Source organism: Pelobates fuscus, chromosome 12 (genome assembly GCF_036172605.1).
Source record: "Pelobates fuscus isolate aPelFus1 chromosome 12, aPelFus1.pri, whole genome shotgun sequence".
In the NCBI taxonomy this organism is placed as follows: domain Eukaryota; kingdom Metazoa; phylum Chordata; class Amphibia; order Anura; family Pelobatidae; genus Pelobates; species Pelobates fuscus.
In genome coordinates this window covers 123622093-123694181 of record NC_086328.1, presented here as the reverse complement: position 1 = coordinate 123694181, position 72089 = coordinate 123622093, and the positions used below count along the sequence as shown (strand labels likewise).

The 72089-nt window shown below is 42.8% G+C and overlaps 2 protein-coding genes across 2 annotated transcripts; one reads left to right on the top strand and one right to left on the bottom strand.

The window, feature by feature from the left end:
• Window positions 1–6149: 6149 nt before the first annotated feature.
• LOC134578554 (astacin-like metalloendopeptidase) lies at window positions 6150–22744 on the bottom strand. Its single transcript, XM_063437528.1, has 13 exons — window positions 22651–22744; window positions 17359–17436; window positions 16024–16095; window positions 15573–15704; window positions 15373–15490; window positions 14783–14961; window positions 12645–12726; window positions 11228–11355; window positions 10856–10971; window positions 8884–9109; window positions 7975–8093; window positions 7146–7255; window positions 6150–6189 (listed from the first exon to the last, which is right to left on the bottom strand). Exons 1-13 carry the CDS (start codon window positions 22742–22744, stop codon window positions 6150–6152), a joined length of 1494 nt encoding a protein of 497 aa, XP_063293598.1.
• Window positions 22745–40359: 17615 nt separating this feature from the next.
• On the top strand, window positions 40360–68398 carry LOC134578371 (hatching enzyme 1.2-like). Its single transcript, XM_063437360.1, has 13 exons — window positions 40360–40498; window positions 59433–59460; window positions 60624–60687; window positions 61346–61482; window positions 61958–62075; window positions 62222–62400; window positions 63165–63249; window positions 63776–63903; window positions 66019–66134; window positions 66509–66719; window positions 67006–67124; window positions 67855–68068; window positions 68297–68398. The coding sequence occupies exons 1-13, from the start codon at window positions 40430–40432 to the stop codon at window positions 68308–68310; spliced, it is 1482 nt and encodes a 493-aa protein (XP_063293430.1). The 5' UTR covers window positions 40360–40429; the 3' UTR covers window positions 68311–68398.
• Window positions 68399–72089: the final 3691 nt, after the last annotated feature.

The window sequence follows — 72089 nt, the reverse complement described above, 5'->3', positions numbered from 1 at the left end:
ATGGAAATGTTAACAAAAACAAAGATAAAATTGTATTTTGTATTATATTCATTTTAATAAATAATTATGTTTATGACATCGGCTTGTTTCAGTGTGTATACTTCATTCTATTGTCATTACAGAGTGTTGTCTCTGTTATTTTGTTAGTTTGTTTTTTTCCTTCCCCAATGTGATTTTATAAAAAGTCTTAGTTTAAGATGCATTGCAAATCTTTGACACTCTATGTTTTAGATAAGAGTAGGGGAAGTATAATGCTACGTTATGGTGGGTATTGATATTACAATTACTAACATTCCTATTGATGCTGTTACCTGGATGGAAGTGTATGTAGCTTATCTTAGTCAATATTTTAGAGCATTGTAATAGTGAGGTTATAATGTTGTTACAAAGGAAACAGAACAGCAAATATTACAATTCGTATTGATGACTATCATTATAACATCTGAATGCCGCTTTACACTAAGCCCCCTAATGCTAAAGAACCCCTAAATTTAACTGCATGCTAGTGGAACAACCCCAAAAAAATATATAAAGAATGGTTAACAAACTATTTAACGCCAAAGTCTTCTGTCTGGCGTTAGTCAGCTCTGCTACAAAATGTCCACTGCAATCCGATGCTTCTAACCTGAAGCCTCACGCAAGGACGCCGCTGATAGGATGAGAGCATCAGCTGACGCCTTCAGAATAGCTCACGTCCGAATGCTAGCCCTGCCATAGAAGTTTGGCAAGCTGGTGTCTGGAACCTCATAAAGCATCTCTTGGCACCATAACTTAATTCTGATAATCTGATGGCGCTATATAAATAATAAAATAATAATAATAATAATAATAATAATAAAGTTATATTTTTGCTTTAAACTCTATTTCCGCTGACATAGAGCTCTGCAATATAAATACCAACTATGGCAGTTTGACTAAAATGTACCGTCATTCCTGTATATTTACGAAGCCTTTTGAACTCACATTTACGTATATAGCAATCCCAAACCTTAGAAGTCACTCTAGGTATATACATCACTCCTCCACTAGATGGCAGTGCTCCAGCCCTCTGGTCGACTGCATTGAGGTGCTTTTACATATAAAAAGTTCGTAATTTGTTTCCAATATATTTTGCAATTGTTACTTTAGTTTATATATTTTTTTCCTTATCTTTTTTATGACATTGTGCATTTGAGCTGTAGTTCCAAGGATGTTTTCTTCGTTATGAAAGGATGTGCAAAATGTAAAATAAATAAATAAAGGGAACACAAAAATAACACATCCTAGACCTGAATGAATTAAATATTCTTCTGAAATACTTTGTTCTTTACATAGTTGAATGTGCTGACAACAAAATCACACAAAATGTAAAAAATGGAAATCACATTTTTCAACCCATGGAGGTCTGGATTTGGGTTCACACTCACAATTAAAGTGGAAAAACACACTACAGGCTGATCCAACTTTGATGTAATGTCCTTAAAACAAGTCAAAATAAGGCTCAGTAGTGTGTGTGGCCTCCATGTGCCTGTATGACCTCCCTACAACTCCTGTGCATGCTCCTGATGAGGTGGCGGATGGTCTCCTGAGGGATTTCCTCCCAGACCTGGACTAAAGTATCTGCCAACTCCTAGACAGTCTGTGGTGCAACGTGACGGTGGATGGAGCGAGACATGATGTCCCGGATGTGCTCAATTGGATTCATGTCTGGGGAACGGGCGGGCCAGTCCATAGCATCAATGCCTTTGTCTTGCAGGAACTGCTGACACACTCCAGGCACATGAGGTCTAGCATTGTCTTGCATTAGCAGGAACCCAGGGCAAACTACACCAGCATATGGTCTCACAAGGGGTCTCAAAACTCGTTTTCCTGGCACTATAGTGCCCTAAGGGTACCCCCACCCTCAGGGTCCCACTCCTGCTGGGCTGAATGGAGAGGAAGGGGGTTAAAAACTCACCTTTCTCCAGCGCCGGGCTCCCTCGGCGCTGGGGACAGTGGTGTATCCTGGTTTTGTGCTGCCCACACTAACTCACACTAACAGACACACACACAGTCAGGCACAGACACACAAACTAACAGACACACACTAACAGACACACACTAACAGACTAACAGACACACTAACAGACTAACAGACACACACTAACAGACTAACAGACACACACTAACAGACACATACACTAACACACGCACACTAACACACGCACTAACACACACACAGACTAACAGACACACACTAAGAGACACACACTAACAGACACACTCACACACTAACACACACACACACACTAACAGACACACACACTAACACACACACTAACAGACATACACTAACAGACATACACACACACTCACCGACATTAACACATTTGTTTTTTATTTAACCCCCCCAGCCTCCTTAACTTTGGGAATGCTGGGGGGGTTCTCTTTCTCCCTGGGGGTCCAGTGGCTGCTGGGCGGGCGGCGCTGGTGGGTGGCTGGCGAGGGAGCACTTCCCCCTGAGCACTCTGCTAAGCTCCCTCGCGCGCCGCCCGCAGAGTGAGGCTGGGAGCTGGAATATGACGTCATATTCTGGCTCCCAGCCTCACTCTGCGGCACGCGAGGGAGCTGAGCAGACAGCTCAGAGCAGACAGCTCAGAGGCCAGCCACCCACCAGCGCCGCCCGCCAGCCCAGCATGTCAGTTAGCCGCCAAGCTAACAAGACATTTGCCCTGGGCATTTGGGGGCGGCGTTTTTTGCCGCCCCCTGGAAAATGCAGCCCAAGGCAAATGTCTTGTTTGCCTCGCAGCTAATACGTCCCTGGCTGGGGACTCTCCTCCCTCTTCTGATGTCATTGGCGGAATGCACATGCGCGGCAAGAGCCGCGTGTGCATTCAGCCGGTCCATAGGAAAGCATTCTAAATGCTTTCCTATGGACGCTGGCGTCTTCCCACTAGGAAAATCACAGTGAGAAGCGCGGAAGCACCTCTAGCGGCTGTCAATGAGACAGCCACTAGAGGCTGGATTAACCCATTTGTAAACATAGCAGTTTCTCTGAAACTGCTATGTTTACAGCTGCAGGGTTAATCCTAGATGGGCCTGGCACCCAGACCAATTCATTAAGCTGAAGTGGCTTGGGTGCCTATAGTGGTCCTTTAAGCTACTTAGTGAAGAATGAAGCTACTTAACACCCACCCCCACCCCATGAAAGTATGTTTTAACATTTCTTTCTATCGTGTCTTATTTGTATTTTTATTTTTTTCACAAATACAAGAATGAGAAGCAGAGAGGACTACAAAAGCAATGAGGTTCCAGCAGTCACTAATAACTGCGTATTTCGCCACCAGTTCTCCCCTAACAAGGTGAAAAATGGGGGGACTTGCGATACTGATAAAAATAAAATATACAGCTCAACACTAATTCACACTAACATTGCATTTAATGACTGGAAGTTCCAGCATTAAATATTATATGGAGTCATTACAACATACAACTCTATATCATTTGTGCCAATAATTGCTCTGATTGTTTTCCTTTGGTTGGCTTGTCAATAATAGCATTTCCCTTTTCCGAGAAGATTGGGTCATAAGAAATGTATAAAATCCATCTTCTTCAGTCACGAACTGCAATTTAAAAAATATAAAATATAAATAAAAAAAAGGTGGAAAACATCACTTGTTGATTGCAAAGTTTGCAATTAAGCTGGAATTAAATTACAACCTGCCTTAAACCATCTGGGTGACTGTAAAAAGAGCGCGCACTGTATCTCAGAGAAATAAAGACGCTGGTCCTTGAGAGATAAGAGGACCCAACTTGGGGATCGTTCCCATGCTTGATATTAAATATCAATCATTAAACATTGTGGTTAAAAGTTACAGACAGGTTTCCATAGTCCAGGCTTGTGTTTAATATCTACATACTAATCACATCTCTCTTCAATGATGCTGATTTGAGAAATGCTAATTGACGTTGCATCTCCACCACAACACAATAAAAGCGTCACGAGGTGTATACGCACTTCACCTGCCATCGTTTAAGCAAGTTGACCTTAAAGGAATTGCACTTAGGAATAAATCTTTGGATTCCTAACACTAAAGTGTCCCTCTTTCAGTAAGTTACTTGATTGCAACGATGTCCCTCAGGACTGGGTCACGCTCCTCCTTGCCGATGCCAACCGATGGAGGGACCTAATGCGCATGCGCGCAGAGCGCCACAAGGACATTTGGCCTTCCCCATACGAAAGCCATGAGTCAATGCCTTCCTATGGGGTGTTGCTTGGTGCTGGATGTTCGCATGCGAAGTGCGAGGATGTCCAGCATCGTTCACGGTGTCAATCTCTGGGGAACAGCAGGAAGCACTTCTAGTGACTCTCTGGGAGTCAGTCTGCCACTACAGGCAGACTTAAAATTACAATGTAAGCATTGCAGTTTCTTTAAAAAAATGGCAATGTTTTCCATTTCAGGGCTAATGGGGACAGGGACACTGCACCCAAACCACGTCAATGAGATAAAGTGGTCATGGTGCCTATAGTGTTCCTTTAAGGGTTTCTTTGTAACCAGTCAAGTGCAAGGCCAGACTGGGAATACAAAGCAGCCCTGAAAAAAAAATGTATGCCAGCCCTATAAGTCATTGTGCCACATAATGTGTGTATGTGTGAAATATATAATTTATTATTGTATGCTTCTTTTTTAATTGACAAAACTGGTCCTATTAAGCACACAAGCTCACTATACACAGGCTCACTGACAGACAAACTCACTGGTACACAGGCTCACTGACAGACAAGCTCACTGATACACACAAATAGGCTCACTGACAGACAAACTAACTGACACACACACAAGCTCACTATAGACAAACTCACAGACACACACTTGCTCACTACAGACAAGCTCACAACAAACATACTCACTGACGCACACAAGCTCACTACAGACAAGCTCACTACAAACACGCTCAGTGACACACACACACACTTGCTCACTACAGACAAGCTCAGTGACACACACATGCTCACTACAAACAGGCTCAGTGACACACACATGCTTACTGAAATACAAACTCACAGCAAACAAGCTCAGTGGTGCACACATGCTCACTACAAACAAGCTCAGTGATGCACACACATGCTCACTACAAACAAGCTCAGTGACACACACATACATGCTCACTGACACACATGCTCACAACAAACAAACTCAGTGACACACACATGCTCACTACAAACAAGCTCAGTGACACACACAAGCTCACTGACATGCACATATTCAGTACAGACAAGCTCACTGACACACATACACAAGCTCACTTGCTCACTACAGAACAGCTCAATGACACATATACTCACTGACACACATGCTCCCTAAAATACAAGCTCACTGACATATATGCTTACTAAATACAAGCTCACTGCCACACACAAGCTCACTGACACAAACACACACACACTAAATTCAAGCTCACTGACACACAAGCTCACTACTGAAAATCTCACTGACACACACATGCACACTACAGACAAGCTCACTGAAACACACAAACACCCATGCTCACTGACACACATGCTCACTAAATACACTGGCACACACACAAGCTTTCTCACTAGCAAGCACATACATACACAAGATGGGCTGCTGAGTATTTTAAGCCTAACTGGCACTGGAGGTTGTTGCTGTGGAAGAACTTGGAGGTCAAGTAGCCATTTTCTGGCCTCTTCCTCCTGCAGCAATGTCTGCTGCTTAACTGATGGGGCGGAGCAAGCAAGTGGGGCAGCGCTTGCAGGTGTGGGTGGAGTTTGTGTACATGGGGTGGATTCTTGGGTATTTCTTGAAAAACGCATACATCATGCCTGTAGACTGACTTTAGCTCTTAAAGGAAAACTATAGTGTCAGGAAAAAAAAAACTTGTTTTCCTGACACTATAGCTTCCCCCTCTGTCAGGGCCCCCCCTCCTGTGGTGCAGAAGTAATTAAAAAACTCTGTCACATACCTGAGTCTTGCGCCGGGGGTCCACCGCCACTAGAGGAGGAGTTAACCCTAGCAGATAATTATTGCAGTTTATTACAAACTGCAAATATTACATACACAGGGTTAAGGGTGATGGGACACTGCACCCAGATCACTTCAATGAGCCGAAGTGGTCTGGGTGCCTATAGTGTCCTTTAAAATATGGGGAAAAAAATAATTTTCAGATCAAATGGGTTTGGGTTCTGAGTTTGCTGTCATGTCCACCCTAGTATGGAAAGTGAACATTATTTAGCATTTGAAATCTAATGGCTACTGTAAGTTTTAACATCTTCCACATAAATCCATAACTACCAGTCGTAAAATGAATGCGGTTCTGTAACATGGAAACAGTGAGGCATTGACTGGATTGTTGCTAACTATTAGTAATGAAAGTAGAAACGAGCCATTAGCTAATATGAGAATATGTTAAATCCCTGCAAAGTGCTAAGTAGATCACATTTTGAAATGTCAAGTAATTTAATAATAATAAATGTAATTAATTTTTTTTTAAATTAAACAATGTACCATTAATATTTAATTACCCAGTACAGTTCTTCCATATTGTTTACATATAACTATTATATGTAGATAGTGATAGATACATTTTGCAGTGAAACAGTCACTCCTTACCTGGCCCCTTGCTCCCCCGCTAAACAGGTGGGTGTTACGCTTCTGTAGGACCCACCTCTGGACCACTCTCACTCCTCCTCTGGTGTTTCTTGATTTGCCCTGCAAGAAAAATCCTCCTCCCTGAACTTTGTTGCCAGAATCTGAATGGAGTGACATCACATTACTCCGTTCTTATACTCCCTAGCCAGCGCTATCAGTGCCAGCTATGGAGTACCATAGCAACCACAGCACAGGTTGTGGTTGCTATGGGTGGAGAGCAGAGGGACCTCATGTGAAAACAAAAACATTTTTATATTTTTTATCTCCCAACCTGTACATCTACACGCACAATGCATAGATGTAATCTCAAGCTCTTTTAAAAAATAGCTATAGTAAAAAGTAGCATGACCGTTACATTTTAACGGGATATTTCTAAACCCTAAGGATAACCACCTACCAAATATATACTGAGCTTCAAATCCTTCCGCGTTCTTATTTCTGTCTGTGTGGAGAACAATGAGCATTGACGTCTCTTTGGATTTTCTAATAATATTTTCAGAGGTGCCACAGTACCTTCCAATGAGTTTGGAATTATCATTTTCATCTCCATCAAATATCCATAATTTGTCATGTATACAGAAGTCGCTTTCCTCGAGTATAGCCTTGTCCATCTTTAAAAAGATCTAGAATTAAAAAAAACACCTTGAATGTCCATCTGGTTTCCAGGAGCAAAAGAATATCCAAAGGCTGACGCGCCGAGTTGTTCGATTTAGTAGTTAAATCACTCTGTTTATAAAGCTCTAGCCTCCCTTAGCTGTGACACACAACCACCATGGATTTTTTGTTACTGCATAGTGAGTTTACTTTAGAAGTTTTCTTTCTCCTTCTCGGTTAATTGTAGTAGCCTCCTACATGCAATTAAATTCTAAATTAAACACACTCTGCAATAAGGGAAGCTAAAAAAAGTTAGATTATTTTTAAAGAAGTGTCTAGGAAAGCTGCGTGAGTCACAGCCAGGATAGGTGTGGCTAGGGTTGCATAAACATTTAACTCATACATGGCAGCTCCTAGTATGAGCTTCCAGCTCCCATAGCTGAAGAGAATAGGTAAGTAGGTAAGTAGCAGCATCTAGTGGATTCTGGGTAAGGGTTGAACTGTTCTAAAACAGTTTGACAACTCACACTGGGGGTTACCAGAGCACACCTGGTACCATAGACACTACAGCACACCATAGTGGTTATGGTGCTTTGAGTGTTTCTTTATAAAAGAGGCAAAAGTGTCACTGTGTTTGTCTTTTAAACTCATGCTTTCCTCTATTATACCACTAGTTAATTAACAATACATTTAGAAAGTGACCTTTCCTTCACTGTGAATCAAGCTGTGCTCTACGCCATGTCCTTACCGTGTGGCTCTTGGGTGCAGTGATATGCCACTCACAATCCAAATCTGGAAAATATTTCTCAGGATATCCCGGAGATGAGAAGCTTCCGGACTGCGTGTGGAATGCGTTGCCACATTGCACTTATGGAAAAGAATGATATACAGATCAAAAAAAATTGCCTGTGTAGCAACCACTGATCTTTTCACAACAGATTGTAATGCTAATGACTGCAGCAACAGCAGCTCCTTGTCTCTGGTATATTAAATTAGTGTAACATCTGAAACACATTGCGTGCCGCTGTATTTGTTTAGAAGCATAAAATTATTTTTTTTACTCCAATGCTCATGGCGATAAAGTTATTAATTGATTACGTCAAGCACCATGCCTTCTTCAGTGCTTTGAAGAGGTCATGGTGCTTCGTGTCTGTATGGATGTATGTGCAGTGTTTCAGTAAGAAACAAGAGTTCGGGGCTGCTAATGTCAACTATCCATAAAAGACATCTGTCCTCAGGATGTGTTGGATGCGGCTCTGTTAATTGCCTGCCGGCAGCCTCCTGTGTGTGATTCAAGTGCAATGAGATAAGAAATTCTAAAGTAAGACACATTGTGCAGTAAGATCTGATTGAAAATTATTCCTCTCCCATGGAGGCTATGCGAATCACAGCCAGGGGAGGTGTTTCTAGGGTCGCCTAAACAGAAACAAAATTTATTTAATCCCTAAATGGCAAAACCTGCTTCAACAAGTTGTTTTGGTGCTTAGAATATCGCTTTAATTGCCAGACAAATTGCTTCCATATTAGATGGCCCTAAAAGGAACTTTGCGGAAGGTATGAAGTTATCACGTAAGTAAGCATGGCTTGTCTAATTTCATAGCAAGACTGATTGTTACAGATTTTTTGAACTATGAAAATCACACCTAAAAACATCAACCTTTTCTGTACGAGGCTTTGAACCCTTTTCCGGTCAACTTTCCATCACTAATAAACTCCACCAGCATCACATTAGAAGAACTCATCAATGGAGGTGGATTTTCTTCTCCACAAAATCTCTCGAGAAGAACTGGAGAAGATCTACTGGCCCCGTCGTAGATATTAATGTAGTCGGACTCACAACTTGGTGAAGGTGGAACATCAAAGCTTTCGAATTTCAGATATACCTGGGAAGAGAAATAAGGCACTACAGGGCGATTAAACAAATCCCTTTGTATCAATATTTCCCAGTGATATTTATTGTTGAGGTTGATCCTACTTATATACCAGATTTAACATTTGTATTTGTATTTTCAGCATCACTTTTTCTAAAGTATATATTTGCCACCCTCTCCATATAATAATTTATTTTCTTACTGCTTAGACTTATGGGTCTATTTTATTGCAACCGATAAAAAGGATAAAATATATTTATAAACTCAAGAGTTAAAGTATTACTGTACCCAGTTCTGGGTAAAAAGAAAAACTCCTATAAAAATCACTAAACAGATTTTTCAGGTATCCAGGAGCTAATATTTATAGTATAAAAAAAAGATAGAATAATAAAAAGTAGCAGTGTAGTATAATAAAATTAGAAACATTAAATGATTTGCAATAAGAAAAAAGGGTAAAAGTATGTAAAGTAGAAAATAGCCTAAAACCCCAAAGATATAGTAAAATTGCAAAACACCTAAAATTACACAACACCTAAAATTGCAAAACACCTAAAACACCTAAATGAAATACTGAAATAAAACACTGTACTGAAATGGGTATAGAAAAGTAAAATAGGAAAAATCAACCAAAATCAGGAAAAAAAATTAAGTTAAGTAAAGTCAGGTATTCATTAGAGAGTCCATGTTACTGAATTATCAAAAACAAAATGTAAAAAATTCCAAGGAGTTCATATAAAGTCTATAGGGCAAATCAAGTCTGGGTATTGTTGCAGCAAGTTACTGGATTTTGGCTTGTCTGCTAGGTTGATCTAGTACTTAGAATGACAACTACAATTCAACAGGTAAGTACAAGAAACCTGTAATCTAGTCAAATATCGAAGTGTCCCACTTTTAGACACGGTTTAAAATACAACACTTTGGGGGTGATTTATCAGTATTCTGTTCTTAAAAGTGGTGCAAAATTATAGAAGGGGAGGAGTCACCAATGACATGCGCATGATTCCACTGGCGGTTGTCTCACCCTTTCTAAAACGGGACACTTTGACACATCTCTGTTCTTTAAATAACCACAACTGTTTCAGGTTTACACTTCTGTATTTCTGTATGCTTTCTCTGTGCTAACAGTCTGGTGCAAAAGATAGAACTCCCTTTTAGTCCTTGTTAAAAGCCAAGTGTAGCACACGTGTAAGACCTTAGCACATCAGTTATCTAAATAATGTATGTGTTTAGAGTTGCTTTTGAGACAGCACATCTACTCGTAAAGTTTTCGCTGCAAGATGTTCCACTTTGAGTGTGTAAACTCTTATGACAAGCAATAAGATTTATCACAGTTTCATCGTTTTCTATGTGAAAACTAATTTTTCCTGATAACTATTTATGTGATAAAGTCTCGGGAACAAAATTGGGCAATTTCAAAGTTTATCAAGGTTTATCAAATTTAGTTTACAATAAAATAATTCCTAGTCTCCAATTTAAAATCTCATCCTTTTTTTCATCCAAATCTTGCATATATCCATAAAAAGAAGAATGTTTTATGTTACAATATTTATTGCGTATTATGTGTACTGTGTGTCTAATTTTCATAACTAAAAAATTTAAAAAACAAACCAAAAAAACAACTAAGTATCTACTTCTATAATTTTTTTGTTAGCTTCTCTTTAAATTCATTATTTCCTTGGAGTTGAAGAAAGTACCTTCAACTTGCCCTAAAACGACTACTGGTACTTAACTAAATAAGTATGGGAAAATTAATTTTACCTTTTGAGATGGTATTCTGATTAACCAGACACATTTAGTATTGTCACGATAGGCAGAGGGATAACCTGGTGACGTCAGTGTTCCACTGGAACCAGAAAGCAAAGTGGAACAAATATCTAAAATGGATTGAAAGGAAATTGAATTATACAGTAAGAGTTGATGTACACGATAAATTCACTCACATTTCTGAAATGTATAAAACTGGCACAAAAACAAACAAACAAGTATTCAGTGTGATCTTTAGCGTTTACGTTTGATACGGTTTGTAAAGAAGTTAAAATCTGATCAGAAGCTAAATTTAATTTCTTGAAGAGATTTAAAAAGTTAAACAAAAATATTTTGTCACTTTCAACTATCAGTAGCAATCCATACCACAATGATACAGTAGATTTATTTTCCTCACATCCAGATTACTCAATCCATCTCTTTGTCCAATTGAAGCCGTTGTATTTATTTTGGGAATTAAGGTTGGTTGGCCTGGAGTGTTTGTAAAAGCATACCTAGGAAAAAGAGAAAATAACCCAGCAGATCCCTAAATGTAGATGTCCGATGTAGATTCTGGAGTTGTTGGTCAACATACACAGACAAGTGTTTTTGGTTGGATATATCTATTGTACTAGTAGATCAAACGTTACTTTGGTGGATACATAGAAAGATCAGCTAGCTAAAATGCATTCCGCTACAATAATGGGTGCGATAGTGAAAATTTCCACTACCTGAGTCCATCAAGTTCAGCCTCACATCTTTTTGCAATTGATCCAAAACAAGGCAAAAATTGCAGTTTAAAGTGCTTCCAATTTTGCAACAAACTGGAGGAAAAAATCCTTCTTGACCCTAGAATGGCAGGTGGATCTCTCATTGGATCCAAATTACCCCACAAATGAAAAATTATATCCCTTAATATTATTTTTGTGCAAGTATTCATTCAATTACTGTTTAAAAATCTGTACAGACTCTGATAAAACCACCTCTTCAGACAGAGAATTCCACATCCTTCGTGTTCCTACTGCATAAAAAAACTATATTTTGCCTTAGACTAAATCTCATTTCTTCCACTCTAAATGCATGACATTATGTCCTATGTGTAGCCCTGTTTATGAATAAATTTCCAGACAAAGGTTTGTATCGGCCCCAAATATATTTGTATAATGCTATAATATCCCCTCTGAGGTTCAGTTTTTCCAAACTAAAGAAATTTACATTTGTTAACCTTTCTACATAACTAAGATGTTCCATTCCCTTTATTACTTTTGTAGCCCGCCTCTGCACTTTTTCTAGTGCCATAATATCCTTCTTTATACCAGGTGCCCAAATTTGCACAGCATATTCAAGGTGTGGTCTTACCAGCGATTTATAAAGAGTCAAAATTATATTTTCATCCTGAGAATGAATTCCCCTATTTATACATGACAAAACCTTACTGACTTTAGCAATTGCCGACTGACATTGCACCTTGTTGCCTATAACAATTCCCATATATAAAATTCCCAATTCCTAAATTTGCAGCTCGTGCAAGTTCCGTAGAACTTGGCTATAAGAGCATACAAAGGCAAGGTGTGCAGATGATGCATAAGCAGTTGGGTGGGTGCCAATGTCTGCCCATTTGATGTCAGTGATTGGGGAGTGGACTCTGGGTGCATGAGATTTAGTTTAAGAAGAAAAAAATGCATTTGGAGTCTGGAGGGACAGCTTCGTAGCACCATCATGTAGGGCGTTGGTGGTTGGAATGTCCCTTCAATCAGCAGTACCAAGTTACAGGAGTGCATTAAATAGTGTTAGAAAAACTCACATGGAATAGTGCATTACAGACTCAAAATCATATTCCACACCCAGACTGTGAGTCTCGGAAACTTCAAAGTGATGGAGATTTTCTAAAAGGAAATATGACATGAAAGAAATTCTGAAAGGATATTCTCCATGTCACATATTTATAAAAGTAATAACTCCATATACAAGTTTCTTAGAAAGAATTCATCAAGACTGAAACCTCAGGTGACTTGGAAACAATCTCCAATTTGCATATTGTGACCTTAATGGGACCATACATGGGACACCTGGAGGGGAGGGGGAGAGGGAGGTTATGGGACACCTGGAGGGGAGAAAGGCAGGGTATGGGACACCTGGAGTGGAGGGGGAGAGGGAGGGTATGGGACACCTGGAGTGGAGAGAGGGAGGGTATGGGACACCTGGAGTGGAGGGGGAGAGAATGAGGGTATGGGACACATGGAAGGGATGGGGGAGAGAGGGAGGGTATGGGACACCTGGAGTGGAGGGGGAGAGAATGAGGGTATGGGACACATGGAGGGGAGGGGGAGAGGGAGGGTATGGGACACCTGGAGTGGAGAGAGGGAGGGTATGGTACACCTGGAGTGGAGGGGGAGAGAATGAGGGTATGGGACACATGGAGGGGATGGGGGAGAGAGGGAGGGTATGGGACACCTGGAGGGGAGGGGGAGAGAGGGAGGGTATGGGACACCAGGAGTGGAGGGGGAGAGAATGAGGGTATGGGACACATGGAGGGAATGGGGGAGAGAGGGAGGGTATGGGGCACCTGGAGGGGAGGGGGGAGAGAGGGATGGTATGTGACACATGGAGTGGAGGGGGAGAGGTGGGGCATGGGACACATGGAGGGGAGGAGGATAGAGGGAGGGTATGGGACACATGTAGGGGAGAGAGGAGAGAGGGAGAGTATGGGACACATGTAGGGGAGGGAGGAGAGAGGGAGGGTATAGGACACATGTAGGGGAGGGAGGGGAGAGGGAGGGTATGGGACACATGGAGGGGAGGGGTGAGAGAGGGAGGGTATGGGACACATGGAGGGGAGGGGTGAGAGAGGGAGTGTATGGGACACATGGAGGGGAGGAGGATAGAGGAGTCGTGTTAGTCAACATGACACTTATGGGACACCTGGAGGGGAGGGGAGAGAGAGGGAGAGAGTATGGGACACATGGAGGGGAGGAGGGAGAGAGGGCAGAATGGGACACATGGAGGGGAAGAGAGGAAGAAATGGGAAACATGGAGGGGCTGGGAGGGAGGAGGGTATGGGAAACATGAAGGGACTGGCAGGGAGAAGAGTATGTGACAAATGGAGGGGCTGGGGGGGAGAGGGAATTGGACAAATGGAGGGGATGGAGGAGGAGGAGAGTATGGGACACATGGAGGGGAGGGGGGAGAGAGGGAGGGTATGGGACACCTGGAGGAGAGGGGGGAGAGAGGGATGGTATGTGACACATGGAGTGGAGGGGGAGAGGTGGGGTTATGGGACACATGGAGGGGAGGAGGATAGAGGGAGTGTATGGGACACATGTAGGGGAGGGAGGAGAAAGGGAGGGTATGGGACACATGGAGGGGAGGGGTGAGCGAGGGAGGGTATGGGACACATGGAGGGGAGGAGGATAGAGGAATCGTGTTAGCCAACACGACACTTATGGGACACCTGGAGGGGCGGGGGGAGAGAGGGAGAGAGTATGGGACACATGGAGGGGAGGAGGGAGAGAGGGCAAAATGGGACACATGGAGGAGAGGGGGGAGAGGGAAGAATGGGACACAGGGAGGGGAAGAGAGGGATAAATGGGAAACATGGAGGGGCTGGGAGGGAGGAGGGTATGGGAAACATGAAGGGACTGGAGGGGAGGAGAGTATGTGACAAATGGAGGGGCTGAGGGGGAGAGGGAATTGGACAAATGGAGGGGATGGGGGAGGAGGAGGGTATGGGACACATGGAGGGGGTGAGGGGCAGAGGGAATGAGACACATGGTGAGCCTGGGCATGGTATTGAGACACATGCAGGAGCTTTGCAGAGGGAATGAGACACCGGGGGGGGGGGGGGTTAATAAGACACCTGGGGAGGGGAGGGCAGGGCAATTTTCGCACCGGGGCCCGGTGGATTCTAATTATGCTTCTGATCGGGTACATTGCATTTTGCACCTGGGTCAATGTATTGAGGGAGTACTGTGACATATTGATCCCGGTCTTTCCTGGACTGTTCATGTTGAAAGCCAAGAGCATGATTCAGTTCATGCTGAACAATCCCTTTGTTCATACAGTCTGGAATCATCAGCGATATCACCTGCCCACCCTGCACCATTCCAATAGATGACCAGCACCTGCAAGCATATACATGGACATAGAGGGTTGTAAGATGTTTACAAATATAAAAAACTGTTACATCATAAGAAAGAAAATGTGCAGGTTAAAGGGAATCTTTCCATCGCAGATTCTTTAACTAGATAAACAGATAAACAGAATCTGCTGCCATTTGTGTTTTTATACTTAAAACAAAAACTACATATAATGGAATGGACCCCGAGTCTTTCAACAATATCAATTTTCTACTAATCTAAAATCAGATCACTGGGTGTATTATGGAAGTAAGATTTACTATTTACTACTATGCATAAAAATATGCATTTTGGAACCTAGATCCCTTTAAAAATGTCCTGGATAGAAACAGGAGGTTCAACTACAAAAGGGTATACTCTGGCACAAGTTGTATGCAGAGGAAACTTTAGACTTACCCATTCAAAGGCTGAATGTCAATAAAGTTAACTTCTTCTGCACGAGGAACAAAATACGCACAGGTCATACTTTCAAACTCTTCCATGGCACTCAAAATGAGAGAGACTTGACTGTCGGCTGAAGAAATTGATTATGAGACTTGTAAAAGTGAAAGAGGCACAGACAGTACAGGAGATTGATCTGAAAGTCAGGTACTCACTGTAATTGGGATGAATGATGTATGGAACTGGCACCTTCCCACCATTGCTTGGCCAGATACATGTAAAACAACTCGTGGCACTACGTGAGCTTCCCAGTACAATATCCCCCTGGTATCCCACACTCAAGTGTTCTAAAACAAGCACATTTTGTTTACAAAGCTAGGAAAATTAACGAGTTTGCAGAGGCAGTATGATGAGTCGGGAATGGGCAGTGTAGAAGGTTAGAGTTGAATAAAAAGAACTAAAAAAAAACAAGGCAAATATTGAGTAAAACGAAGGATAAGGAGATATGAGATGGATGGGTACCAAGATGGGCAAGGCAGTTTTTAGGAAGAGATGTGCAGGGGTAGCTTTAGATGAAAGATGAGTTAGGGAGGATAAGGAAAGTCAATGTAAGATGTAGATAGAGTTTATTAAACTAAGTAATACACTGTTACAATATTCAGTTACCTTCATTTATTCTTAAAATTCTGCTAAAGACATCCTCTTCACTCTCGTTGGTAGTGATGTTTTCAGAATATTCTAGGATGAAAACCACAGCTTGTATACCACAACATAAACTTCACTAAATAACACCATACTACAAATAATAGATTTCAGTTAAGTTATAGAACATGGGAAACATTTGTGTTGGCCATGATACCTATTACTTGCGTAACACAACATTTGGCAGGGGTTAGCTAGTGTTCAGCAGACCAACGTAAAAAGTACTCCTTACTTTTCCCTTAAAGTATTACTCCAATTATCATAACCATTACATCCTGCTATAGTGATTATGAAGTCAGGACGGCACTGGCCTGGTTCTTGGGCTCTGATGTCCCCTGATGGTCCGAGTGGCCGAAGCTGGAAGTGGCGACCATCACCATTCATTGTCTGAGAGTGTCAGTTGATAACTCTCCCACAATGAGTGCCACGAATGAGTCCGGAATTGCCACGAATGAGTCCGGAATTCTGCTGTTACCCCAATAATGCTGCCGGTAGTGGGGTTACAGCAGAGAGGTTAAACAGACGGGTCAAATCACTGAATGGTCATGGTGCTTGGAGTAACCATTTAATTGCAAAGTGTTTAGTCCTCAACACTTACAGTATTTTAAATACTAGGGGGATCAATGATTCCTTATCATACATGAGACATTATAGCACTTTTTATTTTTCTGTTAAATGTCCATTTCTCTAATATTCCAGTGTTTCCTTGTCATCCACACTATTATTAATCATAAAAAGTTAGTATTCATATCAATATCTATAGTATCTATAGTATTTGCAAAAAAAAAAGAGTAACAGAATAAGTATTCTAATAATCCTAATCCCAAAAAGTGTATTCGCTATAATGATAAAAGGCAATTGCAAATTTGAGCAAAAAAAGGCGAATTAAAAAAAAAAAATCACCATTTTCATTTTGGCTAATTTTTCCCTAAACTCTGCAGTTGTTCCATCAGCTCTAGGCAATTCTCAATTGAGTGAATATCTCCATACCTGGTGAATGCACTACACAAATTGAGGTGGGTATGTGAACTTGATTATAAAATACAATAAATGAGCCAAGTTGACTTCAGAGTCATATCGCCCAAATTCTTGCCGGTTGCCTTGTCAGCGTTTTATATACTTTCAATACAAAATGAATTTACCGTCAGTTTGGAAGGTGCCGGATAATCCCTGAATTACAAGGAAAAAAAAAGAAAAGCATATCTTCATTATTGACGCATATCTTCATTAATTGTCATTTAATGAGTGCGCGAACACAGAACAGATGTGTAGAAATAATATTATGCTTTAGATACGTACCTCGAAAGAAAAAATCCAGGATTGTAGAATTATAAAGCTTGCCACTGTACAGACTGTTCTGACCTCCATGGCAGCTGTCTGGGAAATACAAGAGATTGTTTTTTCAGTTCTTTACTGTGTACCTAAGAAGGTATGTCTGTTTTACAGAAGGTTGGGCCATTGCTTGAATACAGATGGGAATTAATAATAATTACAAAGCATGGTTACACCGGAAAACCATATTCTAGACTCTCTGAAAGCGGCCAGTGAATACATTTTAAAATTTATCTATTTATTTCCAGAAATTCAAAATTTAGGTTATAAGGGCCAAGGCAATAAGAAGAAAAGATCACAGGCACTCCAAATGTTAAGCCGTATGCAGCTTTAATGTAACAAAATGCAACGCAACGTTTCGACCAACAAAGGTCTTTTTCAAGCTTGAAAAAGACCTTTGTTGGTCGAAACGTTGCGTTGCATTTTGTTACATTAAAGCTGCATACGGCTTAACATTTGGAGTGCCTGTGATCTTTTCTTCTTTGTATATTGTCCTGGGATTGCTGGTCCTGATCTGGAGCACCCTTGGCCGTTTGGATTGAGTGCGGTTCCCACCATCTACTCAAGGCAATAAGAAGACACACTTGATTCAAACCATCGACTGTTTTTGTTAAAAATGTTAAAATAAGCAGAGCTTCTGCTGCCCCCATACTGCATGTGACACAAGTAACAGCTGATGAGAACATGAGTCTTCGTGAGCAATACACAATAAATGCCCATGGCGTGATTGCACACATGCGAGAACATCTATGGAATATAGAGCACAGGGAAATTAATTCTGTCTACCAAGTTGTACACAAAGCAATTCTTGGATTCAATTCTACCAACAAGGAAAATAATTCTACAAACAAATCTGTATTAAAAGGGCAGTGCGAAGGGAAAGGGATGGAACTGAGAAAAAGGGACATGGGGAGCGAGTGGTAAGAACAATGGGGAAAAGGCAATGGAGAGAGCCGCGCGGGAGGAAGGAGGAGGCCCATCAGGCTGAGCCCCCACTGCACCCCAGGGAAAGGTAGGAAACAGGAGGGTGACTTAAACATTTTGTATATGTGTGTGTCTGTCTGTGTGTATGTGTGTGTCTCTGTATGTATGTGTGTGTGTGTGTGTCTGGATGTATGTATCTATGTGTGTGTGTCTGTATGTATGTGTCTATGTATGTATGTGTGTGTCTCTGTATGTATGTGTCTGTCTGTATGTGTGTGTGTCTCTATGTATGTGTCTATCATACAGACACATACATACAGAGACACACACACATACAGACACATACATACACACACACATTCAGAGACACACACACATACAGGCAAATAACATCTAGGCAGTAGGAAAAATGACCAAGAAGAAGAGACAAATAACATGACAGAAGATAAGCATTAGTGTAATCGGGAGGAAGGGGCATGGAGCAATTACATGCAGAAAAAAGGTAAATTGTGGAAAGTGGTGGATTATTGGGGTAAGTGTCAATGCTTGGGGCGGGGGAGGGGTGTCAGTAATGGAAGATTAAAGGTTAAAATCCAATCAGAGCAGAAGAAAAGGGGAAGTCTCATTAAACAGAGGCAACTGATTTGGGAGTGAGGTGATAAAGGAGGTTATATATGGAAACACAGGGCACTTGATATGCCAGTAACAAGGGGAAAGAGTAACTGATTTGGCAGTGAATATAGGAAGGTGGATGTAAAGGTACTTAATGAATACACAGGGAAGAGGTAGAGAGAGTTATGTTGGGAAAAGAGATTGAAAAACTGGGAGAGAGGCTTTGAAAGTCTTTTGGGAGGATCAAATAAAAGATTGGGGTATAGAAATGTAGAAGGACTCTTATATGAAACTGAAATGAGGAGGGATTTGGAGAATAGAAGGGGTCTGAGAAGGTGGGCAGAGTGAGGGATAGAACAGAATGGTTAAATGGACTTAGGGAGAACGAAACTGGAAAAGGAGAGTGAGTAGGGTATTCAGAAAGGACACACGAGGGGGAGAAACAATGAGTGGAGGAGGTGACTACCTACCAGAGATGTGTTATTATTGAGCCAGTTTTTTCCCAACCAAGAACTCAAGGTACTGACAGCCAAGGATTTAATAATATCTCAGTTCTGTTCAAATAGGGATATTGACAAAAGACGACCTCACCTCTCACCCCCCGACACAACAGTACTGAAGCTCTCCATTTCCAGCAAGCTCCAGGCCTCATCTCTCAAACCCAAAAACAATACTGAAGCTCTCCATTTTTTTTCTTCTCAGCACAGCCCACCCTCCTAGGTTCCTACTAAATATATAGCATGCCCCTCCAGCTTCCTTAGAGTCTCACTCAATTACCTCTCTATTCCCTTTATATTTAACCAATAGCTACAACTCTCTGCTTACTTCTTTTAGCCATCACTTCCAAATTGCAGCCGCTACCTCTTATCGCAAAGCCCAATTATATCCTTTAGATTGTAAGCTCACGGGCTATCTAGCTTTGTATAAAAGTGCTTCAATGGCTAGATCTCAGCTTACGGGCAGGGCCCTCTCTACCTTTTCTATTAGTACGTGTATATTGTACGTTCTCCCCTAATTGTACAGCGCTGCGGAATCTGTTGGCGCTTTATAAATACCAGCAATAAATAATCATTGTTCCCTGAAGCATTGTTTGGTAACCATGCCACTAAAAAATACTTGGTGCAAAATAGCATAGTTCAAAAACTTCTTGAACTTGAGTATATCTAACAGATAGGTTTAATTCCATTGTCCATTCTTACTGCTGAGTGAATAAATCCTACCTACAACCATTTATTTCTGCAAATTGTACATAATTCATCTGTATAGTGATTTGGATCATCCAATTTAAATTTAATGGTTTTACTGAGAACCCTAAATTGGTACCATGTCTGGGGCACTGTTAGGTTAATCTGGTTTTGGTTGCACTTTAAGTTGAAATATATGAAACATTCTAGAAACATAGAAACATAGAATGTGACAGCAGATAAGAACCATTCGGCCCATCTAGTCTGCCAAATTTTCTAAATACTTTCATTAGTCCCTGGCCCTATCTTATAGTTAGGATAGCCTTATGCCTATCCCACGCATGCTTAAACTCCTTCACTGTGTTAACCTCTACCACTTCAGCTGGAAGGCTATTCCATGCATCCACTACCCTCTCAGTAAAGTAAGACTTCCTGATATTATTTTTAAACCTTTGCCCCTCTAATTTAAGACTATGTCCTCTTGTTGTGGCAGTTTTTTTTCTTTTAAATATAGTCTCCTCCTTTACTGTGTTGATTCCCTTTATGTATTTAAATGTTTCTATCATATCCCCCCTGTCTCGTCTTTCCTCCAAGCTATACATGTTAAGATCCTTTAACCTTTCCTGGTAAGTTTTATCCTGCAATCCATGAACCAGTTTAGTAGCCCTTCTCTGAACTCTCTCTAAGGTATCAATATCCTTCAGGAGATACGGTCTCCAGTACTGCGTACAATACTCCAAGTGAGGTCTCACCAGTGTTTCTACTGCTAATACCTCTCCCTATACAACCAAGCATTCTGCTAGCATTTCCTGCTGCTCTATTACATTGTCTGCCTACCTTTAAGTCATCAGAAATAATCACCCCTAAATCCCTTTCCTCAGATGTTGAGGTTAGGACTCTATCAAATATTCTGTACTCTGCCCTTGGGTTTTCACGTCCAAGATGCATTATCTTGCACTTATCCATATTAAATGTCAGTTGCCACAGCTCTGACCATTTTTCTAGTTTACCTAGACTCATCTAGAGCTACGGGTTGTTTTATTAGTTGAACCAGTCAATTCACGCTGAACTTATGGAGCCTGAAAGCCTCAGCAAACAATGGGAGATCACATGGAAAAACAGATTGCATATTAATTGTATTGTCATTTACTGCGAAAGGCGATGTCACCATGATCTGCTCAGCCGGCCATAGTGGTTGTTACGCACTGATGGGTTTATGAAATTACATAGACACAAAAAGTATAGAATGTGCATTGCCACAGCTTTTGGAACACAACGTCTCGTGGCCTCTAAAGATGCCTCATACAAGAGAAAATGAAAATTGCTAGTATATAAATATATATTTGTCTGAGTAAAGCAATGTGGTCTGTGTGTGTAAATACGGAAGGTTGTATCAGCCCCTGCAAGTATGTATCTGTGAATCTGCATTCTCGTTTCTGTGTATGTATTGTGAACTTTAATCTGTGTGTGTGTGTTTGGGGTGGGGGGGTGGGGGGGTCATTTTGTAAAGTTCCCTGAGATTTCAGATGGCAGTCTATCAATGATTATGTAGCTATCTATATTTGTGTCAGGCAGTCTGTATTTCTGTACGTGTGTGCCTGGGGATCATCAGGTGACTGCCTTAATAGGCCGGTAAGAGTCCCCCAGGCCCTGCCTCCTCGCTGCCTAGCACTTTGAGACCTCACACGGTGACAGGTATTGGATCCCCACCACCTTAGCACCATGACCAGTGCAGTCTGAAATATCATAGGTTGACTTGGACCAAATGTACCATTTGGAGTAGGACATACCGGACAGCAGTATTGAACACAGTTCTTCCTCAGAAACCCTTTGAAATCCTAAGGGAATTTTGGCCACGGACCAGACAATGGTTCAATTCACAATCATCGAGAAAGAAGACCATAATGGTCAATATTGATAATCATTCCATTATTAAATAGTATATACTAACTACAAACTGAGATTCTAAGCAAAGGCCTATCATTTGTACATACCTCCCACTTTGATCAGTTCAACTGGGTGAAGGATGTACACCTTTTGGGAGCAAACTTGCACTTTCTAAATACCACACCAGTCAACTTGAGGGGGGGGGGGGGCACAGGGGGGGGAAGCATCAAGTACTAAGACATACAAACTTCGGGGGGGAAGCAGCAAGTACTAAGACATACAAACTTCGTTCCAGTAAAAAGTTGAAATAAAAAGTATTTTCAGATATTTATATTGTGCCGAGGTATTAAGGAAATTGACCTTGAATTAAACCAGAACATTTAGTTTTCAAACCATCTGACAAGGGTGGGAATGTGGCCATATTTAATAGACAAGGCTACAAAACCACCCTTTTGGTAATCAGCCTCAGTAGTTACCTCACCCAAGTCATGTGACGTAAGTATAAGAAATATCAGGTGGACAAACTGATATCTGCGATCTCCTGTGGATGCCACAGACCACCCCAAAGCCTGTCATGGTGCCTCCGCTGGTCAGGCTTTTGTGTTCCTCCAGTGAGGTGCCCTTTAATGAGGAGGGACATACACTGACTTACCTCCCAGGTAAGCTGAGAAGCCGCCAGTTATGTAGGAGATGCTAAGCAGCCTCTTGGACGAGCTCCGCAGAACATTCCAGCCAACATTGTCCATTTTTGAAAGGAGATCAATAGGATCTCTGCATGATTCCACAATGGAGATAAATTTTACTGCCCATGAGAACCAGATTGCAAACTTGGGGTTGCAGACACTACAGCGCTCATGATATATCAGCAAGTGAGATTTCTGGTGCTTGTTCCTTATGTGTACAGCATCTAAAGCTTTCCCAAACCAGAGTCTCTTCTTTCTGGTCGTTGATGCAAGTAAAACGGGGGATGTAGGGAAGTAGCACTTAACAATTAAAACCCTTGTGAGTCCAATGGAGCCAATATAAGGGAGAAAACAAAATGGGACAGGAATACACTCAAGAGAGAAATATACTCACAATGGATGAGCAAATAGGGATTGCTCAGGCCTTTACAGCATAGGTGGTTTGTCCCCCACCCAGGAATGTGAGATACAGGTCCAATAAAAGATGTCCAATGAAGGTCCAGGGGTGCAAATGAAGATTAATTTTCTTAAACAAATAAAAAGTAAGTAACACAAAAACGTATTTCACATTTACAGAAGGCTTTTTTAAAAAAAAAGTGTTACAGAGTAGGGGACCTTCACTCTTAAATTGAAGAATTGTTTAAAAAAAACGGTCTGATGATGTCACTGATCATGTGACCTGAACATTAATTAACTTTAAAACATTAAATAACACCAAATAAGCAATTAAAAAGAGAGTTTAAAAACAACATAGTATGTGTAAATGTATTGGGAATAATAAGTAACCACAAGAAGAATAGTAAATACAGAGGAGTTCACTGTCAAATCATTCAGTGTCAAAACATTTTTTAATTCATAACAAAGACCCGACATTTTTTAAGTTTTATGCTATAGAAAAAATATCTCCCCCATGGAGAGGGGGGACATTTCTAAAATTTTAGGGAGAACTGAAATGAGCTGTTTTTTTTAATTTGATACCATGGCCCCTAAGGGGCTTAATGTTGATTTTGTTTTGTTTATTTTTTTTATAAATAAATTGAGAGAAAAAAAAAAGATTAGGATTGGCAGGTTTGGGGCATTTATGTACACTTTAAAAAAAAAGAAACCTTCCCTATTCTATCTAGACTCGGCGGTGGCAATCTTGGTACACCCGGCAGCCATCTTGGAACCCCATTGAAAGTGAACTCCTCTGTATTTACTATTCTTTTTGTGGATACTTATTTCTAATACATTTACACATACTATGTTGTTTTTAAACTCTTTTTTATCTTTAATTGCTTATTTGGTGTTATTTTATGTTTTAAAGTTAATGTTCAGATCACATGATCAGTGACATCATCTGACCGTTTTTTAACTCTATAACACTTTGAAAAAGCCTTTTTTATAGGTGAAACGCGTTAGTGTGTTACTTACTTTTTATTTGTTTAATACAATTAATCTGCATTTGCACCCCTGGACCTTCATTGGACATCTTTTATTGGAGCTGCATCTCACATTCCCCGGTGGGGGACAAACCACCTTTGCCGTAAAGGACTGAGCAATCCCTATTTTGCTCATCCATTGTGTGTATATTTCTCTCTTTATTTTATTTGTTTTATTAATACAGAGAACACTATTCCTGTTCTTTTATATTCCTTATATATCACTGGAGCACCATCTGGAATATACCACGTGGATTATTGGCACAGGGATACGATACCAGAGGAAATCAGGACCATCCTAACATCCACAGACGGGGATTGTACCGTCCATACACTGTGATCTGGAGCTGATCTTGAGCTCCAGAAAAGTGTGAGTGCAATATATTTTTTCCTTATGTTCTGCCTCTGCTGTTATAGACATACTGCACTATATTAGTATTCCTGTCCCATTTTGTTTTCTCTCTTATATTGGCTCCATTGGACTCCACACAAGGATTTTAATTGTTAAGCGCTGCTTTCCTACATCCCCCGTTTTACTACAGTGCTCATGGCGGCCATGGAAGAGAGGAGGTTCTGGAAAAATATAAAAATGCATGGCCTGCCAGAAGCCATTGAAGCTGCAGAGATACCGCATCTATTTTGCAGGTTACTTACTCACCTCTTCTCTGCAAAACAAGCTAAAGCAATACTTCTAGACAGATGGTACCCAATACCTAAGCCTGATCCTGGAACAAACAGAGACAGACTGGCACTCATAGGCGTGCGCCTGGGCACACCCTAATCGCCGCGGCACGCCCATGTATTGAGACCGGATCCCCCCTGTCGGCTCATGCAGAGCCGGCGCTATCCGAGCGCCGGCTCTGCTCTCAGCCTCCCCTCACCGGCTCACAGGCAGTGAGGGAGGCAGGAGAGGACCGGCGGAGCTATTGCCAGCAGCTCCGCCGGGTTCCTCTCGCGAGATCTGAGCGTTGCCGCGGCAACGCTCAGATCTCGCGTGAGTGAACTCTAGCCCTGCGGGGCTAGAGTTCACTCTCCACTGGACCACCAGGGATGGATGGCAGCAGCAGCAGGATCCCCCCTCCCAGGCATAAGGTAAGAAGGGAGGGGGGATAACTGATCTGCCCCCACCTCCACTGGACCACCAGGGAAGGCAGCAAGGAAAGATCCCCCTTCCCTACATAAAGTAAGAAGGGAGGGGGGATATTAAGTAATGAACCCCCACCTCCACCCCCCACAATCACCCACACACATACACAGCACCCACACACATACACAGCACCCACAGACATACACAGCACCCACACACATACACAGCACCCACAGACATACACAGCACCAACACACATACAGCACCCACACACATACACAGCACCTATACACATACACAGCACCAACACACATACAGCACCCACACACATATACAGCACCCACACACATACACAGCACCAACACACATTCAGCACCCACAGACATACACAGCACCTACACACATTCAGCACCCACAGACATACACAACACCTACACACATACAGCACCCACACACATACAGCACCCACACACATACAGCACACACACACATACAGCACCCACAGACATACACAGCACATACACACATACAGCACCCACACACATACACAGCACCCACACACATACACAGCACCCACACACATAACAAAGACCCGACATTTTTTAAGTTTTATGCTATAGAAAAAATATCTCCCCCATGGAGAGGGGGGACATTTCTAAAATTTTAGGGAGAACTGAAATGAGCTGGGTTTTTTAATTTGATACCATGGCCCCTAAGGGGCTTAATGTTGATTTTGTTTTGTTTATTTTTTTTATAAATAAATTGAGAGAAAAAAAAAGATTAGGATTGGCAGGTTTGGGGCATTTATGTACACTTTAAAAAAAAAGAAACCTTCCCTATTCTATCTAGACTCGGCGGTGGCAATCTTGGTACACCCGGCAGCCATCTTGGAACCCCATTGAAAGTGAACTCCTCTGTATTTACTATTCTTTTTGTGGATACTTATTTCTAATACATTTACACATACTATGTTGTTTTTAAACTCTTTTTTATCTTTAATTGCTTATTTGGTGTTATTTTATGTTTTAAAGTTAATGTTCAGATCACATGATCAGTGACATCATCTGACCGTTTTTTAACTCTATAACACTTTGAAAAAGCCTTTTTTATAGGTGAAACGCGTTAGTGTGTTACTTACTTGTTATTTGTTTAATACAATTAATCTGCATTTGCACCCCTGGACCTTCATTGGACATCTTTTATTGGAGCTGCATCTCACATTCCCCGGTGGGGGACAAACCACCTTTGCCGTAAAGGACTGAGCAATCCCTATTTTGCTCATCCATTGTGAGTATATTTCTCTCTTTATTTTATTTGTTTTATTAATACAGAGAACACTATTCCTGTTCTTTTATATTCCTTATATATCACTGGAGCACCATCTGGAATATACCACGTGGATTATTGGCACAGGGATACGATACCAGAGGAAATCAGGACCATCCTAACATCCACAGACGGGGATTGTACCGTCCATACACTGTGATCTGGAGCTGATCTTGAGCTCCAGAAAAGTGTGAGTGCAATATATTTTTTCCTTATATTCTGCCTCTGCTGTTATAGACATACTGCACTATATTAGTATTCCTGTCCCATTTTGTTTTCTCTCTTATATTGGCTCCATTGGACTCCACACAAGGATTTTAATTGTTAAGCGCTGCTTTCCTACATCCCCCGTTTTACTACAGTGCTCATGGCGGCCATGGAAGAGAGGAGGTTCTGAAAAGATATAAAAATGCATGGCCTGCCAGAAGCCATTGAAGCTGCAGAGATACCGCATCTATTTTGCAGGTTACTTACTCACCTCTTCTCTGCAAAACAAGCTAAAGCAATACTTCTAGACAGATGGTACCCAATACCTAAACCTGATCCTGGAACAAACAGAGACAGACTGGCACTCATAGGCGTGCGCCTGGGCACACCCTAATCCCCGCGGCACGCCCATGTATTGAGACCGGATCCCCCCTGTCGGCTCATGCAGAGCCGGCGCTATCCGAGCGCCGGCTCTGCTCTCAGCCTCCCCTCACCGGCTCACAGGCAGTGAGGGAGGCAGGAGAGGACCGGCGGAGCTATTGCCAGCAGCTCCGCCGGGTTCCTCTCGCGAGATCTGAGCGTTGCCGCGGCAACGCTCAGATCTCGCGTGAGTGAACTCTAGCCCTGCGGGGCTAGAGTTCACTCTCCACTGGACCACCAGGGATGGATGGCAGCAGCAGCAGGATCCCCCCTCCCAGGCATAAGGTAAGAAGGGAGGGGGGATAACTGATCTGCCCCCACCTCCACTGGACCACCAGGGAAGGCAGCAAGGAAAGATCCCCCTCCCTACATAAAGTAAGAAGGGAGGGGGGATATTAAGTAATGAACCCCCACCTCCACCCCCCACAATCACCCACACACATACACAGCACCCACACACATACACAGCACCCACAGACATACACAGCACCCACACACATACACAGCACCCACAGACATACACAGCACCAACACACATACAGCACCCACACACATACACAGCACCTATACACATACACAGCACCAACACACATACAGCACCCACACACATATACAGCACCCACACACATTCAGCACCCACAGACATACACAGCACCTACACACATTCAGCACCCACAGACATACACAACACCTACACACATACAGCACCCACACACATACAGCACCCACACACATACAGCACACACACACATACAGCACCCACAGACATACACAGCACATAAGTTTAGGTTATTCCTGCTCGAATCCATAGAGTTTATCTTGACGCATAATTTTTTTGTGTTCAATGATGATTTCTTTCTACAGATCAAAGGTACGGCTATGGGCACCAGGTTTGCCCCCAGTTACGCAAACATCTTCATGGACTGTTGGGAGCGTTTATTCGTTTGGTCAGACAGTCCTTTTGGGGCAAACCTGGTGCTCTGGCGTCGGTACATTGATGACATTCTTGTTATCTGGAAAGGGTCTGACGAACACCTTGATGACTTCTTTTCATATCTTAATAATAACCAGTTTTCGCTGGTGTTCACACCAGTCTTTAATCCAACCAGTATAGATTTTTTAGACCTGACGATTTACATTGAAGATTCTAAAATTAAAACAAAAACTTTATTCAAGCCCACAGATGTAAATAGTTTCATTCAATCAGACAGTGGGCACCATCCCAAGTGGCTCTCAGGGGTTCCCAAAAGCCAATTTACGAGGTTGAGGAGGAACTGCACTGATGTGAAGTCATATACAGAACAAGCAGATCTCCTCATTAATAAATTTGTAGAGAAGGGCTATAAAAAAGACCAATTACAGATGGAGGCAATGAAAATTAGGAACACCAGCAGGGGGGATCTTTTGACGAACAGAGTTAAGGCATCAACCGGTATGAGAAACCCCTTTGAGTTCTCTTTTAACACACAGTTCAACTCAAAGGCTTTTCATATCAATAAGATTTTTAAAAAACATTGGTCAATTCTCCAGCTTGATGAATTCCTGGGACGTAATTTGCCAGATATCCCCAAGGTCATATATAGGAAAGGGAGAAATCTCTCAACACACCTTACACCAAGTTTCTTTAAACCTAGAAATACTACTGGAATAAGAAAATGCAGAACAGGCTTTTATACATGTGGGCAATGCAAAGCCTGTAAACATAGACCAGGTCACACACATACCTTTAGTAGTACAACTACGGGAGAAGAATTTAAAATTAAGGGAAATGTAACCTGTCTATCAAATAATGTAGTCTACTTACTCACGTGTGGATGCGGGGCACAGTACGTGGGAAGAACAGGGCGGAAAGCTAAAATACGCTTCCTGGAACATCTAAACAACATAAGGAAAGGGGTACAGAACCACTCAGTTCCCACACACTGTAGTAAGTGCCCAGATTTTAGAATTTCCAACCTGTCTTGGATTGTTATTGAACAGGTGAATTTGGATGCAAGGGGAGGGGATGTCACTACTAAACTCAGACAAAGGGAAGGATTCTGGATCCATAGGCTAAGGACCCTACATCCACTGGGACTGAATGTGGATTTTGACTTAGTTTGTTTTTTATAGATATTGTTTATTTTATTCGTATTTTTATTTTTATTTTTATTTATTTTTATTTTTATTTTTATTTTTATTTTTATATTTATTTTTTTATTTTAATTTTTAATTTTGATTTATTTTTTTCTTATAGATTTTCTGTTTTTGTATTTTTATATTATTTTTATTTTTCATTTTCATTTTATTTTATTTTATTTTTATTTTCAATTTTTATTTTTATTTTTATTTTTACCATATTTTTTGTAATATTCCACCGATCATATTCAGATTATTATTATTTTTTGGCCGGATGGCCCCAGAGTCCTCACCTTTGTTTCACATACCCCTTCATAACTACATTGATTGTCACAGATGTAAGATGTGCTTGGATGTTTATGGAAATTTGTGTAACTTTGGCTATGCTACTGTCACATAAGAAAATACTTAAACTAGCTGGGAAGGTCTTGTTTAGACCTACAAGTAGAATGGTGTTTCATTTGATTTGCATCATATTTTATTTTGGGTGTCCTATAACAAAGTGGACATTCAATATGTCTTAATATGTTTTATATTGCTTTTTTATTCATTTTTTACATTGTATTTTCTCTATTTTGTTCTCTTCCTATATGTGTTGCGTCCAATGCCGTTGATGACCGGACGGAGTGGAACGCACGTGCGTTCCAGTGTCGCACATCCGCCCAACCCAGAGCAACGTGGGCATTTCCGGGTCTGTGGAACGCGCGTGCGTTCCACGAAGGAGAGCCGGAACTCCATATATGGAGTGTATGAACGGACGGACGATCAGCTGTTTGAAATTGGAAATTTGTATTGAAATGCCGGCGGGAAAGATTTAAAAAGATTTAAAAGGAATTGGAAGCCCCAGAAGGATTGAAGCACTCCACTACTCCTGAGGAAGTTCGGCGAACCGGACGAAACGCGTAGAGACTAATAGTGTTTGCTATTACTATTTGTTATTTTATTTGATTTTTTATTACTGTGTACTGCCTACCTGAAAAATTCAACAAGGACATTTCGTTCCACTCTTGATGTGAGAAGAAAACTTGTTCTGATGGGCCTTTTTACAAGTGTTACACTGTAAGTGCTACCATTAAAGCTGTGATTTTTACTTTTATAACAAAGTTACACTATGTCGATGTTTATTATTCTTTACATGTCCAAACCACTACTCTGACCCTGAGGGACCTAAGAATATTCATCAATTTGATGTGCCTGAAAACCTCATATATCTCGTGAGTGTGACATAAATATAAGGGGCATCCGTGTGTTTTACGTTAATCCCCTATGAGCGTTTTCTTTTATTTTGTATATATTTAGGTATATTCTACCCTGTTTCTATATTTGTGAGGATTAAGAGGAATCCTCTTGTTTTACCTGATTAAGAAAAGGGAAGTAATTATCCTTTTTTATTTATTGATTTTCTCACTGCACCTGGGTGGTCTGAATTTTCATTTGTATACACAGCACATACACACATACAGCACCCACACACATACACAGCACCCACACACATACACAGCACCAACACACATACAGCACCCACACAAACACACAGCACCCTCACACACATTACACAAACAGCACCCTCACACTCACACAGCACACTAACAGTACCCTCACAAACACAAACAGGACCCTAACAAACACACACACACACACAGCACACTACCAGTACCCTCACACACAAACAGCACCCTCACACACAGTACATTTACAGCACCCTCACAAGTGCACACACACACACAAACAGCACCCTGACACACAGTACATTCACAGCACCCTCACAAGCACACACACACAAACACCCTCACCCACATAGTACACTACCAGCACCCTCACACACACATCAAACTAACAGCACCCTCACACAGCGCACACACACAGCTTTGTGTGTGTGTGTGTGTATATATGTGTATATATATCTACATATATACATACATACATATACATATATATATATATATATATACACGCCGCGTGTGCTTGTGCTTTAGGGTGCACACCCTAATGCAATAGGCTGCGCACGCCTATGCTGGCATTCATGGCGTCGGTCTGCAATAAGTCTCCACTTTGCTTTGAGTATCACTCGCTCACTTACCTCCTTTCCCGATTTATCTAGAACCACCCTGGATGGGCAGAGGTTCTTGTGGCCTTTGACCAAGCAACTTGTAAGATTCAGTCCAAATGGGGAATGCCAAGGTCTCTGCTGATCACTCGAAATTATGTCAATATAAAGGTTAGCAATGCTTTGTTCAGGACATCCATAATGCGGAAGCTTAAACTGATCACCAACCCAACCGAACCGACCAGTCCACATCTCTCAGCAAAAACAACTACATGGGATCCAGAGAGGGTTTCCCCATTTGTGCCAGCGGCTCAGACAGGGAATACTCACTCTGCTTTGATACAGTGACTGTCAAACACGCAGCCTTATGGTTTTCTGTTACTTTTACATTTATTTTGCTTTTGTGATATGTTTTTCTCTGATATAGTGTATCCAGATTGCACAGTCTTATACCTTTGTTTACTCTTTACCTGCTGGCCAATGTGATTCTGTCCCCATCTTACCCTCTCCCCTCCCATCATCTACAGGGCAAATACTTGTTCCAATAGTTATACTATATTAAAGTGGATGCATCAGTCCCTCAAATTTAGCCTTTTTACCTCTAGTTACCTTTCATTGTAATTGAGGTGTCTATTGCTCTTTGCTCCAGCTAGTTTATCAAAACTAAACCAAAGTCCTATTATAGAGCAAAATGCAAACTCCCCTTTTTGCAACTTTAACTTACTTTTATAAACGATAAAACCCGCAATACTACAGTTTCCGGAGGGTCACATACTCGCATGTTGAGTATATGCTTTACTTATTGTGACTTTGCTATGCTACCGTATTGTATGTGCAGTTTTTATGGATTGTGTATAAATTAAAATTCACCAAAAGAAAAAGGAATGACTGAGCGCATTCTGTTCGACCACACTACTACTCATAAGATCCTTATGGTCAAGAACTTCCTGAATGATGGTCTAGAATCTAGATCATGGTGTCATTTCATATGATGACCATAGATTTGTATATTTTGTAAAAACCCAACTATATCTACCTTATGTTGTCTACCAATAGGTACATAAGAATCTTGATCACCCACCAGGTAGAATGATTGTCTTGGGCGAAAATAACTTTGCTCAAATCATGAGCATTTACATCACTCGTGTGTTACATTACTTTGCGGAAGTATTTATTTCATTGCAACTTTAGCTATTCAACCGGTAGCACTTGCTTTACTTGTTGTGGCGGCCACCTGGATAGCGATACAGGTTTCACTGCCAAGGATGTCTTTTTCCCCTCCCTGGAACTCTGCTTCCCTGGATTCAGTAAGACTGCTGTTAGAGATTATAGCTTTCCAAGGAATATAACTCTGGAGTGAGTATAGCTTTCCCCCACAGACATTAGTATGGACTTAATCCTGGGAGTGAACTGAAATTTTATTATGGGCCACACACAGCCTTTTATGCATAGGCCCCTACATGGGGTCTCTTAATAAAAAATACACGTTTTTTCCTCCCAAGATCCTCTGTGCCTGAGAGATAATTGCGTGAGAAAAAACTATAACTCAATTATCTCTCAGGTACAGAAACATCTACAATATTTTACACCTCAAAGCAGATATAATATTACAAGAGACCACCTCAAGTCCTATATCCCTGGATAGCCTGGATCTGAGCATTTTGCAGGTTACTTACTCACCTCTTCTCTGCAAAACAAGCTAAAGCAATACTTCTAGACAGATGGTACCCAATACCTAAACCTGATCCTGGAACAAACAGAGACAGACTGGCACTCATAGGCGTGCGCCTGGGCACACCCTAATCCCCGCGGCACGCCCATGTATTGAGACCAGCAGGGGAGATCTCAGGATCCCCCCTGTCGGCTCATGCAGAGCCGGCGCTATCCGAGCGCCGGCTCTGCTCTCAGCCTCCCCTCACCGGCTCACAGGCAGTGAGGGAGGCAGGAGAGGACCGGCGGAGCTATTGCCAGCAGCTCCGCCGGGTTCCTCTCGCGAGATCTGAGCGTTGCCGCGGCAACGCTCAGATCTCGCGTGAGTGAACTCTAGCCCTGCGGGGCTAGAGTTCACTCTCCACTGGACCACCAGGGATGGATGGCAGCAGCAGCAGGATCCCCCCCCCAGGCATAAGGTAAGAAGGGAGGGGGGATAACTGATCTGCCCCCACCTCCACTGGACCACCAGGGAAGGCAGCAAGGAAAGATCCCCCCTCCCTACATAAAGTAAGAAGGGAGGGGGGATATTAAGTAATGAACCCCCACCTCCACCCCCCACAATCACCCACACACATACACAGCACCCACACACATACACAGCACCCACAGACATACACAGCACCCACACACATACACAGCACCCACAGACATACACAGCACCAACACACATACAGCACCCACACACATACACAGCACCTATACACATACACAGCACCAACACACATACAGCACCCACACACATATACAGCACCCACACACATTCAGCACCCACAGACATACACAGCACCTACACACATTCAGCACCCACAGACATACACAACACCTACACACATACAGCACCCACACACATACAGCACCCACACACATACAGCACACACACACATACAGCACCCACAGACATACACAGCACATACACACATACAGCACCCACACACATACACAGCACCCACACACATACACAGCACCAACACACATACAGCACCCACACAAACACACAGCACCCTCACACACATTACACAAACAGCACCCTCACACTCACACAGCACACTAACAGTACCCTCACAAACACAAACAGGACCCTAACAAACACACACACACACACAGCACACTACCAGTACCCTCACACACAAACAGCACCCTCACACACAGTACATTTACAGCACCCTCACAAGTGCACACACACACACAAACAGCACCCTGACACACAGTACATTCACAGCACCCTCACAAGCACACACACACAAACACCCTCACCCACATAGTACACTACCAGCACCCTCACACACACATCAAACTAACAGCACCCTCACACAGCGCACACACACAGCTTTGTGTGTGTGTGTGTGTGTATATATGTGTATATATATCTACATATATACATACATACATATACATATATATATATATATATATATATATATATATACACGCCGCGTGTGCTTGTGCTTTAGGGTGCACACCCTAATGCAATAGGCTGCGCACGCCTATGCTGGCATTCATGGCGTCGGTCTGCAATAAGTCTCCACTTTGCTTTGAGTATCACTCGCTCACTTACCTCCTTTCCCGATTTATCTAGAACCACCCTGGATGGGCAGAGGTTCTTGTGGCCTTTGACCAAGCAACTTGTAAGATTCAGTACAAATGGGGAATGCCAAGGTGTCTGCTGATCACTCGAAATTATGTCACTATAAAGGTTAGCAATGCTTTGTTCAGGACATCCATGATGCGGAAGCTTAAACTGATCACCAACCGAACCGAACCGACCAGTCCACATCTCTCAGCAAAAACAACTACATGGGATCCAGAGAGGGTTTCCCCATTTGTGCCAGCGGCTCAGACAGGGAATACTCACTCTGCTTTGATACAGTGACTGTCAAACACGCAGCCTTATGGTTTTCTGTTACTTTTACATTTATTTTGCTTTTGTGATATGTTTTTCTCTGATATAGTGTATCTAGGTTGCACAGTCTTATACCTTCGTTTACTCTTTACCTGCTGGCCAATGTGATTCTGTCCCCATCTTACCCTCTCCCCTCCCATCATCTACAGGGCAAATACTTTTTCCAATAGTTCTACTATATTAAAGTGGATGCATCAGTCCCTCAAATTTAGCCTTTTTACCTCTAGTTACCTTTCATTGTAATTGAGGTGTCTATAGCTCTTTGCTCCAGCTAGTTTATCAAAACTAAACCAAAGTCCTATTATAGAGCAAAATGTAAACTTCCCTGTTTGCAACTTTAGCTTACTTTTATAAACGATAAAACCCGCAATACTACAGTTTCCGGAGGGTCACATACTCGCATGTTGAGTATATGCTTTACTTATTGTGACTTTGCTATGCTACCGTATTGTATGTGCAGTTTTTATGGATTGTGTATAAATTAAAATTCACCAAAAGAAAAAGGAATGACTGAGCGCATTCTGTTCGACCACACTACTACTCATAAGATCCTTATGGTCAAGAACTTCCTGAATGATGGTCTAGAATCTAGATCATGGTGTCATTTCATATGATGACCATAGATTTGTATATTTTGTAAAAACCCAACTATATGTCTACCAATAGGTACATAAGAATCTTGATCACCCACCAGGTAGAATGATTGTCTTGGGCGAAAATAACTTTGCTCAAATCATGAGCATTTACATCACTCGTGTGTTACATTACTTTGCGGAAGTATTTATTTCCTTGCAACTTTAGCTATTCAACCGGTAGCACTTGCTTTACTTGTTGTGGCGGCCACCTGGATAGCGATACAGGTTTCACTGCCAAGGATGTCTTTTTCCCCTCCCTGGAACTCTGCTTCCCTGGATTCAGTAAGACTGCTGTTAGAGATTATAGCTTTCCAAGGAATATAACTCTGGAGTGAGTATAGCTTTCCCCCACAGACATTAGTATGGACTTAATCCTGGGAGTGAACTGAAATTTTATTATGGGCCACACACAGCCTTTTATGCATAGGCCCCTACATGGGGTCTCTTAATAAAAAATACACGTTTTTTCCTCCCAAGATCCTCTGTGCCTGAGAGATAATTGCGTGAGAAAAAACTATAACTCAATTATCTCTCAGGTACAGAAAAATCTACAATATTTTACACCTCAAAGCAGATATAATATTACAAGAGACCACCTCAAGTCCTATATCCCTGGATAGCCTGGATCTGAGCACACAACATATCTAAAAAAGCGCTCAGATCCCACGAACACAGCTGAATCACCACCGGGGTAACATTTTGACCGATCGAACAAAATTGACCGACTGCGCCTGCCCAAAATAGTTCCAGGAGAAAGGTGGTGGCGGTCGGTCTCTTTCGGGAATCCAAACCGAACAAAACACTGAATGTATTCCATGGCTGTTAGGTAGAGACTGTTCGCCTAGTCCATGCGAACAGTGCTCTTCTGAGATGTGTAGAAACACATCATGGAAGTTCAGCGGTGTTTGCGAGTTAGAGTGTCTGATTTTAGTTCCATGCACTCGACGACCGAACACCTCTGCCTGCTTTCGTGCGACTTGATGGCCGCCAACTCAGTTACCACATGTTCGTGCATACGAACGGCGGCCACCCAGCCGAACACTTAGAATACTGAGTTGTGAATCGGTTATAGAGATGTCAATAGGGGTCAACGAGGTTAACAAGCTCCCAGGTGGGCCGAGTATGGGAGGTATCACAAGGGAAATTTGTGGTTTGGTTCGTTACCGAACAAAAATTGAAAAAGGATGCAAACCAAGTATTTCAGTGACAGGGTGTTCTGTCACACTTGTGAACTATCTTCACTAGCTTAGGCCATGTATAGGGTTTCTGCTCAATTATAGGTCCATGTCGTGACCCCAGGGACAGAGTAGCATTTACTCTAAAATAGGAACAGGGGAGAACAATAAGATCTTGTAATTCGGTTAACACGTTTCTTGCTTATAATCATGTATTTATTTTCACCTTTCTAAAGCGGTCTTTAAATAATAATAGAAACGGATACATATCTTTTCAATCAACTGTTTATAGATCTCATCTATATTGAGTAGGGCCAGGCCAGCTATACTTTTACTTTCAGACATCTGAATGAACAATGCTTAAAATGGAACATTGTAAGTAATGACACTATGAGTTAAAACAACATGATGGATGATGAGAATCAGTTGTTTTTTTCATGTTTGCCTCATCCTGAACTTTACGTACCTGGTACACCTTGAATTAGATGTAGAATCCAAATGTGTCCTATCAACGAAACAGTGCACTAGTAATAAAGGGTGGATTGAAAAAATTCCAACATATACCAGTTTGAGCCTGTGGAGTATGGATCATTATTTAATGTGTAGTTTGCAATATATATGTGTATTATATGGTATGGTGCATATATATATATATAATACGAATGTACATTTAGCTGTATACAATGGGTGTATTTTCATATTGTAGGCCCTTTTGCTTAGATTTGAAAACGTTACACTTTCAATGACATTTCCACAAGGTTAAAGTTAAATTAGAACAAACACATGTACTGTCAGTCAAATGTATACAAAACTCGTCGTAAGCTAATTACAGGCAAGAGCCTTCTAGAGAATATTCCAAAACACATGTGCTGTCAGTTAAATGTATACAAAAACACTTCGTAAGCTAATTACAAGCTCGAGCCATTTAGGGAATATCCCAAACTTAGATATGCAATACATTACATCATGTAACAAGTTAGAAAACCTTTTTGGGAAAATCACACAGGTGGGGGCTGCTTTATAGAGGACAAAATGCCTATTTAACTGAAGGAGAAAGGATAGGATGTTGTCATTCAAACATTATTCCATTCTCACTTGCACGCAGAGCATCATACACAAGGACATATGCTGTAATACTTTGGTAAGATTAATTATTTACTGACTATTTTTGCATTCTGTTACATTCATCCAATACACTTTTATCTTATATTTATTTGAGTCATTGTTTCATTTATTACAATATTATTACAGTGCCTTTTCGGGTCTTCAGACACTGAATTATTTTAGTGATAAATCAAATAATCATCTAGAATAGTTAAGGAAAACAGTATTTATAAGTAATTTGGAAACGGAAGGGTCTACTCCGTATATAGCTATAGATTGCATAAAGACACGCTAAGCTTAGAATGACCCGGAGTGACCTTTTGTCGGTAAAGGTCCACATCATACCTGAAGCGAGCCATAACTATCAAAATTGAAGTATCACCGAAACCGACAGAGCCTACTGCACATATGACTTTAATATGACTGATGTTTTTATCACCTGCTGTGTAAATTGAACTATAATAACACATGAGGCTCATACAGGGTCCAGAAGGCTATTAACAGAGCAGAGGATAATAGTCTAAATTAAACAGAATGTACAATAAAAAGGACATTTAAACATTAGATCTCACTTTACAGGAAGTGTTTAGGAAGGCTGGGCACGTTACGTTCTGCATAAAAACAGTCATTTAACTCCTAAATTGCAAAATTGAGCATTGAGACTGCATGGGGCATGATCTATACACCAAAACCACTACAGGATCTTTGTGATCAACTTAAAGTAGACTGTGACTGAAAGCAACTACTGTGTTTGTCCTAATTATTTGAAAATTGTTATATACTTGCAGTAAAGGATTTTCCCCTTATTTGTAGTGCTTACATATTTGAATCTTATTGCACTCACAGTTTTGGACATCGGGGTTGTGTGTCTACAGAATTGTATATAATGTATGTTTTTTATGTTATCCACTTTGTGCATTAATGAATTACTAAAATTAAAGGGGGGGAAAAAAATTTAGTTTAGACTTTATTTTCATGCAAGTTACACCTGTTACCTCGTATAACTTACTTATACAATAAGAATTATTTTATAAGTTGATAAACCAATGTAACTCAAACAGGAATACAAGGTAATGAGTTTAAGTTTAAATTTAGCGTCTTGTTAACAGAACAATACAGTAACTTCTTACAATGGAAGGAATGGAAGTGTAATCCATAAAAATATGAAATGGGAGCACACCCATTCTAGGATCTCACTTAATCCACACAGCGACAAAAGGATATATAGTCGCAGCCGTAAACGTAATGGGTGCATGAAACCGTAACTTCATCTGAACAAAGGGCTACGATATGTAAATGAATATTACGGTAACTCCCAAGATGGAGGAGGAAAATATGAAAAGGTTCTGTTTTCTGTTACATGATCTTTGGTCTAAGTGTGTGGATATAGGATATAGGTCAGGTAACGATGGTAACTTGTATTTGCTGCAAGAGAAAAAAACTGAGGATTCCACTTAAATATGAGAAGGTGAGGTGTATTTATTATTATTATTATTTTATGATTTATATAGCGCCATCAGATTCCATAGCGCTGTACTAAAATACTTTATTAAAATCCTTTATAATTACTTTTTGCACAATCAAAGCTAAATCTGATACAGAGCTTGAAATTACTAAATGCCAAACTCAAGAGGAAAATTGAATTGCAAACGTCAAGCAAAAATAAATCCGATTTGGTAAAATAAATTATAAAAAAATAACTAAAAAATACAACAACAAAAAAAACAGTTATTTACTGAAGTGAGATTGTAAGGTAATTGCAAAGTAAATTTCAGATTTAAGTCCAGATTAGCCAATCAAAAATCCTCGCTGACAATTTCTTTTTTTTCTTTTTTTTTTTTTTGGGCCTAAATTTAAAATTCACTTTTTAATCACATTGAATTCTCACTTTAGAGAATAATCCTGTCAGAAGTCATGTTTTATATGGTTTGGTGACTGAACTGTACCTTGTCATTAGTTTGAAGTTTGTAATTACTCTGTTTAGATAGGCTAAAGGGGGTTTACACAGTGCAAAAATGTCTTTAAAAAATGCAGTTAATTGCGTTGACTGTGGCTGTCACATGTACTGGCGGCTGTTCCATTTTTACAAGGTATTGGGTATAATCACGGTGAGAATACAGGGGGAAGAGAGCAAATCTAACTTTACTGCTTGTAGTACAATTGACCCTTAAAACAAGCTGTGGTGAGGGGCGATAGACTATAAAATAAGACCGGAAATGCTGGCTTGCTGGATAAGAGGAAAAAAAATAAGTAAATAAAAATCGTGCCTCTGGTTTCCTCTCATGAATCAAATTCGAAGAATAAATAGATTTTTAAAAGTGCAGAAACAAAATTACCTAGAATCACACAGAGCAAGCCAATTAGGATCAGCAACAGGCGGAAGGGTATTAAAGGGTTTAAAAGTTGTATTGTTTTCTTTTCAGTTAAAAAATATGGTTTATAATATGGCGCTGGGCGTGTAGGATCATGACTCAGTCATTCCTAAATCGTGTGCATTGTGCAAGTCCTACTCCATTACTTTCCTCTGGCTACAGTGTAACTTATCTGACAGTGTACATAGAACAAGGAGTCAGAACACCTCAATGCCGAATCAGGATGAACACCAGGACATACCTCATACTAATCTACTATCTCCTAGGAGCTGGCCTGTTTTTACCTTTGCAGGTGAGCATTTTATATCAAAGCTACAGGTAATACAATACGGATCTAAAACGAGAACGAATTCTAAATGACTCCTTGTATGATAGTATGGGGATTTAAACACGGGGGGTTACACATAAAGACTGACTCTGGAGCAACGTTCGAGATGTTCTACAATCTCCATGGCAACCAATTAAATAGCTCTTGATTACAGCTCCATTTGTGGCACGCCACCAGAATTTTTTTTAATATTTAACATTCAGCGTTTCCAAAGTCAGATTGTACGTCAAATCAGCAATTAAACGGTTGGTCACATTAAATGAAGTCTAGGAAAGTTAATGTTGTTAAATTGCTTATTACGATTTTACTTCTATCTGTAGCGTTACTTACCTTATCCAGGGGCCGGCCGCGGTCCTCTCTTCGAGCCGCGCGCGGTCCTGCTGCTGCATGAGCCGCGCGCGGCTCATCCGACGGCTGCAACAGGAAGGCGGGCAGTGACCGCAATAAGCGGTCACGTGTCCCGCCGGAATCTAAGAGTGCGCGGCGGGTCTCGGGCGCGCGCTCTTAAAGAAACAGTGGGAGCCTAAATTGGCAAAAGGCTCCCATTGGCCCCTGTCATACCACACTCCCCATACACTTTTGGGGGTGTGGATATGACAGGAGCCAATCACATTAATTTAGAAGGTACTTATACTCACCTTTTTCCCTTAGTCCTTGCCCTATCGTGGTTTCTGTTGCAGTTCCCTTTAGCGCTTGTGGTGTTCAGTTGTGTTCCTTCGTATTGACCTTGGCTTTGTTTCTGACTACGTTATCTCTTTATCCTTATCTGTTCCGTTCTCTGCTTAAGGTTTTCGTATGGATCCCCAGAAGCTTTCTGCTGTCATAGAGTGGCCCCTACCACAAGGTTTGAAAGCCATTCAGCGTTGTCTTGGTTTCTCTAACTATTATAGACGCTTTATTAAGGGTTTTTCTTCTATTGTAGCGCCTATCACCCGTATGACAAAAAAGGGTGGTAATACTCATGTCTGGTCTCCCGAGGCACTTCAGGCTTTTGAATTTCTTAAAACTACATTCGCCTCCGCACCTATTTTACAGCATCCTATCCCCTCACTGCCTTATATTCTTGAAGTTGATGCTTCTGATATCGGGGTAGGTGCTGTTTTGTCCCAAAGAGAGTCACCTGAAAAGCCATTGCATCCTTGTGGCTTCTTTTCTAGGCAAATGTCCAAAGCTGAAAAGAATTATGATGTGGGTAATCGCGAACTCCTTGCTATTATCTTAGCTCTTAAAGAATGGAGACACTTGTTAGAAGGAACTAAGGATCCTATCCTCATTTTTACGGATCACAAGAACCTATCCTACCTTGGTGAAGCTAAAAGATTATCTTCTAGGCAGGCTAGGTGGTCACTGTTTTTGTCCCGTTTCAATTATATTATCACCTATAGACCAGGTGATCGTAACATTAAAGCAGACGCTCTGTCCAGACAGTTCGAAACTGCTGACAAACAGGAGATTGATGTTACTCCTGTCATTCCCCCAGACAGGATAATAGCTACTACTATTTTGTCTATTTCTTTATCCCTCTTGCAGGCCATACAGGCGAAACAAAGCATGGCACCTAGCGAGAGGCCTATTGATAAATTGTTCGTTGATGTTCCCGAGAGACGGGATATTCTGTCGTTATATCATGATACTAAGACTGCTGGACATCCTGGTATTTCCAAAACTATGTCAGCTGTTTCTCGGTATTTTTGGTGGGATTCCTTACGCAAGGATGTCACTGACTATATTGGTGCTTGTACTACTTGTGCCTGTATGAAATCTTCTCGTAGAGTTCCTTGTGGGCTTTTGCATCCGTTACCCGTTCCCGAGAGACCTTGGTCTAACCTATCCATGGATTTTATTGTTGAATTACCCCCTTCGAATGGTTACACAGTTATCCTGATGATAGTAGATCAGTTTTCCAAAATGGCTCACTTTGTGCCTCTTCACAAGTTGCCCACATCCAGGGAACTAGCTCTTATCTTCGCTAGAGAGGTATTCCGGTTACATGGTATTCCCGTATCTATTGTGTCCGATAGGGGTAGCCAATTTATTTCCAGGTTCTGGAAAGCCTTTTGTTCAGAAATGGGTATTTCTCTCTCATTTTCTTCCGCTTACCATCCCCAGTCTAATGGAGCTGCAGAACGTGCCAACCAGTCTCTGGAGCAGTACCTTCGTTGTTTTGTGTCCCACCATCAGAACAATTGGTCTGACCTTCTTCCTTGGGCTGAGTTTGCTCGGAATAACTCCACTCATGATTCTTCCGGCAAAAGCCCTTTTTTACGTTGTTTATGGCCGGCATCCCGTTGTTCTTCCGGCTGCATTCTCCTCACATGGCATGCCAGTTCTGGATGAGCATTTGGCTGGTTTGCGTAATACTTGGGAGCAGGTTCAGCGTTCTTTGGTGGATTCCGCTGCTCGCCAGAAGGCTCAGGCTGACAAGCATCGCAGAGCAGCTCCTTCTTATGTTGTGGGGGACAGGGTTTTGCTTTCGCGGAATATTCGCCTCCGGGTGCCTTCTATGAAATTGGCTCCCTGCTTCATTGGTCCTTATCGTATTCTGCATAAGGTTAATCCTGTTTCATATACCTTGGGCCTTCCTAAGAATCTGCGTATTCCTAATGTCTTTCACACCTCCTTGTTGAAGCCTTACGTACGCAACCGCTATACCCGGCATACTTCCCCTCCCCCTCCTGTCTCTGTGGAGGGTCATGAGGAATTCAAAGTTTCTGCTGTTCTTGACTCTCGTTTCCTTAGGGGTCGACTTCAGTACTTGGTGCATTGGAAGGGCTATGGGTTTGAGGAGCGCAGTTGGATTTCAGCTGAAGCTGTTCACGCTCCACGCCTTGTGCGTTCTTTCCATTCTCGTTTTCCTGCCAGACCTGGCCCTACCCGCCCGGAGGGCGTGTCCTCGGGGGGGTACTGTAGCGTTACTTACCTTATCCAGGGGCCGGCCGCGGTCCTCTCTTCGAGCCGCGCGCGATCCTGCTGCTGCTGCACGAGCCAGCTCCGACGGCTGCAACAGGAAGGCAGTGTCAGGGTTTCTTTGCTGTTTTAAACAGCAACCCTTTCTGTTTCAGTGATTGAGTTTTCAGCTGCAATTACTATGAGCTGCTTCTGTTTGTTGCCACGGTTACTCACCTGTGAGTAGTAATCAACCCTGCTGCTAATCAGTTCTGCCTATTTAAGCAGCTAAGCCCAGAACCTCCTTGCCCTTGCGTGGTTTCCTGTTTCCCAGAAGTCTCCTTGTTCCTGTGTTTCCTGTTTGCTCCTGGTTCCTGACTCCGGCCTTGTTCCTGACTCCGCTGCTCTCCGTGCTCCTGATCCTGGCTTGTCTGACTACCCGCTCTGGTGACTGACCCCTGCTTGATTCCTGGACTTTGCTTTTGTTATTTATTAGTTATTTATTAATAAAGGTATGTTTGCATCTACTTCTGTCTCTGTCTGGTTCCTGGTTCCTGACATTACGCAAGGGCCATGAATACAGATGGTACAGGCAAGACACCTATACCTAACCTATTTACCCGGTGGGACCAGCAGAACCACCTTTTGGACCAGTATGCCCATCTGGATCCAGTACCCGGCCAGCCTGCGATTGCGGCCGCCTCTGCCTCACTTCCTGTTCTAGCACCGGTTGTAGCCTCCAAACCTGTAGCGGCTAGAGAAATGACTGGGTCTGTCCCGCTCCCTCAGTATTTTGGGGGCGACCCAGCACAGTGCAGAGAATTTATAAATCAGGTTAAAGGATACCTTGAAACCCTGCCCCAGGCATTTCCTACAGACAGTGACAAAGTTCACTTCATGATTTCTTTGCTGTCTGAAAAGGCCCTAGCTTGGGCAAAACCTCTCTGGGAGGCAGAGAAGCCTATTATTTACAATTACCCTGAATTTGTTGCATCCTTCAATAGGGTTTTTGATATTCCAGCTCGCTCCACCCCTACTGCCGAACTACTCATGTCTAATTCTCAGGGCACAAAAACTATTGGCGAGTATGCCAGTGAATTCCGTACCATGGCAGCAGAGGGTGGCTGGAACAACGAGACTCTCGTGGCTGCCTTTGCACAAGGTCTCTCCGATGTGTTTAAAAATGAGATTGCAGCCAGAGAATTACCTAAAGATCTTGAGGAACTGATATCATTTGTCACCCTCATTGACATCAGACTCCGAGAGAGATCCTCATCCAAGGAGCGCCTGCGGAGGCCTCTTGTAAATTTGGCACCGAGCTTTTCTTGCCCACCCGAACCTCCCTCACCTCCCATGCCTCCTGGTCCTGAGTCCTCTGTCTGTGTGGAGCCAAAGCAGTTAGGCTTCTCACGCCTCTCGGTCGAGGAGAGAGCCTTTAGGAGGAGGGAGGGTCTGTGCCTATACTGCGGACACCATGGTCACTTGTTAAAATTTTGCCCGATTCGTCCGGCAAAGGGCCCGCACCCAAGATACTGTCAGGGGCAGATCTTGGGTGGTCTTTCTGCAGACCCAGAGATATGTGTGCGCAAACTCTTGGTGCCTGTTATCCTCTCCTGGCCTGATTCATCCATTGAAACCCGGGCGTTACTTGATTCTGGGGCCGCAGGCTTGTTTATAGATTGTGCATTTGCAGCAAAGCACTCTATACCCTTACAGTCTCGCAACTCCCCACTAGCCTTCGAAGCCATTGATGGCAGACCAATACAGCCAACCCACGTGACCCAAGAAACCGTGCCCATATCTCTGGCTGTAGGGGCTCTACATCATGAGACGACCCAATTCCAGGTCATTTCCTCTCCATATTACCAGGTTGTTTTGGGATACCCTTGGTTACAGAAGCATAACCCCACAATTGATTGGCGCAAAGCTGAGATATTATCATGGTCCCAGCAATGCACATTGTCCTGTCTCCAGAAACTGGTCAAAGTTTTGGGCGCATGTTCTGCCTCTTCCTTACCCGCTGAGTACCAAGAATTCCAAGATGTATTTGACAAGGGTCAAGCCAGCGTTCTGCCACCACACCGTCCGTATGACTGTGGTATCGAACTCCAACCGGGTACCAATCCTCCCCGGGGCCGGATTTACCCACTGTCTGTAGCAGAGAATCGAGCCATGGAGGAGTATGTTACCGATGCACTGTCTAAGGGTTTTATTCGGAAGTCATCTTCTCCTGCCAGGGCCGGCTTTTTCTTTGTAAAGAAAAAAGATGGCGAGTTGAGACCCTGTATCGACTATAGGGGTCTCAATCGCATTACTATTAAGAATGCCTACCCCATTCCATTAATCACGGAATTATTTGACCGCCTCAAGGGAGCAACGGTCTTCACCAAACTTGATCTGAGAGGGGCATATAATCTCGTCCGGATAAAAGAGGACCACGAATGGAAAACCGCATTTAACACCAGGAGCGGCCATTACGAATACCTAGTAATGCCCTTTGGTCTTTGCAATGCTCCGGCGGTTTTCCAAGAATTTATAAATGACGTCCTGCGAGATATGCTGCAGCAATGTGTGGTGGTTTATCTTGATGATATTCTGATCCATTCCACATCTCTCGAGAACCATCACGCAGACGTTTCTCGTGTTCTACAGAGACTTAGAGAAAATAGTCTGTTCTGCAAATTGGAGAAATGTGAGTTTCACTGCAAACAGGTTACATTCTTGGGATATGTTATCTCAGATACTGGATTCTCTATGGATCCGGAGAAACTTTCGGCTGTACTAAAATGGCCTCGACCTACGGGTCTTCGCTCTATACAACGGTTTCTGGGCTTCGCCAATTATTATCGGAAGTTCATACGCAACTTTTCTTCCTTGGTTAAACCTCTCACGGACATGACCAGGAGAGATGCTGATCCACAGCATTGGTCACAGGAAGCCATTACTGCCTTTGAGTCTCTCAAAGTCGCCTTTGCTGCTGCTCCTATACTGGCACACCCTAACCCTGCCTTACCATTCATTCTTGAGGTCGATGCATCTGAGACAGGAGTGGGCGCCCTCCTGTCTCAACGTCCTAACCCAGAGAGCTCCAGGCATCCGTGCGGGTATTTCTCGAGGAAATTGAACCCGGCGGAATGCAACTACCAGATTGGTGATAGAGAACTTCTAGCCATAATTTTAGCTCTCAAAGAATGGAGGCACCTTCTTGAGGGTACTTCAGTACCAATCCTCATACTCACAGACCACAAGAATCTAACATATCTTTCTGAAGCTAAGCGACTTTCCCCCCGGCAAGCTAGATGGGCTCTCTTCCTATCAAGATTCAATTATGTGGTTTCTTACTTGCCCGGTACAAAAAACATTCGGGCTGATGCCTTGTCTCGACAGTTCTCCCCTCCATCTAGAGAGGAGATAACCCCTACTCCTGTGATTCCTCCGGACCATATACTGGCAACCATCCGTACTAACCTCACCTCACCCCTAGGCGAGGAGATTCTGGCTGCACAAAGTAATGCTCCTCCAGAGAAACCTAATGGCCGTTGTTTTGTACCTATTAACCTCCGTACGAAACTATTGAGTACATACCACGACCCCAAAGCAGCTGGACATCCAGGCAAAAACCAGTTAATCTGGTCCGTATCCCGGCAATTTTGGTGGCCTAGTCTCCGTTCGGATGTCACCGCTTTTGTAGCTGCCTGTCCTGTGTGCGCTCAAAACAAAACCCCACGACGCCCTCCAGTGGGTCTCCTGCAAACCATACCTAATGGTGAACGACCCTGGACCCACTTGTCCATGGATTTTATCGTAGATCTTCCGGTCTCCCGTGGCAATACAGTCGTTCTCATGGTTGTTGACCGATTCTCGAAGATGTCGCATTGCATTCCCTTGAAAAAACTACCAACTTCCCAGGAACTTGCAACAATTTTTGGTCAGGAGATCTTTCGTTTGCATGGGTTACCCAAAGTGATAGTCTCAGATAGGGGTAGCCAGTTCGTGTCCAGATTTTGGAGAGCTTTTTGTACGCAAATGGGAATTCAGCTTTCCTTCTCCTCGGCCTACCACCCGCAATCCAATGGTGCAGCGGAACGAGCTAACCAAACACTGGAACAGTTTCTGCGTTGCTACATTTCTGACCACCAGAACAACTGGTCTGATTTGCTACCCTGGGCGGAGTTTGCCCACAATAGTGCGATTAATGCCTCCTCCCGGCTATCCCCGTTCCTGGCAAACTATGGGTTTCAACCGTCCATGTTGCCTGATACGTTCTTGCCACAGGAGATACCGGCATTGGAGGAACATCTCAGGGAACTCCGTTCCACTTGGGTGCAGGTTCAGAGTTCTTTGCAACGCGCAATGCAGAACTACAAACTCCAGGCCGACCGCAGACGCCTTCCTGCACCTACCTATCAGGTCGGAGAGAGGGTCTGGCTGTCTTCCCGCAACCTACGCCTCCGTGTTCCCTCACAAAAACTGGCACCCCGATACATTGGGCCATTTCGTATACTTCGAAGGGTTAACCCTGTAGCTTACGCACTTGACCTTCCTGCTAACATGCGCATCTCAAATGTTTTCCATGTTTCCCTCTTGAAACCGTTGGTTTGTAATCGCTACACCAACTCAGTGCCACGTCCACGTCCTGTTCTGATTGACAATCATGAGGAATATGAAATACGCAGCATCATTGACTCACGGGTCTTCAGAGGACAGATCCAATACTTGGTGCACTGGAAAGGATACGGTCCAGAGGAACGCTCCTGGGTTCCAGCCTCTGATGTCCATGCACCATCCCTCCTTCGTTCCTATCACGCCCGCTTCCCCATGAAGCCCGGACCCACCAACAGAGATGGGGGGGAGTCGTTGAGGGGGAGGTACTGTCAGGGTTTCTTTGCTGTTTTAAACAGCAACCCTTTCTGTTTCAGTGATTGAGTTTTCAGCTGCAATTACTATGAGCTGCTTCTGCTTGTTGCCACGGTTACTCACCTGTGAGTAGTAATCAACCCTGCTGCTAATCAGTTCTGCCTATTTAAGCAGCTAAGCCCAGAACCTCCTTGCCCTTGCGTGGTTTCCTGTTTCCCAGAAGTCTCCTTGTTCCTGTGTTTCCTGTTTGCTCCTGGTTCCTGACTCCGGCCTTGTTCCTGACTCTGCTGCTCTCCGTGCTCCTGATCCTGGCTTGTCTGACTACCCGCTCTGGTGACTGACCCCTGCTTGATTCCTGGACTTTGCTTTTGTTATTTATTAGTTATTTATTAATAAAGGTGTGTTTGCATCTACTTCTGTCTCTGTCTGGTTCCTGACAGGCAGGCAGTGACCGCGAGAAGCGTTCACGTGTCCCGCCTGAATCGAAGAGCGCGCCGTGGGTCTCGGGCGCGCTCGTAAAGAAACCGTGGGAGCCTAAATTGGCAAAAGGCTCCCATTGACCCCTGTCATGCCACACTCCCCATACACTTACCTTTTGGGGGTGTGGATATGACAGGAGCCAATCACATTAATTTAGAAGGTACTTATACTCACCTTTTTCCCTTAGTCCCTTAGTTTCTGTTGCAGTTCCCTTTAGCGCTTGTGGTGTTCAGTTGTGTTCCTTCGTATTGACCTTGGCTTTGTTTCTGACTACGTTATCTCTTTATCCTTATCTGTTCTGTTTGCCGGCTTGCTGTTTACTGTTTACCAGACCCCGGCTAGTCCTAGTTTACGCTGTCTCTTTGTGCCCTTGACCTCGGATCGTTCCTGACTCTGTCTCCTCTCATATACGAGTCCGGCCATTCTAAGGGCCGGTAGACGTATCTCTCCTCTGTGTTGTCTTTTGTTAAGTTGAATCCTGCGAGTTGGGGTATATTTTCGTTACACTATCCTGCAGGATGCATTCTCTGTTACTATAAAACTTAAAGGAACACTATATAGGGAATGCCAACACATTATAAAAAAAATAGCAGATTTTATATTCTCTTACAGCTTTACAAAATAGTGAATGTAGGTTATAAAATACACTATGCAGTGACAAATTGCTCTTTAGAAGTGTTTGAAGGACAAATGTCACATTAAAACCAACAATCCTTCCATCAAGTCTTAAAAGAAAATATATTTTAAATGAAGTATATATAAAAAAGAGGAAACCCACATGGCTAGTTTTAGTATAGCACAGGATCCATCAGCCATATACATAAACATCAGATCAGATAGTGTTTGAAAACTGTCAATCTAACATTATAGAGACTGTTTTCAAACTCTGACCCAAGGTGAATGTATATGGCTGGAGGATGCTTTCATATACTGAAAGGTAGACATGAGTTTACTTTTTACATATATATTTACTTTCAAAACGTCATGAGAAGATTGTTATATTGAAAAAGGTAGTTGTAGTACAAAATATTACGATTTGGTGGAATCCTTCCTGTACAAAGCAGCTTACAATCTTTCTGGATCTTTTAATCAGAGTTTGTTATCGAAGTCCGAACTCTAGATAGAGCAAAATATCAAATAAGCAACAAGTTATGAAGCCCATGGAATAAGCAAAGCTAGGTGGAATGGGCCTTGACAGAGCTAGGAGGCAGGCCTATGGAGGAGTGTTACTTGATTGGTCAATTGAAATAAGGGGAGTGGCTTAGTCTTAGTTAGTGGTGGAACCTGATACAGAAACTTTTACACCCTATGATGGCCCGATGTTCTCGAATTTTAAACCCGTTAGTACACCCGAGATTTTGATCATCCTCAAGTCTCTCAGGGCATCGTCCTCATCGCTGGATCCCTGCACTGCTCAGCTGGTGAAGGATGCCGCTGATGTTTTGGCCCCCTATATTGCAGACATTGTTAGTATGTCATTTGCCACCGGAGTTGTTCCTGGCATTCTGAAGCAGGCTGTGGTTATCCCCCTGCTGAAGACTCCAACTGTGCCACGCTCCGAGTTGAGCAACAATCGACCTATTTCCACCTTGCCTTTTTTGGCCAAGATCATCGAGAGAGCCGCGGTATGGCAGATTCAGCCTCACCTGGAATCTAATTACATTCTGGATGACTTCCAATCGGGATTTCGACCTGGTAGAGGGACAGAGACTGCCCTGGTTAAAGTCCACGACGATCTCCTGTGGGCCTTGGACAGAGGGGAGGAAATTGCCCTGGTACTCCTGGATTTATCGGCGGCCTTCAATACCATCGATCATGATAGATTGACAGAGAGGCTACTTACTGTGGCTGGTGTGGATGACAGGGCGCTGGCTTGGGTGACCTCGTTTCTCCACGACAGGGTTCAAAGGGTAAAATTGGGAACATTTTACTCCTCTAACATCGCCCTGACGTGTGGAGTCCCCCAGGGTTCGGCTTTATCTCCAATCCTGTTTAACATCTATATGAGGCCACTGACCCATATCATCCGCCGCCACATGCTTCCCTATCATATCTTTGCCGACGATACCCAGTTGTACTTTCGCCTGGCCAAGAAAAAGGAGGATCAAATCAATCTTTCTTCCTGCCTACAGGATATCCAGTCGTGGATGGGAGCCAATTATTTAAAACTTAATGGCTCCAAAACTGAATGCATCATCTTCAGTAACCAGGAGGTGAATAGTATCTTTCCCTCATGGCCGGACTCGTTTTCTCCATCTCCGAGTCCTGCCACCAAGGTCAGAGATCTGGGAGTCATTTTCGACTCTAGGTTGACACTGAAGCCCCAGATCAATCAGGTGGTAAGCTCTTGCCACTACCACCTGAAGCTTCTGAGGTCTATTTTTAGATTTATTGCCCCCTCCGATCAAATCTCGGTGGTCAACGCCATCATCGGTAGCCGATTGGACTACTGCAATGTCCTGTACCTTGGACTGCCTCAGAACATCATACACAAGCTACAGTTGATACAGAACGCAGCTGCAAGGCTACTTACGGGTGTGGCCCGCAATGACCATATCACTCCATCTTTAAAAGCCCTGCACTGGCTGCCCGTTCGTGAACGGGTTCTGTTTAAAAATGGTTGTTTGGTATATAAGGCATACGGTATGGGACCAGACTATCTGAAGGATAAATTCACACGCTATGCTCCCAGTCGATCCTTGAGATCGGCTGATTTAGCCTTATTGAAGATTCCAAATTTTAAAAAGAAAAAGTGCGGAGGGAGGACGAGTGATGTTCAGGGAGCGCAATTTTGGAACTCCCTGCCTCTGACATTAAGACTTGAGAATGATCTACTGAAGTTCCGCCGGAGCTTAAAAACAGTTTTATTTGCTCAGGCATACGGGATTACATAAAATTTTTAACCTGGTTCAAATGCATGTGATTATAATGCTGTTGTGTGCTGGATATTGTTTTGCTTGTTTTTGATTGCTGGTATGTGCATCGAGACCCTATGGGTAATAAGACTGCGTTTCTTAAGAATTTTAATAAATAAATAAATAAAATAAATATAAATATTCGCCATTTTAAAATTGGGTTCCATTTTAATTTGAAATCTTTACCTGTTGTTAGCTGTTGCTGGCTTCTGGTTGGGATTTCTTCTTTTTTGTCTTTCAGATGGATTCCGTGGCTGAGAGTGATATGGCAGCGATCCTCGAGGGCGTGAAGGCGGCGATCCGGCAGCATGGCACAGCTTGGATGGAGCAGCAGCTGGGGGCAGCACTGAGCATGGCGGGTCCGTCGGCGGCGCCGGCGCGGAGGACTTCGCGCCGGACCAGGCCTCCACAGCGATTGAGCCCTGAGGCCGGTGCTGGCGCGGTTAGGAGTCGCAGCTCGTCAGCAGGCGGGACAAGGACCGGCAATAGGAGATGTGGCGGCCGGGCTAGGATCCGCGGAGGTAGCGGCCCGGAGGCGACCGCGCAGCAAGGTCGGCAAGCAGCATCTGAGGTGTGCGGTCAGGACAAGATGGCGCCGAGGAACTCGGAGGCAGCGGGCTCGTTATCAGCAGCGGGTCCCGTTGGGAGCAGGGAGCAGCCTGCAGGACAGAGTAAACGCGGTGAGTCGCCCCCTGGGTCAGTTAGGGCAAAAAGGGGTAAAAAGCAGGGGTTGTCAAATGAGGCCCTCTTAACCTGTTCAGGTTCAGCGGATGATGGGGCAGCCAGTAAGGGCTTGGACAGCAGGGGACAGTCAGCACCTGCCACACATTCCAGGGCGGGTAGGGCGGCACCCAGAGCACGCAGCGGGTTGCAGCAAGCGAGGGCTAGGCCGCAAGCACCCCTTCCATCAGCGCAGCGGCCGCAGGTGACAGGCGATAGGACTGCTCATAGGGCGCTGGTGACGGGTGGCGGGGTCGCAGCAGGCAGTGGCATGGCCCCCTCCAGAACTGGCACTGAGATGGGGCGCTGTAGGCCGGCAGATCAGCGGGCGGGCAGGGAAGGCCGCGCTCAGGATAGGTCGGACAGCCCCGTTAGTTGGCGCAGGGACAGGGGGGGTGATAGGGGATCCCGTCATCGCTCCAGGAGTAACCGGCGGAGCAGACAGCGCAGCAGCAGCGGGGAGTCGTCGGTTGGGCGTTACCGCGGCTCTCCCGTTCGGGGTCCAGTCTCGCGGGGGAGTGCATCCAGGTCGGCGAGCAGGGGCTCTCCTGACAGGCGAGACAGAAGTTCGTCCGGGGACAGGTGTGGCAGAAAGGGCCGGCAGGCCAGGAGTAGCAGTACGCATAGAAGCGCAAGGGTTGAGGTTAGGGAGGATTTGGGTTCTGAAGACGGCCTCCCCAGTTGTGCTTCTTTCGTCCACAGGTCATTGGATGTCGGGTCAGCGGGCCGTAGGAGGCCTAGGGACGGCGGAGAATTCGCAGCAGCATCGCCAGGCCCATCGCATGGCGGAGTTCGGGATGCAGCCCCAGGATCAGCAACACCTCGGGGTTTGGTCGGTGAGTTGCACAGTACACCACACTCTGGAGATTTATTAGAGGGCTTAAAATCGTTCCTTACATCTTGGAGTTCAGGGCTGGATAAGGGGGCTTCTTTTAGCAGGGCTTGGTTGCCAGGATCGTCGGGTTTGGGGTCGGGGGTGCTTCCGGTCCCCGAGCGGGCAGGGAGCGGGGCAGGTGAGTTGGCAGCAGCGGTAGGGGGGTCAGTAGCCTCAGAAGTGGCTGTGGAGAGGGACACGCTAGTGGGGGAGATTCCGGATGCAGCACGGCAGAATGTACACGTGTCGTTTGCGGGTCCGCTAGGGTGTCACCTTAAGATGGAAGTTAAAAAAAGGTTGTGGAAGGGTGAATTTGTGGAGATCTTCTCCCTTCTCCCTTTAGATGAGTACCTGGATTTGAAGGAGGAGGATAAAAAGGACGCTAAGAAAGAGGAGGAGGAAAAGCGGCGTCGGTATAGGAAAATCCCGAAAACTTTCGGGAATTGGTTGCGAACATTTTGCATACTGGCGAGTGTGCTGGGGGAAAAGGCCCCTGAAAAATGTTCCCAGTTGTTTTGTTACTTAGACGGGGTGTGGGAATCTTACCGCACGTATGGGGGGCTAGCCTGGTGGCGGTACGATGAACAATTTCGCCAGAGGCTATCAGCTAATCCAGGGATGAGATGGGACCAGATGGACCTACCGTTATGGATGAAGCTGATGATGTCCCAAAAGGCGTCCCCCTTTCAAGGGGGGGCTGGCGCCGGTGCCTCTTCCACCGCGTCGGCTGAGCAAAGGAAGGGTTTTTGCTGGCTCTATAACGAGGGCCAATGTAAGTGGGGTGCCTCATGCCGCTTTAAGCATGAATGCTCCGGTTGTGGAGGGGGGCACGGTTACAACAGGTGTTTCAAGCGGGGTAAGTCTGCAGCACCTAGCTCGGCCGGAGGGGCTTCGGCACCATCCGCTGCCGCTGGGTCGGTCACCAGTGAAGGTAGACGCGATGCTCCCGTGGCTAAACAGCTACGGTAAACGAGATGATGCCTGCTTGTTGTTTGAGGGATTTACGAAGGGTTTTATCATTCCCTTCCGGGAGCGGGTTGTGGCACCTCGTTTCCGTAATCTGCGCTCCGTTGGCGAACATCATGATGTAGTGTGTGAGAAATTGCTTCATGAGGTTCGCCTGGGCCGGATGGCGGGACCGTATAAAGAGCCTCCGCTGCCCGATCTCAGGGTTTCCCCTCTAGGCTTAGTGCCAAAGAAGGAGGCGGGAAAATTTCGCCTCATCCACCACTTGTCATACCCGAAAGGGTCATCGGTCAATGATGACATTGACGGGGCACTCTGTTCTGTTTCCTACGCATCATTCGACCAGGCGGTCGAGCTGGTAAGGGAGGCAGGACGCGGAGCGTTGTTGGCTAAGGCGGACATAGAAGCGGCTTTCCGCCTTTTGCCCATTCACCCAATGTGTCACCACTTATTGGGTTGTTTTATCGATGACAGCTATTTTGTGGATCTGTGTCTACCCATGGGTTGCTCCATTTCATGTGCGTACTTTGAGAAATTTAGTACGTTCGTGGAATGGGTAGTGAGGAAGGAGGCGGGCACCAAGTTTGTGGTCCATTATTTGGATGACTTCTTGTGTGTGGGGCCGGCCGGCTCCGACGCTTGCCGTTTCAGGTTGCGGTGTCTTGAATGGGTTAGCCAGGTTTTTGGGATACCTCTGGCTCGCGACAAGACCGTGGGGCCTGTTACTTGCCTTAGTTTCCTAGGACTTGAGATTGACACGGTCGCCGGGGAATGTAGGTTGCCAGCGGATAAGTTGGAGTCCCTGCGCGACGCTATTTCAGAGTTGCGGGGGGCAAGGAAGGCGACCCTGCGGGATATACAATCGCTGTTGGGACGGTTGAATTTCGCTTGTCGCATTATTCCGGTGGGTAGGGTGTTTAACCGGTTCCTAGCCAAAGCCACGGCGGGAGTGCAGTCACCTCATCATTTTATTAGAGTCACCGCTCCGATCAAGGAGGACTTGGGGGTATGGGAGACCTTCCTGAAGGATTTTAATGGGAAGGTCTTTTTCAGGGAAAAGTGTATTGAATCGCCCGAGTTGGAATTCTTTACCGATGCATCTGGGAGTGTAGGTTTCGGGGCCTACTTCGCGGGTCAGTGGTGTGCGGAAAGATGGCCTGAAAAGTGGGCAGTCAGCCCGCTGATTCGGAACTTGGCTTTCCTCGAGCTGTTCCCATTGGTGGTGGCACTCTCGTTGTGGGGCCAGGTTTTACGCAATAGGAGAGTGGTTTTCTTTACTGACAACATGGCTGTTGTGGAGGCGGTGAACAATCTGTCAGCGTCCTCGGTCCCAGTGGTCCGCTTGCTTCGCCGGTTTGTTTTGTACTGCATGCAGTTAAACATTGTTTTTCGTGCACGTCATGTCCCAGGTTTCTTAAACGTAATTGCGGATGCTCTTTCTCGCTTTCAGTGGGAAAAGTTTCGGGCGGAGGCTCCGACCGCGCAAAAGGAGGGTCTGCCATGTCCGGATCAGATGTGGCGGCTCGGGACATCTTGCTTGGAAGACTGATCAGGGATTCGTTGGCTCCGGGCACGTGGGCAGCGTATAGTAAAGTGTGGGAAAGGTGGGACGAAGCAGTAGGCTGTACAGGGGACATGGTATCGGCAAAGGTACGTCTAGAGACTTTATTATGGTTGCTTTGCCGGCTGTTCGCAGAGGGTGCTTCCCCGGCAGTGGTTGGTCGAAACTTGGCAGCCCTAGCGTTTCTCTTCAAGCTCCGTGGGTGGGAGGATTTGACGAAGTCGTTTATTGTGCGGCAGGCAGTTAAAGGTTATCGCAAGGGGAAGTCTGTCCCTGACAGTAGGAGGCTGGTGTCTTTCACGGTGCTTCTGCAGCTTCTGGGGGTCTTGCCAAGTTTGTGTTTTTCGCTGTTTGAGGTCTTGCTATTTAAGGTGGCTTTTGTATGGGCCTTTTTCGGGGCATTTCGGGTGAGCGAGATTGTGAGTGGGAGTAAGCTTAGGCAAGGGGGTCTTCAGTTCGAGGACGTGGACTTGAGGGTAGCAGAAGTAGCTATTCGGCTACGGCGCTCGAAGACTGATGTCTTTGGGAGAGGTCGGACGATTAAGCTGTCTGCTATTCCTCAGGTGGAGGCTTGCCCGGTGGGCTGTGCTCAGCGATATGTGGAAGTCCTTTTTTCGCCATGCTGACGGCTCGGCGTTGTCGAGGTTCCAATTCACCAGGGTGTTTAAGTTGGGTTTGGAGCGCTTGGGCATGGATCCCTCGCAATTTGGCACCCACTCGTTCAGGATCGGGCGGTACAATTCAGGTTGGCCGTGGTTATAAGTTATTTCTTTTCTTTTCAGGTGGAGTCGCATGGATAGTAGGCCATTCATATGTCTACTGGGCTGAACGGAGGGCTGCAGTTCGGAGACAAGGCACGCAGCTCGGCTTTCCGTTGGATGTGTTACGTGTGTTGTGGTTTGGTTTTCGGGGTTATGGTTGGAGAGATACGTGTTTGGATTTATTTCGGAGGATAGGGCAGGGGGAAGTCCCCGATTTCATATTGTTCCACACGGGGGGGAATGATTTTGGGTTGGTCCCGCAAAGGGAATTAGTTCGTTGGATTAAAAGGGACTTGGAAAATTTGAGGTCTTTGATCCCCGGGGTGGTTATTGTTTGGTCGGAAACGGTACCGCGTTTCCATTGGCGTCATGCGAGGGATTTCGCAGCGATGGCAAGATATAGACGGAAGTTCAATAAGTTGTTGGCGATTTTTATTAAGAGATCTGGGGGGGTAGTTGTGCGGCACAGGGAGCTGGAGGATATGTTACCGGGATACTTCCGGCGTGATGGGGTGCATTTGTCTGATGTGGGTTTGGATTTCCTTAATTTGGGCTTTCAGGATGGTTTGCGGCAGGCTTTGTTTATTCGGGGTGGGGGCGCCCAGGAGGCTTGAGGGGTCAAGCTCTGTGCTGTGGCGGGGGATGGTTTAGTTTAATTGGGGGTAGGTCGGTTTTTGGTAAGTGGGATAGGTCAAGAGGAATACTTACCTTTAGATTTGGTGGTAGGTTCGAGCTCGGCGGTAGCTACGAACCTGGGGGTGTAGGGGTGTCTCGGTATGCCCCTACACTGGAAATGGATGCCCTTGGTGGCTGGGACAATGGTGTAGGGGTGTCTTGGTATGCCCCTACAGTGGAAAGGGATGCCCTTGGTGGCTATGTTATGGTGTAGGGGTGTCTTGGTATGCCCCTACTGTGAAATGGGATGCCCTTGGTGGCTATGATAATAGTGTAGGGGTGTCTCGGTATGCCCCTACAATTGGAAATGGTTGCCCTGGGTGGCTGTGTTAATTGTTTATGTTATTTATGATATGTTACATTGTTATATGGTATTATGTAAATATGTTTGAGGTCATTGTCTGGGTATTTAGTTATGTTAATTGGGGGAATGTCTTTTCAAATGTTGGTGACAATGACCTCTTAAATTTTATATTTTAATTTTATATATTTATGTAATTAATAAAGCCGTGGAATATTTTTGCCAAATAATCCTTGTGTCTGTGTTTATTGGAGGTTAATTGGTTATAACTGGAATAGGCCAAAGAGACGACAATGCGCATGTCATGAAGCCCATGGAATAAGCAAAGCTAGGTGGAATGGGCCTTGACAGAGCTAGGAGGCAGGCCTATGGAGGAGTGTTACTTGATTGGTCAATTGAAATAAGGGGAGTGGCTTAGTCATATAAATATTCGCCATTTTAAAATTGGGTTCCATTTTAATTTGAAATCTTTACCTGTTGTTAGCTGTCCCGCCCACCCTCCCTAATGTAGTGGGTTAATGGTTAAGATTTATGACTCTCCCGTTTTGTCACGGCGGCGGGGGATGGTTTAGTTTAATTGGGGGTAGGTCGGTTTTTGGTAAGTGGGATAGGTCAAGAGGAATACTTACCTTTAGATTTGGTGGTAGGTTCGAGCTCGGCGGTAGCTACGAACCTGGGGGTGTAGGGGTGTCTCGGTATGCCCCTACACTGGAAATGGATGCCCTTGGTGGCTGGGACAATGGTGTAGGGGTGTCTTGGTATGCCCCTACAGTGGAAAGGGATGCCCTTGGTGGCTATGTGATGGTGTAGGGGTGTCTTGGTATGCCCCTACTGTGAAATGGGATGCCCTTGGTGGCTATGATAATAGTGTAGGGGTGTCTCGGTATGCCCCTACAATTGGAAATGGTTGCCCTGGGTGGCTGTGTTAATTGTTTATGTTATTTATGATATGTTACATTGTTATATGGTATTATGTAAATATGTTTGAGGTCATTGTCTGGGTATTTAGTTATGTTAATTGGGGGAATGTCTTTTCAAATGTTGGTGACAATGACCTCTTAAATTTTATATTTTAATTTTATATATTTATGTAATTAATAAAGCCGTGGAATATTTTTGCCAAATAATCCTTGTGTCTGTGTTTATTGGAGGTTAATTGGTTATAACTGGAATAGGCCAAAGAGACGACAATGTGCATGTCATGTTCTCCTGGCATGGGATCAATGCCAATGCATTTTTACCTAAATTTATCTAAATTTTTTGTAAAGACAAACCACAATTTGTAGGGAAAGTTCTATTCCTATACTGCATTTCTGGACACTTGCTTGGGTCTTGAGACCGTGATTTGTATAAGTGGAGGAAAAAAAATATATAATTATTTCATGGGGTTTTATAAAGTGTGATAAAGTGATAAAGAATGATAAACAAGATGCAATGTATGTACAAAAAAAATGAATATAAAAGTGTAAATAGCTAGTGCAAATATATATTTATACTTGGTTTTTTTTTTCAATTAAAAAGCATCTGAAAATATTACAGCCATAATGTTGGGCTATGTAAACTTGTAACGGTTACAAACAGTATCCTTGTACCATAGTAAAATTGATATAGACCACAGAATAAAGAAAGTTGTGGCAAGAAAAACATAAATTCATTAAATTTCTTACAAAATATTGTCACGAGCTGTGACATTCTGTCACACAAGTCATTATCCATTTGATCTGGTCAGTTCCAATTTCCGTTTAAACTCACCAAGGGAGCGTTGGGTTAGGGAGCACCAGCCGTGGTCCTCTTGCAGTTTTAGAGACTATATTGGTGTTTTAATAGAATGTAATTTAATCTAGGATCTAAGTGCTATAAAATCCACCATACGTACCACGCAACTTTATTTTTTATTTTCAGATTTCATCTTCAGTTGACACCTCTGTCGGTGAGTTCGTAATTGACGAGGAGGTATATTTAATGGTACCGTATGCATACAGCTGAAACCTTCAGAGAAATTTTACATTTGTGTCTTATGAACAGCTGTATAAAGATACTATTTTAGAAAAAAAATAAATGCATCAAATCTCAGAATAAAATGGAATGTCATTGAAAAAAATTATACATTATTGAAAAATTTACATAAAACACACGGAATGTCGGGAGGGTTAGTTAGCTAACAATGTCCAATCATTGGTCACTGTATATTTCCCCTCTCATCAGAACGCCCATATGAACCAGACTATAATTTTACCACCCTATAGGGTGAGATTTCTGCCTTCAACGGATAAAGATACTGGAAGTTGAGTAAACAATTTCTTATTAAGGAAACAAGTGTGGTAAACCTACTGTATCGGTTGCTACCCTTGTAGATGCCTCTTTTACCCCTTCTGCCATGCTCACAGCCAGCTGTTGAGGTGTGCAAGCACCACAGCACCCCAGCAACCAAGCATGCGCAAAGGAGATCGTTTGAGGTGACCACCACTCAGACATTATGTTAGACTAATTGACATAGAAGGTAAATATTTTCACATGGCACAGCTGCTGTTGTAGTGTTTATTCCTGGGCAGTAGGCAAGATCCAATCCAGGATCGCTGGTGGAAGTATGACATTACTGTCACAGCATTGAGCAATCTGCGTGTAGGCAGAGCTTGGCTACTTACTGAGACAGCAAACTGCAGGAACAAAAAGGATACTAGGGCAAAATGTACACAACAATAACAAATGCAGCACAAAGCACATTTTTATTTGCTAACCACTCATATATCTACTGATGATACTGGACTTAGAATAATATGGAAATAAGGTAGACAGATAGAGATTGGAATGAGTTTGCATGGGGGCGGAAGGGGTTTAAGATGTTCTGTATTATTAGCAGAATTTTGGAAAGAGTTTAACAAGGGCATGGAATTCCAAGTTTTATTGGAAATGGTGGCACACACATGATTTAGCAAGAAATGTTATACACCTCTCTTGCTTCCTAATATTCAAAATAATCAGGAATTTGGTTTGCTGGCTTTCATACTCTATAAATATAAATAAATAAAAATTAAATTTTCTCTACCTAAAAGGAATTTTATATTAAAGGCTGATCAGTTTGATTCTGTGCAGGAGGAAGTAACATTGAAGATGAAGAGGACATGTTTAGTGTCATCGCTAAACATAACAAAGGCAAGTTTGACGCACAACCTGTACTTTGACAATATACGTGAAACCCATATGTTAAAAAAAATAAAATTGGGGAAAAAAAGTTACAATGTAATGAACCCCCCTTTACTTTAGCATCAGTGAATCACCCTTCATTCAACTAATTTAAATGTCTTTAGAGACCTGATGAAACTGCCCATCTCTTCCTAGATAATTCCCACTGTGCACCTGTCCATTATATTAGAGCCTCCAGTGGGTTTGGCAGGGTATGGTACTCGCTTGTTGGTATAGGCGAAAAAACAAAAAAAGGCCAACATGAATTTATGGAGGTCCTCACAAGTTGACAGTGGAAAATACACCACACATGCAGGAAGGTGACCAGGAGAAGACAGCGGGCTTTGGCACTACATTTGCTAACTGGTTGCAGACGTTGACACAATTTGTGAATGAAAGATTCCTGCAACCAGTCTTATTCTGGTCACCCTCCTGCACAGAGGCTATGAAGGAGAACCTTAGACTAGCAGAGAATAATGGGCAGTTGTGTTGGTGGCAGTACCCAATTCAGAAGTGGAGTTTGTGGATACATTGATCAAGTGGTTTGCGGTTAAACTCATTTTCTGGGTAGGTTCACATTTGGAGATAATTATTGCACAGATTAATAAAAACATGTTCCATTACAAAGGCAGTAAGAAGCTGATGACTCAAGGGGATATTGCTGTGCGTTTAAGTCGCAGTGCTCTTGGTTGTCCTTCGAAGTCTTGCTTCTGGCCTAAATCCGTCATGGGGATTGTTAACATTCCATACACACTATCATCTGACTACGGTAAGTCCAACCTCCACTCCCTTATTGTGGTTTGTTAACAGATCAATACTGGACATTGCAGTTGAAATAAGAAGTTAGCATATCACTGCTATCTAAATATGGGGGAAATTTTAAATTTATAATAAGGAAGTGTAAATTACATTAGAAAAATGGCAAATGACAGAATGGGCCATGGGTGCCTGGGGAACTACCAGCTTTAGCTAAATCACTTAAATTGACATTTAAAGGCTGTCAGCTGAACAAAGTGTCTGAGGCCGGTTGTACGCATCACAATATGAAAGTAAAAATGTAGTGGAATAAATAAAAAAGGAAATTCACGTATGGGGCATTTATGTGGATTGAAGAAATAAGTAAAATGCGTTCCACAAAGCAGGCCCCCGTGACTTTATTTTGTAATATACACATAGGCAAATCTGTTGCAGACAAATAAAAATCAGATAAGACAAAGAATTCTTCCTTGTTTCATCCTCTCCAGCACCTGCGGATACTATGGTTATATTGTCTGCAATGCAAGAATATGCAACTTTGACCTGTGTACACTTCACAGAACGAAAAACAGAGGTAGACTATGTCCAGATTCGATCTGTTGATGGGTAAGGAGAAATTCAAAACCAAAAACTCGAGGTTGAAGGTTATAAGTGCACTGATCAGAATAAAAAAAAAAGGAAAGAAAATTTTGTTTGTCAATCTTGTCTCAAATGTCCCTGAAATCTGCCTTGTGTCTTTACCCTCTTATAAGATGCTGGTCCTATCTGGGCAGGATCGGAGGTCCTCAGGATCTGTCCTTGCTGAAGTCCAGCTGTGTATTGAAGGGTATAGTGCAACATGAGCTGAACCATGTGCTAGGCTTTGTCCACGAACACACAAGAAGTGACCGCGACAGCTACGTGGACATCGTTTGGGCAAACATTGCAAATGGTAGTCACTTCATGACCGAAAAAAAAAAAATTGGGAAAACTATTCTCTAGATTATTAATTAAAAGCAAAATATCTAAATCCTAGAGAGAAAATAAACAGAAAACAGCTGTGATTTATGCTTTGTACATTAAATATAGTACTGATTTAAGGAGCAGTTAGAAAATACAAATTCTAACAAAGAACACAACCAGTATTAAAATACTCCAGTGCTAAAAGTGGGCAGTTTTATAGTACGATTTTGGAGGCCATAGACTACATGGTATTTTTGACAGTGGGTTTCCAGCCAGTATACCATGTACCTCGAGCTACCTCAAAGTATGCCTCCAGCAAGTTAACTCCGTTGCTATAATAGGGTACATGCCGCACTTAAGAGGTTTTCAATAAATATCAGCATTAAAATTGGGATTCCCATTAATAGGTCAACATTTGGCTACAAGTATGCAACCCATTTTAGTATAGTATAGACAAAATATGATATTTATAATCAGATAATAAAACAATAAAAAATAATATAGAGGGTTGAAGACCACTGTTCTAGAACATCCATAACTCCCTAAACATTCAATGAATCACACTCATGATTCAGCATATAACATAAAAATACAAAAAATGTAAACATGACCTACACCATGCAGGAGTTGGACAGCTATAGAGGCACGCTGGCTTCCTATGGGAATATTGTAATCTTTGCCTTTTCGTGTATACGTTTTCAATATGTTATGTGATATGTATGTAGTCATAACACAATCTGAGTTAATGTGCAGGTTATGCGAGCAACTTTGAGTCAGAACGAGACACCAACAACCTGTTTTCACCGTATGATTATACATCTGTAATGCACTATGGCCGGTAAGTGATCACAAAACCTTTGACTAAGAAAACTGGAGTAAAGTCACAAGACATGTTTGCTGCTGGGAATTAAAACTGAATCTGGCTATATAATGAGTCAGACCCAAAATCAAGGCTTGGCAAAGGCCGGCAATGCTAGATATGTTTGGTGGAACGAGCAGTCATAAAATATGGTTTGTCAAGTCCAAAATATTGATTCATAGTGTCTAGAATTGTGTAAATTACATTGCACCTTAATCAAGCATAGGGTCGGACATTAACTTAACATTAGAGACAGAAGAATCAACAGACTTTGTATTGGGGAGTTGAGGGAGGCATGTTCAGATCAGAGAAGCATTTATAGAAAAGGGAAAATCATGTGAAGATAATATGTGGAATAAATGGTTAAACTGTTGGTAAACTTGTGAACTGTTCACAAACCTACTTATATGAAATCCTTACATTAAGATTGATTATGCAAAGATCAGCATATGGTTTTTAAATGTATAAACACATGATCCCTACCAGCCAAACTTTGTTTCCACAGATACGCTTTTAGCAATGGTCAGGGTCAACCCACCATCAATCCAAAACCTGATGCCACTGTACCTATTGGACAGAGATATGGACTGAGTAGCTTGGACCTCCTGAAGATAAACCGTCTCTATGAGTGTGGTGAGTAACTCAAGGATTTTTATTATCATTTATATTATTCAACCATGATTTATTATAAGCATTGTAGCAAAAGGAAATACCCCAAACCATGAACTTGGATTCCTACCTAATAGCAGAAAGGTTAACAAAGGAAAACATTGGGTATCAAATGTATAAATGGTCAGGGTTTGATATTTCATCATACCCATCATTTAAAGGTATCCAGGAGAATCTAATTATATTATGAGGAAACTGTGCACTGTGATCAATGCATGATTGATCACCACTAAGCAGAGAGGTCACTCATTGCATGAACGGTTACCACCAAGCAGAGAGGTCACTCACTGCATGAACGGTCACCACAAAGCAGTAGAGAACAAACATTTGATTTGGGGCAAAAAGTTGGAGATTTTAGCACTGCATCCAAACTCTGCAACTTCACTGTTTGCTTAGCCATCAAGGAGACATCACGCAGCACAATAGCTACTGGGTCAAGTTTGAATATTCTGAATTGAAATTCAAAAACATTAAACAATACTCCCTTTTCAACAATGTATCTTCTGGGTAAGTAAAGGAGCAGTGCTTCTAATGCTGGCACAGCAGTGGGGAAATGTAATCCTCAACAAGTTGTCTTCCCTTGCGCTTCATGGATATGTAAGGGCAGCTGGCACCCATGCATTATTCTAAATACATCATTAGTCCTAAATGTAGACAGCTCCCACCCAGTTCAATAACAGATGCATTGACAAATCAAGCTACAACAGGTTACAAGATACAGTTAAAAGCAGAGACCACCTCGAGCTTAATTACACATGTGCGTGAAGCCATAACACTTAAAGGTACAATCTCATTGAAATGGTCTGGCTGCAGTGTTCCTGTTCCCTGAACCTTGCAATGCAGGGCCGGTGCAAGGATTTCTGTGGCCCTAGGCAGACACATACACTGACACACATAAACTCACTCAATGACACACACACACAGAAACTCACTGACAGACATACACTCACTGACAGACACACACTCACACAGACACTCACTGACAGACATACACACTTAGACACTCACTGACATACATACACTCACTCACTGACAGACACACAGGCAGACACTCACTGACAGACACACACTCACTGACACACAATTTTATTTTTTTAGGTAAATTCAGCCTCCCTACCTCCCTGGTGTCCAGTGTGGGGCAGCTCCTCACTCCTCCAGCGAGCTGTTTAGTATGCCGGAGCCGGAATAACGTCATATTCCCGGCTCCCGGCATCACAGAGGGCGCGCGAGGGAGGAGCGAGAGGCTGCAAGAAGAGCCTCCCTCGTGGCTTGCCTTCTCCTGGCTCCTCCAGTCACCGGCATTTGATGGCAGAGCAGGCACCTGTCATCAAGGTAAGAAGGTGCTCGCTCTGCCATACTGAAGGACAACTTAGGGGGCACCCTGAGGTGGCCACCTCCTGGGACCCCTGTGACAGGGCTCGAGGAGTGGCCCAGCACTGATGGGGGGAGGCTCAAGAGTCACTTGTCTAGCGTTACGGCCCAAGACAGGGGGAGTCCACCAGGAAATATCCCGGTGGGCGCCCCCACCAGGCCGACTTCACTTAACATTGACGCCAGCCCTGTTGCAATGTAAAACATTGCCGTTTTAAAGAAAGTGCAGTGTTAAGTCTGCCTCTAGTGGCTGACCACTAGAGTCACTTTCTGCATTCACACAGAGTTTAACTCTGTGCAACGACTCCGACACTCTCAGTTTGCATGAGGGTGTCCACCCCCTCTAAAAACCCAAAATGAAAAAATTGAATCCCGTGACGTTGCTCGAGGAGGAATCTGATCATGCGCCAAGGGGGAGGGGGAAGGATTTTTAACTCTTAGCACAGAGACAGAGCGACAACACAGTGTTAGGAGTAGTGTTATATTTCTAACACTATAGTGTTACTTTAACTCTTTCAGTTATGATGCTAGAATCATTTACTCTAGTATCTCTTGTATCACCCAAAAATTAAAGTTGGGCTAAATGAGCAACTTGAAATGGCATTCATCAATGGAGACTAATTAAAAGTATTTATTTACGCACGATACCTGATCATTTAATTGCTGTGTGTTATCACCTGTGACATTAATTAAAGACTCAATTCCCAGATATCTGCAGTTTTTTGCTTACTGAGCCTTCTGGATCCCTGAGCTCTGCGAATATGGACACAGTTTCATTGAATAAATCAGTCTGCGTTTGGCTTATCCGTGCGCCTGCAACAAAGGTATTTTTGTCATGCTTAAGGCAAGAGGCAGATTTACCATGTACACACTGCTAAACTTTGAAAAGTATAGTTTCAGTAAAACAAAACTTAGATCCAATGTTAGCCTATTTTTATGAAATCAGAACAATGTTGATGGAAAATTTATAAATAGCAATTATGTGGCAAAGTTGTAAAATTAGAGCAGTCGTCATAGATATAGAACGCTGATATAGGGCAGGGATAGGCAACCTTCGGCACTCCAGATGTTGTGGACTACATCCCCCGTGATGCTCTAATATATTCTTTGCACACACCCCAAGCCATTGGCCCAGCTTAAATTGTATTTCTTATTTGAGTTGATTTTTAGTATGTTTACAGGTATCTTTGCGTTGCAGATTTATTTGCAATTTAGAACCCTTCACACGGTTTCTGGATCCTCTGGCTACATGAAAGTTTATGATGGAGTCAGCAAGACATACCCTGTGCTGCTAAGCAGAGCGTTTCAGGGGGGAGTAGACCTCCCTCCGCTGGTGACCTCTGGGAACTTGATGTTGCTTGAGTTCTCAAGAATTGGATCTTCATCTTTCACAGCCTCGTACTCTACAGGTAAAGATTCATGTTGGTACCCGCATTCTTTAGTGTAAGTATTTTTCCAGAGAAAGAGGTTGGACTAGAGGTCTGTCCATGCTTGTCTGAGCAGGGCTCTGATCCAGACTTGCAATGAGCAGTACCTTCACAATGTTGAAGTGAAGAGCGATAATAACCCATCCAGTCCACCAGGAAACCATTAATATAGTTCTGAATGCTGTTCCCTTATGTTGAATGGGTAGGACAGACTTCGATGTGCCTTCAGTAAATTTTCTGCTTGTGAAATTTATAATTATCTTTAAAGTTACCTGTGGGGAAACGGCAACATCTGTTAATGGAATCCTGTCATCCCCTGGATACCCCATAAGGTATCCGGCGTCCACAGACTGCACCTGGACTATTGTGGCTGCTGTTGGCTACAGGGTAAGTGTAAAGCAAATTTATATAAAAAAATAAATTCATTAAAAATTAAACACTAATTAAAAAAGAGTATTATGGGTTTATTCACTGAATTTGTGTTAATATGTTGAAAGCCAAACTGCAAATTTTAAGTTACAAATAGCCACATTGTGGCCATATAGAAAAAGCATTATTTGGGGTAACATGCAATATTTAATAGTTGTTTCAGGAGCTTAAAATTATCAAAGTATATACATAATGCACAGAAAATGTAAGCATATTTTAAAAAATGTTATAAGCCAAATTAACATAAAATAAATATATAACATGTCATGTTTGTGGGGGAGGAGAAGATTTAGTACACGATGTGGCCACATTGTGTTTAAGAACACCACTTTTTCTAGTTGCCCTCTTATATCTACATTTTAAATTTTTAACCCCTTAAGGACACATGACATGTGTGACATGTCATGATTCCCTTTTATTCCAGAAGTTTGGTCCTTAAGGGGTTAAAGATGTGAGAAATACGTTCATGTGACCCAAGAAATTCTCCTACACCATAAGTGTTTTTCAAGACACTTCCAGAGCACCTGTGCGCTTTGGGTGCTTGTCAAAAGCAAAACCTAAATTTTCTCTGTGCTCGGATATTGAGGAATATTAAAGCAATGATCAAATCAAGACCAAAATCACTGGGTAGAAAGTTTGCCAGCAAAGGATTTAAGAGTTGTGGGTCTGTTACAATGTATCCCTGCAGATTTTACTGGAGTTTACTTTCTTTTCACTGGAGACATCGCGAAACTGTGTTTATGACTACTTGGCCATCTATGATGGGTCTTCATCTGGACCGGAGAAAGTCTGCGGTGCCAAAAAGATTTCCGCGCTAGTCTCCACGGGGAGTTGGCTAATGCTGCAGTTCCACAGTGACAAAACAGTGCAGTGTGTTGGGCTTCAGGCAAAGTTCAGTTGGGGTGAGTAAAGAAAAAAATAAACATGTAGCAATAAAACAGTTATAGCAAAGAAAAACAATATTGTAGTGTCTTACAATCAAGTTCAAGTTTTTTTCCCACAGTATGTATTGCATTTACATTCTAGAATCAGAACACGATTAAGTTTTAACATCTTTATGTCCAATTTATTTACATACAATGTAGTCTATGAATGTTGATCAGATTTGATTTTACTTTTCCTCTCCCTAGTTTCATCACCGTGAATCAGGAGGCAGCAGTCAGACTGTATGAAAGATTCTGAATATGAGCACTGAACAAACGCTGAATGGTAAATAAAATGGCATGAGTCACAATCTGACCCAACTGCCAAAATCTATGCCAACCGATGACTTTTAAATGTTCTTTCAAGGAAAGATATCGTCCAGCAATTAGAATGTCCGTGGAAGATAGAAACTTTATAGAGTACACTCAGATCACTTGTAGGAGATACAAAACTGTAGATAGACTGATAATTAAAATTCTCAGGGGCTGGACTTCTGTAGTGCAGTGGTTCCCAATCACTTATTGGACCACATTGTACTTCAATGTGAGAAGTGTTTCTAAGACACTTCTATTTTCTTAAAATTTGGTAAGGTTGCAAAAGAAAAGGTTTTTGTTAAAGTAGATATGCATATGTCTACCTAAGTTGACTTGCTAGTTGTGTTTACCAGTTGAGAATCAAGATTTTAAGGTAGGACACTTATTAAAAGAACTGCATTTGGCTCATAACAGCCCAAAAGTCAATGTTTATGGCACAAGACACATTAAGATGACATGAGACTCATTGGAACCCATTGACTTAGTATACGCTTAGAGTACAATTTCCATACAATTCTTAAAATGTGTGTTAAATGGAACTCTGTACAATGTCCTTTACCGTTCCAAATATTTAAAGAACATTAACTGAAGCCATTTTAGTGTATAAATTATGCCCCAGCAGTCTCAATGCTCAATCTTCTGCCATTTAGGAGTTAAATAACTTTGTTGATGCAACCCTAGCCACACCTCCATGCATGAGACTTACACAGCCTTCCTAAACACTTGCTGTGAAGAGTCATCCAAAGTTTATACTTCCTTTATTGTAAATTCTGTTTGATCTAGAATTTCTTATCTCCTGCTCTGGGAATAGCTTGCTAGACCCTGCAGGAGCCTCGTGTGTAATTAAAGTTCAATTTACAGAGCAGGAAATAAAAAATGTAAGTAAGTTAAAACTGATTAAAAAAGAAACAATTTTGTTTCCATGCAGGCTGTGTGAGTCTCAGTCAGAGGAGGTGTGGCTAGGGCTGCATAAACAGAAGCAAAAGTGATTTAACTCCTAAATGGCAGAGAATTGAGCAGTGAGACTGCAGAAGCATGATCTATACACCAAATCTGCTTCATTAAGCTGAAGTTGTTTTGGTGACTATAGTGTCCCTTGAATGTCAGGTCAGTCATAGTAGAAACCACCTGGACTAACAAAGACCATCATCTCCTGCTGCTCAAATGGCACTAATAATCATACAATTGCAAGGTTGATGCTTTGGAGAATGGGCAAAACAGGCAAGAGTATATCGGAGAATGCCAAGTTACGCAATTGTTACAAATTAGTCATAAGTATAAACAGTGCATTAAACCACACAATATTAAATACATGGATTATACGTACGGACTGGATGACTGTTTCCTCTGTCCTCCATGCAATGATTACACAGCTGTATCCGCTAAGGACTAGAAGAAAAAGGTCTACTCCAGGTAGTATAAAGTATATGTTGATACAATAAGATCATTACTTGCAGAAAACCCTAAAGCATAAAAACATGCACTTAGAACTTTTAAGGAAATACACGTGGATATCACTGATGCTGAAAAAGAGAATGGTACAATACCAGAGAAACAAGCCACCTTTTCCAGCTACTGGGCAAATGTTAACTGGTTCTCCACTTAGATTTAGTTGCGAGTTGATGCTGGTTCACACTCTAATGCAGAACAGTTTTGAGTACAACAGCACTGGGACTGAGAATGATCGATCTGTCTGGCTTAACCCTAAGTGTCCAGCAAATCACTCTATCGAAAAGGTTTTATGCTCTGGTACCAGCTTGTAATAGGTTTGAGTGGTCAGAAAGCATTTACCTATTTGCTCATAAACCTGGTCTTCATAATTAAATAAGGAATGAACAAAAAGCTAGATCCATGGGGCTCTCAGTTATGGAATGATTACCTATGTTGACCTCAATGGTTTACGATATTGTTCTATGCCTACCATGCCCCATATGCCGATCTATACCTAAAATCCATCCTTATGTTAGGATTAAATGATACATTTGTGGACATGGTATGTATCTCGTAGATGCCAGCATGATTCCAGTTGACACAATGTGTAGTCTGTCTTAGGAGAATGTAAAGGTCTCGGGGAGTTGAAAGACAATCCTGACATAAAACCATATGATAAAAGGTGGCAACAGTAGTCATGGAGTAATGTAGATATATTAAAATTGTTAAGGCACTCTTACATGACATGAGGTTTTACCACACGACCTTACCTTACAGTATCTGTCGAGAACACCTTATCAGACAAATTAATCAGCAAGGATAAAGATGTCTTTACAATGACTTGTAAGCCATTTATCTTGACATGGTCTGTCTAAAGTGCATAAAAACATATTGAACCCTTTAAGGACACCCGTTGACCCTGGAACTGATAAGGTATTTAAACAGTTTGAGAGTTTGCCCTCTTACTTGAGGAATGCTACACAAATACTACAGGAAAACCTAAAGGTACCTAACGGTGCTTTGCTATACAGCTAAGATGTATAGCTCAATACTACACGAACAGGGAGGAAAACATGTACAGCCTCGTGCATGCTGGTATAGTACACATATAATGCTATATACGAAAAGATAGGAAAAAAAGATAGGAAAAAAAAGAGGGATGGAACAGTGCTGGGTATCTACAGGGGAAGGCATCACACCTAAACAGGTAAATTCTCTCCTAAAAACCCCAAAGAAATGGTAGAAATACAAAACAATACGGTGCGCCAATGGGTAAGGGATAAAATAAGGATAAATAAGACAGTAAAAATGGAGTAAAATATACAAAGTCTAATGGTGACAGTAAAACATATATTCAAAAACAAAAGTCCAAGATAAAAGTCTTATTGACAATAAAACGTGTAAGCCTGGTAGGGTTTGCTTGTATCCTCAGGTTTGTGTACCATCCAGATGTTTGGAATCCAGGGACATATAAGAAAAAAGAAAAGCTCCAATAGTGTAATACGTTCAGAATAAAATATAGCTGAGCAAAAGGAAATCCAAGTGGTCTACTCACATGGAATAGAGCTAAAACCAGCTCTAGTATAGTGCGCTTGCAGTGGATTTGATTCCCCAGTTCAGGGATATCGATGGGAGGTGTCAGTCAGCAGATATCTTAGCAGCAGGGTATATGTAAAAATAAAAAAGTGCAACAATAGTGCCCTCTGTATAAAATATAATGAACCAGGAGTAAAAATAAGTAAGTTATACTCACATTTGCCTGAGCAGATAGCCCGCTCAGTATAATCAGCGTAGGGGGTAAGTTCCCCACATGTGATACTTGGTGAGGTCTTCGCTGGAAAGATAAAATCAGGATGCCAGGTAACAAAAGAAAAAAGGTATATGGCACAATCTATTTGTAAAAAATGGCCAAAACCTTTATTATAACAGAAAGTAATGTAATCTACAACGCTTTTCACCCACAATGGTCTTTATCAAGTGGTAATCAAGCAAATATCTGGCATACACAGTCTTATATAGGGTCACATACAGGATAAAATCAAAATTGGCGGTAGAATGACGTCATGATCACGTGATTGTGATCATGACAAATAGTACTACATTTAAAATAGTAAAGAAACCTTATATTTCGTAAAATATATAGATAAAGATGTTGGATGTTGATAGTGATAACATGATATAAAAAACAAGGTTAAAAAATAAATAAAACGGGTAAAAGTTGAATGGGCATGAAGGGGTAGTGGCGAGCTGACAT

Coding starts and splice junctions, on each gene's coding strand:
- LOC134578554 (XM_063437528.1), bottom strand. CDS start 22,744: ATGGACAATGTTGGCTGGAATGTTCTGCGGAGCTCGTCCAAGAGGCTG. Junction 15,705..16,023: donor AATTTTAAGAATAAATGAAG/GTAACTGAATAT, acceptor TGCTTGTTTTAG/AACACTTGAGTGTGGGATAC. Junction 14,962..15,372: donor GACATTCAGCCTTTGAATGG/GTAAGTCTAAAG, acceptor ATATGCTTGCAG/GTGCTGGTCATCTATTGGAA.
- LOC134578371 (XM_063437360.1), top strand. CDS start 40,430: ATGAACACCAGGACATACCTCATACTAATCTACTATCTCCTAGGAGCT. Junction 66,135..66,508: donor TCCGTGCGCCTGCAACAAAG/GTATTTTTGTCA, acceptor TTTGCGTTGCAG/ATTTATTTGCAATTTAGAAC. Junction 66,720..67,005: donor CACAGCCTCGTACTCTACAG/GTAAAGATTCAT, acceptor TTATCTTTAAAG/TTACCTGTGGGGAAACGGCA.